General features: G+C 36.7%; 4 protein-coding genes across 5 annotated transcripts; 3 read left to right on the top strand and 1 right to left on the bottom strand.

The window, feature by feature from the left end:
• Positions 1-7746: 7746 nt before the first annotated feature.
• On the top strand, positions 7747-14534 carry bdh2 (3-hydroxybutyrate dehydrogenase, type 2). Its single transcript, XM_084103187.1, has 10 exons — positions 7747-7819; positions 8372-8459; positions 9574-9652; positions 11061-11157; positions 11395-11503; positions 12397-12457; positions 12708-12821; positions 12911-12969; positions 13899-13991; positions 14151-14534. Exons 2-10 carry the CDS (start codon positions 8388-8390, stop codon positions 14202-14204), a joined length of 738 nt encoding a protein of 245 aa, XP_083959313.1. The 5' UTR covers positions 7747-7819; positions 8372-8387; the 3' UTR covers positions 14205-14534.
• Positions 14535-15187: 653 nt separating this feature from the next.
• Positions 15188-33341, top strand: LOC311075507 (sodium/hydrogen exchanger 9B2). 2 transcript variants are annotated; one of them, XM_084103001.1, is made up of 13 exons: positions 15188-15260; positions 15854-16031; positions 17141-17354; positions 22041-22211; positions 23782-23924; positions 24112-24239; positions 24325-24500; positions 25706-25812; positions 25941-26090; positions 26803-26911; positions 27725-27861; positions 28034-28217; positions 31918-33341. In XM_084103001.1, the coding sequence occupies exons 2-13, from the start codon at positions 15939-15941 to the stop codon at positions 31977-31979; spliced, it is 1674 nt and encodes a 557-aa protein (XP_083959127.1). In that variant the 5' UTR covers positions 15188-15260; positions 15854-15938; the 3' UTR covers positions 31980-33341. The 2 variants fall into 2 exon arrangements, with proteins under 2 accessions (XP_083959127.1, XP_083959126.1); XM_084103000.1 differs by lacking the exon at positions 15188-15260 and having other exon boundaries at positions 15302-16031.
• Positions 33342-33680: 339 nt separating this feature from the next.
• Positions 33681-36193, bottom strand: cisd2 (CDGSH iron sulfur domain 2). Its single transcript, XM_084103240.1, has 3 exons — positions 35887-36193; positions 35024-35238; positions 33681-34648 (listed from the first exon to the last, which is right to left on the bottom strand). The coding sequence occupies exons 1-3, from the start codon at positions 35987-35989 to the stop codon at positions 34559-34561; spliced, it is 408 nt and encodes a 135-aa protein (XP_083959366.1). The 5' UTR covers positions 35990-36193; the 3' UTR covers positions 33681-34558.
• Positions 36194-37405: 1212 nt separating this feature from the next.
• suclg1 (succinate-CoA ligase GDP/ADP-forming subunit alph) lies at positions 37406-58103 on the top strand. The gene is made up of 9 exons (XM_084102718.1): positions 37406-37651; positions 39042-39142; positions 43301-43417; positions 43697-43909; positions 45876-45933; positions 46606-46689; positions 46793-46944; positions 51657-51845; positions 57633-58103. The coding sequence occupies exons 1-9, from the start codon at positions 37618-37620 to the stop codon at positions 57657-57659; spliced, it is 975 nt and encodes a 324-aa protein (XP_083958844.1). The 5' UTR covers positions 37406-37617; the 3' UTR covers positions 57660-58103.
• The last annotated feature ends 7626 nt before the right edge of the window (positions 58104-65729 follow it).

The following is a 65729-nucleotide window of genomic DNA, read 5'->3' as shown; positions in this document are numbered from 1 at the left end:
CACATCACATCTGGGATTCAAACTTACTAACTATAAAATAAAACAATAAAATGTAATCGTACTAAATTAAATTCAAATGAATAATACTGGTAATACTTTTGTTATGACTTTCAGAAATAAACCCAAGCGCAGACAGTCTTCAAAACACACTATTTATTATAGACAGAAAAACAGGGAAAACAAAACCCACGAGGGGGCAAATAACATAGACTGGGGAAAAATACAAATCACAAAACTAGACAATTAACAGACAGCAATCACTAGATAAATCTTCACAGCGAAATCACATGACAAGACTACTCACATGATAATACAAAACAAACCAGCACAGGACAGCAAACACAAGGGGCTTAAATAGGAGAGAAAATGATAAGGACAACAGGTGATACTGATTAAACAATAATGACAAACGAGGAGAACATGGGGGCGGGGTAAGGGAACGAGACAACACAAGCGCACAGCCCAAACAAAAGGCCATGTGCTTGTACGCAAAACATGGGTCTGTCATGATCCTGCCTTAAGACTAAGGAAAAAACAAGGACAAGAGGGCAGAATCATGACAACTTTACACTAGTAATGAGCAAAACAGTATTTATTAATCTTTGTCAATATTAAAAATACAGCTGTTCATTATTAGCTCAGGTCAATTAAATAATATTTACGGTAACTTTTGATTTTAATAATGTATTAAATGTTGAAATTAACATTGACTAACATTAATGAATGCTTTAGTTAAGTAATGTCAACAAGTTCAACCTCAATGTAGTGTTAACAGTTGTCAACAGTTAGGTCCTTGGAGCATTTTCACTAGTGCTCTCTGAATCCCTGTATTTAATAATCCTATGCTGACCATATAATATTTACTACTTCAAGAGTATCAGCAACTTGTAATCAGTAGTGTTTTTCCTGCATGCATGCTCCTATCCTTATGATTCCAGTGCAACGTTTGGTTCAACAATCCTGCCTATGTTCACATTGACTAATGGCACTACCCTGGTTGCTCCAGGGAAACAATTTCAACAGCACTCGATGGAAAGCTTCCACCATGCAGGTAGGAATTAACACTGAATGCTGCCTTGATTCAGTTGAGTGGTGTTCCATGAATGCAGATTACAGACAGACAAAGTTGAAGTGAAAAACATTTTAAGGGCTTACATTTGACATGTTGTCAAGTCGGATTTCAGAAAGTAATTTCAAGCATGTATCTAAATGATTAGTTTTGAATGAACTTTGAATGAAAGCTAAAAGCAGTATAGCGTTCCTCTATCTCAAATACTATCTATCTGTCTGTCCGTCCGTCCATCCGTCCGTCCGTATAAGTTTGTGTACATGGAAATAGAAACAGTCTCAGGGCTCTAATCATTCAAAAGTTTATTTTTTTTATTTGTTTTATCTATCTGTCATGATTCTGCCTTGTCCTTGATTTTCGCTAGTCTTGAGGCAGGATCATGACAGACCCATGTTTTGTGTGCAAGCACATGGCCTTTTGTTTGGGCCATGTGCTTGTGTTGTCTCATTACTTAACCCCGCCCCCTTGTTATCCTCGTTTTGTCATTATTGCTTTACCTGTGTCACCTGTTATGTTATCATTATTTTATCCCCTTGTGTTCGCTGTCTTGTGCCAGTTCATTGTTATACATTATCATATCTTGTGAGTATCCTGTCTGTCAAGAGTATTGTCTAGAGAAAGTTATGATTTTGTATTTGCTGTTGGTTTATCGTCTAGTTATCTGTCAAGTCTTTTTTTGTCTAGTTTAGTCACTCCTTGTCCTGTCCATGTTTTGCTCCCTCGTGGGTTTTGTTTTCCCTGTTTTTTGTCCATAAATAAACTGTCAAGCATCCTGTCTGTGCTTGGTTCATTCTCAAATTCATGACACTATCAACAGATTTTAAAAAAAATCTGCCTGTTTTTGTTCTATACCCATTGCCACTTTTATCTAAAGGAAATATGGGCCTTGCGCGAAAGGCCGACTGAGAGATGACGTAAAGAGAGAGAGTAAAACTCATTTAGTCGTCCAATTTGACACATGTTGATTGTTTGATGTTTCTAAGCTTTAAACCAATTGTTGCAGAAGTGATAGTTTGGGTTGTGTTATTTTGTGCCTATTTATCTTATGGAAATATTATTATCTTTGTAACGAAGTCTAAAAAGAGTGGCTAAACTCATGGGTAATCTGTTGTAAATGTCAAAGTTGTAAATCATTGCATATTGGAATACAGTTCAGCAGTGGGCCTCTTTTTAAAGATATATTGTTCTGTTCAGATTCATTACTAGAGAGTGGCTTGATCTACAATGAAATATATTAAAAGTAGATTAAAAAAGACAAGGGCTTGCTCACTTATCACTTGGGATGAATCGAAACAGTCAAGCCCATTTGTGGAAAGAAAGTAAGATAAAGCTTCACATGAAAGTTATGTTAGTGCAGGACAAATCAGACAGTTACATTACTCTCTGCAGCTTGGACTAATTGAGGGTACTTGATTAATAATACACCTTATTGCAGTAATGTGAAATCAATTATCCAGTCTTCTAAGGAGCAGCCATCCCATTTAAGATGTCAAGACGCTAATTAGCAATACGACTTTATGGTTGTTTGCGTGTTCATGTATTTTTTTAAACACTTGACTGCAACAATTGCTCATCTTCTTATAGGTGTGGAATCAGTTAATGTGTTGGTAAAAAATAAATAAAAATTGCAAAAATGAAAAGGCGGTTGCTGCCTTCAGTGACTAATATCTGATATGTCATCTACAAATGATATGCATTTGGAAGAATGAGGTTAGTTGGCACTATTTTCATTATTTGGTGGAAAAAAACAACTCAGTGCAAATGTGTAATGTGTAAAACATAAAAACACGGGATGTCAAAGTTAGGTGTAAGAAAAAGAAAAAAAACGACTTTATTCAACTATTCATTTTCTTCCATGTGGGCCTCTGACGTGAGTTCACGAGAGCGCCACGACACATGTGCGAGAACTGAGAAGATGATGCAGATGGGTCTCGATAGTGTTTAAAATGGTTTTAAAGTGTGCATTCCCTGGATGTCCTACAACCAACGAGAAAACGTAAAAGTGCCTTAATGCACACTTTCCCATCAAATGGGATTTTCGACAGCACTTGATCCAGTAATACTAACACTTTCTCTACTATTCTATTCTATAATAAAAATAAAAAAATAAAAAATGTTAGATTAAACTGGGAAGGGTCATAGCACTTGCATATTGTTGTCCTACTGTTAGTTTAAATGCTTCTATTGTTCTCATTTGTAAGTTCTCATTTGTAAGTCGCATCTGCTAAATGAATAAATGTAATGTAAATGTAAATGATCGTGAGCGTCATCTTCTCAGTTCTCGCGAATGCGCCGTTAGAGGCCCACACAGAAGAAAATGAATAGTTGAATAAAGTTATTTTTTTTCTTTTCTTTTTTTGCGCACAAAAAGTATTCTCGTTGCTTGATAAACTTACGGTTGAGCCACTGTAGTCACTTGGACTATTTTAAACATTGTCTTTACTTACTTTTCTGGGCCGGCAGATATCAATTACCTAGCAGCCTATGAAGCAGTGAGCCAGCTCTCAGATTTCATCAAAAATATTTGTGTTGCAAAGATGAATGAAATATGAAAGTCTTACGGGGTTGGAACAACATGAGGGTGAGTAATTACTGACAGAATTTTCATTTCTGGGTAAACTAACCCTTTAAAAAAGTATGTTCTATATAGTACGAATGTGTGTAGAATGAATAATATTCGGACGCATTACTTCCGCCGTGCTGTTACTGTCATGTGACCTACCAGCATCAGGGCTGCGTTCAGCCCCGACAAAACGTTGCACAACGTTTTTTAAACAGAAACGGTGATGCGTTGAACACACTGTTCTGATGACGCAAGAGTTGCAACTATGGCAGCTGAGAAGGCCATTCTTTGTGTTCTTTGTGAAGAATTTTCGGAGCCTGATGAAGTCGGTATAAATATGTAGCCTATTTAATACTACAAAATATGCCCGATGTTACAGTTACTGCACTTGCCGCCCAGAACAAAAGAGAACATCCCAGTCGAGTGAAGGGATTGCTGAAACTGAAATGGAAACACACATCTTACCTAATTCAGACTAAAACACATCTATTTAGCCTCACATACTGACTTTATTTGTAGTTCATACTGTTTTAATACCCTGTATTTTCTTTCTCATTTTTAGGAAAAGCACTTAATTACCATTGTTTATTTCTATACCAAATGTCATACACTTGCAATGAAGCTAAAAACTACATCATTATGTTGATATCCTATATTTTTACAATAAAACTTACAACAAACATGTCTTCTAATATCCTCAGTTGTTGCGTATACCGAGCTGCATCAAACACATATGTAAATTACTTTCCTTGAACCCATTGTGCGAGTTCACTTTAATACCGCGTGCTTTATATACATGTTGCTGCTGATTGGACTGCAGTTCTGACACACCCACCAAACAAGAGAAAACCCCGTTGCACACCGGTGCACGCCGTTTCCAGGAAACATGACGTTCAACCCGGGAACCGTTGCGCACCGTTTTGAACTTGAACGTGCCCCAGTTGATTGCTTCACTGACATTGATAAATCCTCCCCGTGGCCTCATGGGATATTAAAGTGTCCATCGTATGCAAACTTAAGAATCTCGTTAGAAGTAGTAGGTCATCCGGGTACTTTTGCCTACTGTTTTTCGAATATTATGAATTCGTACATTCCCTGGATCCCTTCACGAAGGGCCCTTCCACAAGGTCGTTAGCGAAGGGTACATGCGATGGTCACTTCAAGGAAGAAATTTTATAATTTATGGTCATGTGACCCAGTGAATACTCGTGATTCATTTTAAAGCTAGATGACGGGAGAGTTCGAGTTAACTACAAACAGAGCAATTCAAGTAGTTTTGTTTTGTTCATGATATATTTCACACATTTTTGTCATGCTATGTTTAAATAAGTTTCATAAGAAATGTGTTAGGTAATGCAGGGTTCAAAGATGAGACAGCAAATTTTAAAGTTGAGAACAGAGAAATACACTCTCACACACATAGGCCTATATATAAAAAAACGTTTATATAAAATGTATTTATTTGCAATAGTTATGCTAACAGAAATAATAATACATTTCTGTTGTAAGAACAGCTATTCAGCTTATGGACACCGTGCTGCGATGTAATGGTAACATCTCAGGTGAATATAATGAGGAAATTGTCTTTCATTGCTCCCTTTGCCAAGTGCGTTCCTACATTACGGCTACATAATGGCACGCAAGTGTCCTGCTCACTCCAAAGTCCCCACTTTAAGGGCTTTGAAGTCACTAATAAAGTGACTCCCTTTGAAGGGAGTCACTTTATTAGATACACAACTGCTCGTTAAGGCAAATATCTAATCAGCCAATCATTCAATTCATATCATGGACGTGCAGCCAACAAATCTGCAGCAACTGTGTGATGCTATCATGTCAATATGGACCAAAATCTCTGAGGAATGTTTCCAGCACCTTGTTGAATCTATGCCAAGAAGAATTAAGGCAGTTCTGAAGGCAAAAGGGGGTCCAACCTATACTAGCAAGGTGAACCTAATAATGTGGCCAGTGAGTGGCCAAAATATTTGTCTGATGTACAATTTTATGATCAGTTTGATATATTCATGCTATATAACTAAGTCATTTTAATAGGACTTATAATCTGTAATAATGGTTTAATGGCTATAATAATGATTTGACTGCTATTTTAATTAGTAAATCAGTCAATCAGCCATTGAATTGCTGTTTTTTTTAATTAAATTGCTAGTTTAATTCATCTACCACTGCACTCATTCACTTTTTTTCCTTTGTTGTGTAACCGTGCTCATGTATAAATAAATCTATTAATGTGCTTAAATCAAAGGAATGGATGGCTTAATGGCAAGCCTGTGATGTTGAAAAGAAAAAGAAGCCCCAGGCAGAAAAACCTTATTTACCTCTTTACTTTTTTGGAGGATCGATAAGCCATTAAAGGTTTCCTACACCCTTAATAAGACATCCACTGAACTACACATATAACTATATATATATCTCAGTGCAGCACTGTTTTTATTTTCATGCCTCTAAGATCACAAAGTACTAATTTCAGCTCTGTGAATTGGTTGATGGGATAGATTCAACATCAAAGTATTAAGAGTGAAACACTTTGCCTGTGGGTCAGTTCATGTTTTGTATAGCATTGCTCAAGTGCTGACTTTAGGGTTCTATTTGGGTCCTATTGCACCTCTTGAAAGTAAATACAGAGTGGAGTCTTTAAGCGCAATACTTTTTCCTTTAACATTCTGACTGGACCATCCTGGCCTTAAGTGGTATGCTTGAGCGAATATCATGTCAAGGGGCTACTTCCTTCTCTACAATTTGTACAAAAAGACTAAGATGATGTTTTGTCAAAAAGGCCACCGAATCTGATACATAACATTCAGCATCAAAAAGCAGCAAAACATATCACACTTTATATTAGGTGTCTTTAACTACTATACTTTGAAAAAAAAATGTTATGTACAATGTACTTACGTTCATGTTGTATTGCAAAACACTCTTGCTGCTATTGAGGTGAAATGGTAAGGTAAGGACAGGTTTGGTGGTAGCCCATGGCTAGGTTTAAGGGTTCGTTATGGGCATGGAAAGGGTCAACAGTGTAATTATAGATTAAATTATATCCAGATTTTTTTTTTAATTATTATTATTTTTTAAATATTAGTACAATGTAAAAACATGTAGGCCTATGTATAGTCGCTAAAGACACACACACACACACACACACACACACACACACACACACACACACACACACACACACACACACACACACACACACACACACACACACACACACACACACACACACACACACACACACACACACACACACACACACACACACACACACACACACATATATATATACACATATATATATATACACATATATATACATATATACACATATATACACACACACACATATATATATATATATATATATATATATATATATATATATATATATATATAAATATATATATATACATATACATATACATATATATATATATATATATATATATATATATATATATATATATATATACAACTTGCATAATGTTTACAAACTGGTTGTGCTGCACAAGCAGTTTGTAAACATGCAAGTTAATGTTTGTTTCAAAATAAAAGCCTGTTTGACTGTGACACCACTGTTTAATGCTAGTTTTTACCCAGCATGCATGTTGAATTACACCAGCTTAATTGCTTCATGCAGAAGTGAAATAGAGATTTTTCCTTAGAGCTTCAGATATACCTATGTAATTTGTCGCAATTCTGTTTTCTTTCCCATATGGAAAACACTATTGTGTAAAAGTTTCTTAAAATTATTAATAATATGAATGACCTGGCAGTGATGTTAAGATTAATCAATCGGAATGTGGGCTAATGTACTTTCTTTGACTGGAATGATTATAGACATCTGTTTCATTCTGAGTGGAGGTTTATTTAACGTCTCCCATCTACAGTTCCTGCCATTATTCATAAAAAAATATTTAAAAAAAAAAAAAAAACTCATAACGCAACATGTCATAAAATTAAATCTTGTAATATTATCATCATTATTTTTTAAACCATGTACGTATTTGCCGTACAAAAATAATCACATAATATGCTTTTCATTCATTCCTTTACTAGTACAAAATAACTATTTTAATGACTTTTATTTTGATAGAAAATTGAAACCTTGAAAGACAGGGGCGTTTGTTCATCACGTGTGTTTTTCTAGAGCACACAAGTTCAAGTTGACAGTAAGTTGTTCCACTTTTCCTCGTTGCTGTAAACAGGCTCTACCTGTACGAAGCCTTTCTAATTGTGTAGTATTTAGGGCGCTCAAACGTGAACTGCGTTTTTTATTATTTTTATGTTTACAGTCATTTATAAGATAATATTGCTGCACTGAATTACCTTTACACTCGTCACGTGACACGCTTTAGACCCATTTTCAAACGTAACTAAGTTATCATCACATAATGCATGATACATCCTTATGATCCTAATCGTACACTGTTTCAGAGACCCATCAACTTAATATCAACCAAGTAATTTGTTTGCTGCAAACGAGAACTCTTCATTAAACTCATTGATTCCTCTGCATTGTATGTCGTTTTCATTCTGATAATGTATCTGGATTTTTTAGTAAAAATGGGATATAAACATGACTTTCCATGGGATATAAACACTTCCATTGGGATATTAAACATGAACTGTTCAATATAACTATAAAGGTAGTTGTGTCTTCATCATATATTTTATAGCATTTAATCAAACTTAACGAACCTTATATGCTTTTTCACGTTTAGGTTATTATCGAAGAAAATGGGCCGTTTGGACGGGAAAGTTATTGTCCTTTCTGCAGCAGCACAAGGCATTGGAAAAGCCTCTGCAATAGTAAACATTCATTTTCCATCCATCACTTCCTCCTTACAGCTCTATAAGTTTGCAGCACTCTGCTTTGGCTTATTGACAGCCCTGTGTGCCACTTTGATGCGTATAATAAATGGATTTACTCTGAGGGGTTTACAATTGCCATGTGTTTCCCTTTTGAACAAAAGCTTGTCATGCAAGGGCTGTCAGCGTGGTATTTTTGAGTCTGTCAAGTGTAGAAGCAGAATTCTTGGACATTGTAACACAATGGTAAATGTTAAACCCATCTCGAGGGTAGAATTTTTCTAGCTTTTGCAACCTGTTTTCTATTTTTACCAGCATTTTTTATTATAAAAACGCTATAATTAATCATTAAGGGGTGAAGAAAATAGTGTCTCAGATCATTTAGGCAAATTTGATCTCTGCGAGTCAATGGCACGTTATCAGCAGAGCGCTGGAGGTGGTTAAGATGCACACCTGCTAGGTGAATACATTTCCATATCAAGTGAATATTCAAATGATTATTAAATGAGAGAAAGTTTGAGGCAACACCATAGCCCTGAGCCAGTTGGCAGATCACATGGAGGAAACACATGCCATTGCATAAATTGTTGTCAAATGTAATCTCATTTGTAGAGTGTTATTGAAACGTTTATATGGGAAAAATGTATTGGGCTTGGCAACCGACGTCACTGCGCAGTGCATTCTGGGACGTAAACAATAGGGCACCTAATTTTTCCCATTAGCCACCGCGGCGCTAAAGCCATGACGTCACGCCTCCAACCCCAATTACCTAAGCCCTGCTGTGTGCGCTAACCCTGCTCAATATGAGCTATAAAATGCCTGCTGTCAGGTGAAATTGGTTCGATGAATTTATATCCACTGCCATGATATTGCATTACATTTGTCCATCTTATAGTAAAGAGCTTCAACCTGACTCAAAGACGTTGAGAAAGTTAACAAACATCATGTGGTTTAGTAGTAGTGTGATGAACAAGAGTCAGACTCGGAACACACACTGATTGCTCATTCATTGAAACAAAGTGCATGTTTTTATTTGTAAGGATAGAATTACCTAATGTTAATTATGCATGCTGTTGTTTATTTACTTTAACTGTAGTCTTCTTAAATGTAACAGGCTTTTGCCAAGGAAGGTGCTCAAGTCACCGCTACAGATATCAACGAGGAGAAACTTAAAGAGTTGGATGGCATTCCAGGTAACTCATTGACTAGCTATGTATTGCCACCTAGTGGGAAATGTGGTGAAAAAAAATTTAAACAGAAACAAGATCTTTAAAGGGATGGTCCACCCAAAAATGACAATTCAGTCATTATTTTCTCACCCTCAAGTTGTTCCAAACCTGTAAGTATTGTATTTTGAAGAATGTCGGTAACCAAACAGTTGATGGGCCCCATGAATTTTTCCCATACTATGGAAGTCAACGGGGCCCATCAACTGTTTGGTTACCCATATTCTTCAAAATATCTTCCTTTGTGTTCTACACAAGAAAGAAGTTCATACAGATTTGGAACAACTTGATGTTGAGTAAATGATAACTGATTTTTTTTTTTTTTTTTTTTTGTGAACTATCCCTTTAACTGTCATTTCCCAGCTATTTATTCAGTTTCTGTGAACTTTAACTGAAGACATCAACTCAAACTGACTTTTGACTCGAGTCTAGACTAACAATGCAAATTTGCTCAATTATGAATGACAATGATTAAAATGAACATGCCGTAAAATCTTAATGATAGGAACCCAATGCACTTGACTTTAAATGATGGAATATGAATGTCTGTCAAAATTGTATACATCACTATATGCAAAATCTAGCTCATACTCTACCATTCAAAAGTTTGGGGTTGGTAAGAATTTTTAATTTTTTTTCCCTTATTCTCATCAAGGCTGGATTTATTTGATCGAACATACAGTAAAAACTGTTATCTTGTGAAATATTATTACAATTTAAAATAACTGATTTCTATTGTATTTTAAATTGTAATATTTTCCTGTGTTGGCAAAGCTGAATCGTCAGCATCATTACTCCAGTCTCGTCACATGATCCTTCAGAAATCATTATAATATGCTGATTTGATGCTCAGTAACATTTATTTTTTATTAATGCTGAAAACAGTTGTGCTGCTTTTCCCCCCAGGATTCTTTGATTAATAGAAAGTTCAAAAGAACAGCATTTATTTGAACTATAAATCTTTTGTAACATTATAAATGTCTTTACTGTCTCTGTTGAAGTATGTTAAGCATGTTAGTGTTTACAGAAACATTTTGAATGTTTTTTTGGTCACATTTTCACTATTAACTAACTATTAACTATGACTTTTGCCTCAATAAGCTTCTAATTACTGCGTATTAATAGTTAGTAAGGTAGTTAGTTGTTAAGTTTAGGAATTGGGTAGGATTAGGATCTTTGAGCATGTCTGTATCAGACTTTTCCCCCACAAAGAGATTTCAAAGGCTAGTGGGCCTTCTAGTAGCCCCCCTTTTCATACCGCTCTGCTTTAACACATAATCCCATTATGTTGGAAACAAATAGTTTTAGTTCAAGGGTGCTTCTCCCCTCAGGCTTTTGTATGCTCTTCTGATTCCTGGAATCCTTGCTTTATTAGGTATCAAAACCAAAGTTGTTGATGTTACCAAGAAAGACCAAGTTGAGGCCCTGGCCAAGGACTTTGACCACGTGGATGTGCTCTTCAATGTAGCTGGGTTGGTATTTCTCCTTAAATCAGTGAATATATTACTTTAGCTAACTTTTAAAGACACAAAAAATGGATATTAAATGGCGTTTCTATATGTAGCCTATCCTGCTTAGTTTCAGAATACACCACCCTCCAGAAATCACTTTTCAGGAATGACAAAAAAAAGCATGACTTGGTTTCATTTTTGGTTGAACAATTCCTTTTAGAGTGCATAAAGGGTCTCATTCTTCTTTCTTTCACACAGTTTTGTCCATCACGGCTCAATACTGGAGTGTGAGGAATCAGACTGGGATTTCACCATGAACGTGAATGTTCGTAGCATGTACCTGATGATCAAGGCCTTCCTTCCTAAGGTCATCTTATCCTCCTCCTCTCTAGGATTAGACCAGAACACATGCTAGCTCCTACATTTAGACCTTAGACCTTCACATTTAGAGATTATTTTTTCATCCCCAACTCTTTTGGTTAAGAGTACAAAGCCGACCCGTAACATGCGGTTAACTACTTAATCCCTCCGACGGCATAAATGTGTGCAAACATTGTTCCTTTGTTGATGAAATATAAATCTCTGTCAAATTCATACAATTTTTATACATTACTATGTCACATGATCCTTCAGAAATCATTCTAATATGCTGAATTGGTGCTCAAGAAACATTTACTATTATTAGGTCTGTTCACGCCATATAGGAATTACCCTAATTGTGAGATTCTGAATTGTAAAAAGCAACACGTTCTCGTAGAACTCGTAATTACAACTTGTAAACTCGTAATTTTCTAAGAGCTCCGACTTGTACAACATGACCTCTGTACAGATTCATTTTGGCATTGATAACAACATAGTGTGAACGCACCTACTGTATTATCACTGTTGAAAACAGTTGTACTGCTTAATTTTTTGTGGAAACCGTGATAAATGTTTTGAAGATGCTTTGATAAATAGGAAGTTCAAAAAACAATTATTTGAAATACAAATATTTTTTTAATATTATAACATTAACATTATAACATAGTAAATAACACATTCACATTATAACACTGTTTTTGTCTGTCACTGTTGTTCAATTGAATGCATCCGTGCTGAATTAAAAAAATTATTTCTTTAATAAACATTTATTGACCTTTGGACAGTAATGTATATCATCTGTTCTGCATGAACACAATAATCCTGTCATCTGATTTGAAGAATGTTACTTTAACCAGTCAGCCAATTTAAACTAAATTCCCCTTATCCTTCTCCATAAAGATGCTGGCTCGTAAATCTGGTAATATCATCAATATGGCATCTGTGGCATCTAGTATCAAAGGTAAATATATTTTGTTGCAACTCATTTGCATTTTGATGCTGAATTATAAATGGGCTGCTGTAACACATCATGTTGTATATATTGAGGTTTAGCCATTTGCTCTTAATTACATGTGATGACTGACATTGTTCCATGTTGCTCTTGGCATATTATTTTACCCCCATTATCTGTAGTTTGGCTGATGTATGGATAAATGCCAGGTCAAGTGAAGTTTGCCCTCCTAATTGCTCATCCTTAATTGCATGTCTAGGGGTTGCTAACAGATGTGTCTACAGCACATCTAAAGCTGCCGTCATTGGACTGACCAAATCAGTGGCAGCTGATTTCCTGGAGCAAGGGATCCGCTGCAATTGTGTCTGCCCTGGTAAGCTACTTTATTGATTGTTTTCCTCTATTGAGTCCCTCTGTACCTAATGATTAAATGAGTCATTTTGCTTCTCTTGAACTTTACAGGAACTGTAGATACGCCATCTTTACGTGGGAGAATTCAGGCTAGACCTGATCCAGAGCAGGTACTGCTTCCCCATTACAAAGACATTGTGCTACACAGCCAAGTGACACAGTAATCTAAAGCTGTCTGCGGAATTTTCAAATGTTTTTTTTTTTTTTACAAATGCAAAACTCAGTTTTTATTGTGAGAGCTCTCAGGAAAGATAGGTAGCACAGCCAGAGACGTTTCACACATGAAACATGGCAGTTACTCCTTATCAGCTAAGTGCCTTGACACACCAAGCTGACAGTCGAACGTCGGTGAGCGTCTTTCAGGCTAGTTTTTGGGGTGTGTTCCTCACGCCGGCGACAGTCCACAAGATTCAGCATGTCGAATCAGTGTCGGGCCATCGGTGAGAGAGATCGCTCTGATTGGCTGTTCAGTTTTGCAAACGAGTCAGTGCACGAGAATAAAAGCGAAAGCGATGAAAGTGAAATGAGTTTGGTTTTCAGTGGCTTTACATAGGTTGTAATTTTTACATTAAACACACACACAATCTGTGTATATGCATTATATATATATATATATATATATATATATATATATATATATATATATATATATATATATATATATATATGCATATGCATGAGTAAATGTAAAAATATTGTGCTGTAAAAATTGTAAAACGTTTTCCACCATGAATTTGAATTCTGGTGGAACAACGGTCAGCAGAATAATATGACACATCTGCTCTTTGCAAACCTCTGAGAATTATTGTGTTTGTGCATTTACAATGCCTCTCTGAAAATAATTTTCTTTTTCATAATTTTTGGCATTAGCACCTGAACAATGAAGGCCCTTACAATAGAGTTTTTTGCCTGACTGAATACAAAAATATTTTTTTTACATAAACAGTAAAGCACTAACCGACAGCCTTGCTATTCATATAAACTCACAGTTCAGCCTGTCAGTCTCTTTGTTATACAGTTCCTGTCTTTCACCTCTCAGGCTTTTAAAGACTTTATGGCCAGACAGAAGACTGGTAGAATGTGCACGGCAGAGGAAGTGGCACATCTGTGTGTGTACCTGGCCTCAGATGAGGTGAGTATTTGACCGTTGTACTCTCTTCTTTTCTATGATATCATTTTATGACACAACATTTGGTACTGATGTTGTTTTTTTACTGTTCACTTGGATATTTATTTGGCTTTCTACACATATTATTCATGCTTTCAAGTTTATTTATTTTTATTCCTGCAGTCTGCCTATGTAACAGGAACAGAGGCCATCATTGATGGAGGATGGAGACTCTGAAGAGGTTTTATAACTGGCCAGATCTAAAAAAAAGTTAATGCTGCTGTGGGCTCTTCCTGAGTCCTGTAAATCCATGTCTTGATTGCATTTAATATGTATTGAATCATTCTTAGCCATTGACTTTAAAAGGCTTGCAGTTTATAAACTACAAATTATGTGACATTACACCCCTGTATTTCATATTTCTATTAATGGGTCGTGTTACTATATTGGATTTCAAGCTCACTTATTGCCGAACATGTCATCTAATTTTCAGCTTTGTTTAAAAATGAATTGCTTGGTTAAAAAAATTATAATATGCCAAATGTAATTAAATTATTTTGTCAATTACTATGTCAATTCTTCTTTTAGAATTTTTAAACATTAATCAAAGTTAAGAATTGTAAACCATGTTTTGTGTGTGTGTGTGTGTTTTCCCTTTTTCTTCTTCTTTTTTAAAAAACTGAAACCCATAATTAAAAACAATTAGTAATTTAAAAGAATAATCTTTGAAACTCTTAGGCCTGGTTTTACAGACAGGGCTTAGATTAAGACAGGATTAGGCCCAGTTCATTTAGGGCAGTTAAGTAGCTTTTATAAACATGACTTAGAAAAAAAAAAAAAAACTTTCTGGTGTGCATTTTGAGATGAAACAATGGCACTAACATATTTTAAGGTATGTCAAGGAAAGTTGCTTTCAGTTAAAACAGCTCAAACATGCATTTTAGTCTGGGACTAGCTTGTCTGTGAAACCGGCCATTAGTGTTTTTTTATTTTTATTAATCCCATAGCTTTAGTTTTATTATATGTGGCATTTATATATGTTCAGAATGAACCATATAAATAAACATCGTGGATGCCGCATGATTAGGGGATCATAAAGAGAAGTCTCTTGACGACGGCTTGTGATTGGTCCGTTGCTGTCAAATCTAGCCAATCATGCTGCGCAGGAGACGGGACTTGTCAGAAAAGGGGTTGTGAAGATAGCCTGATTGGACCATTTTATTTCTTTGGGTTGGACGAACGATATAACAACACATTCCATCTGTCACTCACACTTCCGGATGCCTCTACCGGGTAAAAGATTAACCTTATTAAATGTATCCACGCATTTAACGTTCAAGCGCGAGCGCGTATATTTTCAGTATCATTTGTTTTTGTATGTATAGACCTCAGCACATGCCGGTTAATCACTTGAAGAGGTCAAACTTACAGACAATTCAGCATGAGATTTTGTTTCATTTCATGTCAGTCAACTGATTTATTTTTGATCGCAACAATTAACTTATTCTCATCACATAGGAAAAAACAATGTCTCTATCACGCAAAACAATATGACTTTAGTCATGAACGAGGAACGAGGGGGAATACATATTACACTATAGTCGATTAGTTTGTTTGTAAATGGACTAAAAACGTTGTAATGTCAGTGATGTTCAGTGAGTGGTTTACTACAGTCTTATAAACAGAGACCATATGCCACGCGCTCTTCAGTCTGATAAACCACCATATGGCCCAGCCGTCGCGTTTAGTCCTGTTTCAATCCGATTAACTTGTTGAACAAACCAGTCGCTTTTCCCTCCTAGTACTCGAGCTGTTTCCTCATTGATTACACCTTAGCAGGCTTTATCGATAAGTTGATGTAGTAACAGCTATTTATATTTACACAGGTGAAGTTTTAATGGACAGGAGCCGGTCTTGAGCACGTGCAATGGCTGGAAGACCCGAGCAAAGATAGAGCAGAAGTGTAGTGCCATGGAGGATGCCCAGTCCAGACCTCTTTCAGCTCACTCCACATACTCACAGAGGACTGAGGATGCAGCCTCCGCCCTGGGAAATCATGCTGAAGTAGGTTATTAGTCAGACTTTCCCACTTTATGCTGCTTTTTGGGGTCTATTTTGCTGTAAAATTGGTTCTATGGAATGGGACAGTTGCCCAGTATTGTTGTTATCTAGCCGAGATGTTATGTATCCTCATAGCTGATCTCAAGACGTAAGGGACAATATGAAAGATTTAATACTTTTTAATAACCTTAATTTAGATAATTAACAAACATTTTAATGCTTTAGATCAGTAGTTAATGTATATTCAAATATGAATAAGAAAATACAGTGAGTGTATTGACAATATATTATTCTATTGCATTCTAGTTTGATTGACTGGAAAAATGATTACAAAAAATAACATTGGCATTTTTAAGTATTTTGGTATGTTCCCCTTTAATAACAGCAGTCAAGCAAAAATAATGTATTTTTATATTAACTTATTTTTGTTTTCATTTTTACATCTTTTTCCCCCCAAAATCCTTTGTTTATATCCAGGTTTACGTCACCATGAAATCAAAATGGACTATTCTTATTTTTATGGAAAAATGATTGCAGTATTTATTACTAATGACTACAACTCGTACCCTCGTAATCTAATCAAAATAACTTCCCCTTCCACATTCAAATGACATCTTTTCGGTAACACTTTATTTTAAGGTGATGTACACGTTACTACATGTACTTACTATAGTAATAACAGTAAATTATGCGTAATTACAAGTACCTAACCCTAAACGTAACTCTATAGTAAGAACATGTAGTTAATTAATATTACTCAGTACTTATTTGAGTAAGTGCAATGTAACTATATCTTCTTAAAATAAAGTGTAACCATCTCTCCTCTTCTCTGATGACGTGTTTACGACAATGCAATCAAATCTCGATGGACAAAATCAAGTCCCGCCCCTACATTTTTTCTTCGAGTTCGAGAAGCCGTTCACTCGGATATACGTCACAATAGGGAAAGAAAGACTATCACAACTTCCGTTTCTTGCAGACTTTAAATTAAAACAATAGATGTGGTCTCAGACTTTTCTATTCTATATTCTGGATTGGTTAAAATATCTGAAAATTTAGATTTTGCTACTAAGATCACTGCTTCTCTTTTCACTCTTCATTTTCTCATACAGCATCACCTTATTGTCAGTCAGACAGTCCTTGTGGTTCCGAAGCGCTCAGAGAGCCCCAATCTGAGTATGACTGAGGAGACGACGTATGTCCCTCGACCGGTGTCTTCAGTTGACGCTTACACCAACACAGACCCTCCGTACGAATGCTGCCCTTGGTTGCGCAGACTATGCCCGTGCCCACCCAGAGGCCTGCTGGCTGCAGTTATCACCAAAGGTTAGAACAGAGGCTATAATCTTCCAAAACCTGATGGTAGAGATTGCATGTGCACTACACTGTAAAAAAAAGTTGCTGCCTTAAATTTTTGTACTTAAAGTACAATCAACTTGGATGTTTAAGTCATTTTAACTTAAATTACATTAAACTGATTCAAAAAATGAGTTGAATCTTGTATAAAAAAAGTTGAAAATTGCTTAACTTATTTTGATGAGTTAAAGCAATGCAGAAACATATGTTGTCATAATAACTTATTGATCATATAATTTTTTTTACAATGTACCATTAAAAAATGTTGGGGTCGGTAAGATTAAAAAAAAAGATATTTCAAAGTCTTGTAAATTCTAAATGGTCATCAAGACTACATTTATTTGATCAAATGTAACTTTGCTTTCCATTTATTACTTAAAGCACACTTTAAGTACTTCAATACCACCACAAAAACTACTAGCCTAGCTAATAAGGTTCAAACATTTATTAAAGGAGAAGTTCACTTTTAAAATGAAAATTCTGTAATCATATACTCACCCTCATTATGTTTCAAACCTGTATGAATTTCTTTCTTCTGATGAACAGAAAGGAAGATATTTAGAAGATTATCAGTAACCAGACAGTTTTTGGGTCCCAATGACTTCCATAGTATTTTTTTTCCTACTATGGAAGTCATTGGGACCCAAAAACTGTCTGGTTACTGATAATCTTCTAAATATCTTCCTTTCTGTTCATCAGAAGAAAGAAATTCATACAGGTTTGAAACATAATGAGGGTGAGTATATGATTACAGAATTTTCATTTTAAAAGTGAACTTCTCCTTTAAAGACAAGTGAACAGTCATTAAAAAAAATAAGATCAAATACACTAACTAAGCATAGATAAATATAATATAACAAAGTTACAAGTAAAGTGAGGTCTAACTGTTGTGTAATCAGTTACAGAAATGTGATAATTGACCCTTCGCAGGGAGCTTGATTGACAGGTGATCTGACCAATCATACTTCGCCATCCGCCATTTTGTCCGACAAAGCAGTCAGGAGAGTTAGTAGATTAACATAGGAGGATTTGAACTTGAAAAACGGAGTGTACTGACGCCTTTCTGTGGTTAAAACAACATTCCTTTTTGTGTTTGTTCATGTTTATTTGAGGCTATAAATTAACTAGAAGGAAGAGATGATCGGTTCACGAGCAGCTTTAACTGATGCTCTACAGCGATCTGTCACGGCACATTAAAGAGCAACAAAACGGTATTTATTGTTAAAATTTCTTTTTAAAAATGACCAAATTTGAAAGGTGAGACTTTGTTTAATATGTTTAATATCAAACGTAACCGAAAAGTAACCTGCTCTGTCCTGTCTGTCAGCGTGTTGTCAGTCTCCTCTCTACTCCGCGATGTATTTTTCACTGCATGAGAACATGGTGTGGCATGAGAACGGCGTAGCTTGTCGGACATAGCGACAGTAACTAAGGGGGGCGGGTCTTTGCGAACGGTCAATTAGGCCTAAATGCAGGGCCGTGCACAGACATTTTGAGGGGCAGTGGCCTAAACCAAAAAAAGGGGCACTAAGGGGGTGGTTGCTTGTTATCACAAATTATCCAGTTATTACAAAATATACAATTAAAATATAATTTTTTACATTTTTATATTTACCTGTTCCATTTACAGTAACACTTTTTTTATTTGGTACCATGTCCTGAAAGATCTTGATAACCAAATTTTTTATGATTCACAATTACACATTGGTGATAATAACAGAAACTATTTACCATCTTACATTTTGGTAATTTACCTTTCCCTTTTACAGCAAAACCTTTCTATTTGGTACCATGTCCTGAAAGATCTTAAAGGTCCCATTGCATGGATTTTTTCTATTATTTTAGAATGTTTCCTGGGGTGCCCTTATAATGTTAGTATGTTTTTTAGATTAAAAGTTGTTATAATTTAGAAATAAAAGGCATATTTCCTAGCCTGATTTTAGCCTCTGATTTGAATGCTCTGTTTGAAGGGGCATGTCTGCTGAGAGACTTCAGCGTAAACGCCCTCTGCGGTGATTGGCTGACATGCTTGCATATGAAATATCTGGCATTACATGTGGAACTCTGTCGAAAACTTTTACTTTTACAGCTATTATGCGTTTTTACTATTACAGCTATCGGGATTAACAAATCGTGAGAAGTTTTTTAAGTATTTAGATCTATTCCCATCACATAAAGGTTGCAGTGATGAGCATTGAGCAGATGACAGCCTGTTGATTGCGTGAATGAAGATCTTATCATTGCAACGCAGTTTCTGTACTCTCACTAATGATTTCACCAATGCAAACATGAGGTAAGTACAGTAAGACCTTCGTTGTGCAGTGTAACAGCGTCATTGATTTCATAACGAGTTTTGGCAAGTGTCCAGATAAACTCGCGCTGTGTGATTGACAGCTTGGGCGATTGGAAAGGGATTGTTCTTTGATCGCTTTCTGTTTATATATTAATCACAGTTTAAGTAAGATTATTTTCATCCTACTATGAGAAACAACGAAGTTTATCGTTTAGTCACTGGCTTGATTTACTGATGCATAAACAGTATTGAACGACTTTGAGAGAAAGATTATCTGTCTGAACTTGAACAATTACACATCAGACATTCACATAACCCACTGGTTCTTCAGAGGCTCGGATGAAGGAACTAAAAAAAACATACTTTTGTGTTCATTTGTACATCCAAACACTGAGCAACTGCCATGCTTTGCTCGTTTGCAAGCCATGATGTCTCTGGAGGAAAAAACAATATTGCGCTCGCAGCTCATTTTTCTCATGGGCGGGCCAAGGCAAAGAAGAGAAAGGGGAGGTGACCTTTTCCCTTATGACGACATAAGGGGAAGATTTCTAGATTCGCCCTAAGCATTTGTTTTCTCAAAAATATCCAGGGCTTGGTTTACACCCATCAAAACGTCTAGCCACTGGGGGACCATAGGTTTGTCTACAAAGTGTGCCAACAACAGAAAATTTTGTTATTTGTATTAGATCTGATCGAGAGTACTATAATTTGATTAGACAAGCAGCTAATTCTAAGAACGTGGATATGTTGTACAAGTTGTTAGCTCTAGTAGAAGACCAAGAGCAAAACATTACTGACATAAATACAAAAAAAAATACAAAATACCAAATGAATCATTTCACAGATTCAACCACTGTCTTGCATAGTCTACCTTTTAATGCGACAGCTTTCGTGAACTGTCGTGTTCACTCTCAGTTTCAAGAGAGCGCTGCAGACACATACTGTGAGTGATGCTGCGGCGCGAGCGGGAAAACCTGGAGTGGATTAGCGGAATCAGCGGAATGCTTTGAGCGAAATGGAGAGGTGGGGGTGGGGAAGAGGGGCACCTCAGTCGATGAGGGCAGAGGGGCAGTGGCTCCAGCCACCGGGCCACCCCCCTGTGCACGGCCCTGCCTAAATGTAAAATAACACTATAGTGTTCACTGTATAAATTAAATATAGATTAATCTTTGTTAAAGCTGTGTTTTGTTGTTTGATTTCCGTATTGTTCTAAATATAAGACGACCCTGATTATAAGACGATGCACCTTTTGGAAAAAGGCTTTTTGATAAAAAAAAAAAATCTTTTATTTGAAAATAGTTTTCATACTGCATATTTTTCATATTTAATTTTTTGTTTTGAAAGTATGGTAAATACTGGTAAAATTTACTAACGATCACATTTAAAAATAATTTTTTTTTGGCTCACCATTAAACTAAGCTGTAGCCCATCTGAATTATATAACAATTAGGCTAACTTTCTCATAGAGAAAACCATGTAACCTACCAAAATTGTATTAACAGTAGAAGTGAAATCTTATTAGTTTTGAAATCAGGGTACCGTCTTACATTTTAAAATCATATTCGGGGGAAGTCTGGTCCCGTCAGCGAGGCACGCAAACATGACAGTCACACGGCTCTTAGACGGTAAGCTTTTCTTTGACTGTTTGTCTGTGTTCTTTTTGCGCTCGCGGTCTTCTAACATGACACTTCTTTGCAAACTCGTTTTACATGTATTTGGCGCCACTTATAGTTGCGGGTGTATTATTGACATAAAATTCTAAACCCTGAATAAGAAGACAACCGTGGTTTTTCAGATGTATTTCTAAGAAAAAAAAAAGTCTTATATTCGGAAAAATACGGTAACATTAATGACAGCAGCAGGTATTTATAGGTTGCTGTCACTTTAAGAGCGAATGTACGGATCCAATATAATGATACACATTTGATTTATTTCTCAACCGTTTATGTTCACATAAGGCTTTACCGACTGTTTACGACAATACTTGCTGAGGCGGGTATTTTGATACCATTTTGTGTGTATGTGTCCGTTCAGAGATGCGAAAGAGTAATCAATTGGCTGTTCACGCACTATCTGAAACGCGCTTCAGGTGTGTGTGCGGCTATGCTCACAGATAACAGCGCACGAGTACTGAATTGATGGTTAAACCGTGATGGCCTGGTCCGTACGGATCAACTACAATCAGTTTAACCCCTACTTTTGATTAATGTAACGCATCCTTGCTGAATAAAAGTAGTCATTTCTTTTTAGAAAATCTTACTGACCCCAAACTTTTGAACCGTGGTGTATGGTAGATAAACATGTATTATGTTTACTAAGCTATCTGCTGGTAGATTGAACCCAGTATCTGTTTGTTCTTGCAGTGACCATGGCCGCAGTGCTCTTTGGGGTGGTGTGGTCCATTACAGAGAAGGAATGTCTCCCGGGCGGAAACCTCTTTGGCATCGTGACCTTGTTTATTTGTTCCGTAGCGGGGGGAAAGCTGTTTGGACGCATACACTTGCCGAACCTGCCACCTTTACCTCCCCTACTTGGTATGAGCAAATTCTTAACATATTTAAGATGAGGTCACATTAGTGAAATTTTGCGGGGGAAAAAGGTCCATGGTCAGTAGTGAAGTGCCCTCACGAAAAATTGCAATTGCACAGACTGTAAAGTTTTGGTAAATGTGACCGCATCTTAAGAAAATAATGTCTATCTTAGGGATGGAAATTTAACCTACTGCATACTTCACAGCATATACTGTATACTACCTGTTATTTTTATAAATATACCATCACAATATTTCCGTAGTGAATAAAAAAAAAAAGTCTTTCTGATGCTTACTTGGATAAGAACCTTAATTCTGAATTTCTACCTCATCACCTTCTACTTATTTGAAAGTTAACATGTACAAGTATGGGGTCTGTAAAATTTTATTACATTTTTTAAGAAATTACACTTTTAATCAGCAGGGATCTACTATTTTGATCAAAAGGGACAGTAAAGACATTTATAATGTTACAAAAGATTTCTGTTTCAAATTAATACTGTTCTTTTGAACTTTCTATTTATCAAAAAATCCTAAAATAAATGTATTGTAGATTCCAAAAAAATATTAAGCATCACAACTGTTTTAAACATTGATAATAATAAAGAATGTTTCTTGAGCACCAAATCATGTGACACTAGTTATGTTTCCATCCACCTATTTCATGAATTTTGGGTTATCGCATTAAAAAATGCTGGATGGAAATGTGCATATTTTCTATAAATACGCATAAAAACGTATCTGTGCTCAGTTGAGGCGGATCATTTTTGTGATCCAATAAGAAGAAATGCGTATAAACTACAATGGAAACACATTTACTGAATAAATCCCTAAATGCACAAAAACAAACAAACAAACTCTGGACTAACCAGCTGATTAATTTAATTCGCACAGCATCTCAAAAGTTGGTTTTGTTTTGTTATTCTGAAACACCTGAGCCAAAGTCTGTTATCAAAATAGTTGGGTATCATTACCTCCCTGTCTCACACAATTGCGATCCCAAGCATCAGGCACCCACCTCCGAACGCAAGATAACATGACCGTGTTTATTTGCGTCTGTGCAAGTAATTTATAATGTACAAAAAAAGAGCCACAGTTTCTTCCTCGTTTGCAGGAACTTCTGATTTTATTAAAGATATTTTGCGCCAATGTCCCAGAAAGTGACAATTTTGTTCACTCAAACACATGGGAATGAAACAGTGCTTTATTCACAAATGTTTAATGCGATATTCCAATTTTGCTCACAACTTTGGATGGAAAAAGCTACTGAAGACTGGAGTAATAGCTGCTGAAATTATTATTATTATTTTTTTATATTTCACAATATTTTTTGTTAAAAACAGAATGCAGCCTCGATGGGTATAAGAGTTTTTTTTTTTTTTAACTCTACATGCTCTACAGACCCCACACTTTTCAACGGTAGTGTATAATTTAATTTTCCCCACAGCTCAAAGATAAACAGACTGTGTTATTCTTTTATTCCCTGTATTGACAAAGTGGTCAGTTTCAGTTTCAGTGTTATGAATAACTATGGGATTTCTGTTTGTGTTATTTCACTCTGTGTGTGTCCGCAGGCATGCTGCTGGCAGGCTTTATCCTCAGAAACATCCCTGTGGTGACAGATGCTGTTTACATTGATGTAAGATGGTCCGCTTCTATGAGGAACATCGCCCTGGGTGTCATTCTGGTCAAGGCTGGTTTGCAGTTAGACGGCAAGGTATGAAACTGCATCAGCCTGAGAAGATTTGACTTCAAACTCTTTCAAAGTTCAGCCAACTCAATTGTTTTTTGATATCCATTTCAATCTCATATAGGACTTTTCATTTAATGAAAGTTGAACAGTAAGAAAAATTGGTTTCACTAAATTGTTTTGTGCTAACATAATACTTTTATGTGTGTTTCAGGCTCTGAAGAAGCTGAAAGCTGTGTGTTTACGTTTGTCCATGTTCCCTCTCACCTGCGAGGCAACCACTATGGCTGTGGTCTCCTATTTAATATTGGGACTTCCATGGATCTGGGGCTTTATTTTAGGGTAAACCGCTGTTTCTGATAAGATAAGAACCTCTCTGAAAGGTCTACTGCTACCAACTCAATAGCTCTGCTTTTCTGCTCTGTAGGTTTGTTCTCGGGGCTGTTTCTCCTGCTGTTGTGGTTCCGTCCATGCTGCTTCTGCATAAGGAAGGGTACGGTTTAGAGCAGGGTATACCTACTCTTCTCATGGCAGCATGCAGCATTGATGACATCATTGCCATTACCTGCTTCACCACCTGCCTGGGCATAGCTTTCGCCACAGGTACGCCAAAAGACTAAATGTTGCATATATGTAGGATATTCCTAAATTAAATTAAATTAAATTAAATTCAATTAAATTCAATTCAATTCAATTCAATTCAATTCAATTCAATTAATACAGTAAGAGATTTTGGATATACCACACAGTCTTACAGAGGAATTCAAAGCGCTTTTAGATGCACAGAATATGTTTAGAATAGACAACATTGTGCTACATTCTAAAAAATACTTTGTATTTACACTACCATTCAAAAGTTTGGGGTTGGTATTAAATAGTTTTGAAAGAAAAGTCTCTTATGCTCGCCAAGGCTGTTTTTAATTAATCAAAAACACAGTAAAACAGTAAAGTTAAAGTAAAGAAAAATCTTTTCAAACAGAAATGTATTTGCTGTCACTTTTGAACAATTTAATGCTTTAAAATATGACATAATTAAAAAAAAAACTGACCCCACACTTTTAATAGTGTATGTATAAGAATTTGTACATTTTGTATATTAACGCATACAAATTTAAATGTTTCTGAATATGTTTTTTAGATACTTCTTTGATAGTGTCCTTTCTCAAGGGCTGTGTTTGAAATCGCCCATTTTACCCTCACTCACTATTCCCTACATTAGTCCACTTATATAGTTCACTTAAAGGAGTGAACAAAAGCAAGTGAGCAAATTTGGCCACTGAGTGCGCCGAAAGGGCTGCTGCTTTTGCGAAGTTTGTGCTTGCGGTTTAATAATAATTTGAAACTGGGCAAAATGCAGCTCCAGTAGTGATGAAAAGATCATGGTAACTATGCATAAATCTTTATTAAACAATATAATAATCAGTTATTCAGGTATTTATACCTGTTTGATATTATGCTGTACCCACATTGGACCAGTGTTTTGGAAAATGGATGGATGATCCAGCTGCTGGCACCATCTTCTGGCGAGAGGCAGGAATTCAATTTACGTGACTCTCACAGTGCATTATGGGTATTCTCTAGCCATTTAGCATACATCGGTTGTACACTTGTTATTCAGGTGCATTGTGAGATTGAATGAGTGCACTTGATCCACTATGGTTTTGGACACCACTACAAATGTCTGTTCCCTAAAAAAAAGAGCCGTATTTAAGGGTATAGGTGGCGATTTTGAACTCAGCCCAGGTTTTATGGATTTCTTTGTTGGTAGAGGCCCAGTTTATATTAGTGCTCTCTGTTGCCCTCTGCAGGCGCAGTGTGGTTAAATGTGCTGAGAGGACCACTGGAGGTGTTAGGTGGTGCGGTCACTGGTGTGGCCTTAGGGTACTTTCTACGTTACTTCCCCAGCAGAGACCAGGTACGTGAGCAGCAACTTTATGATTATGAAGGTCATGTTGAATTCAAAAACTGATGTGGAGTTGATGTTGTCAGGGGCAACAGTTTTCGTGATTGTTGATGATTTGTGTGTTTTGTCTTTCCACATAGGGAAACCTTGTGCTGAAACGTTCGTTTCTGGTGTTGGGGCTGTCTGTGTTTGCATTGTTTGGCAGTAATGTGGCCGGGATTCCTGGAGCAGGAGGTCTTTGTACACTGGTGCTGGCGTTTGTGGCTGGAATAGGCTGGGGAAAAAATAAGGTCTGAATCTCTTCTCCCAAACACACAATTTTTACTAAAATATCAAAAATAGCTGTGAAAGAGAAGAGTTTTGCCTACTTTCTTTCTCATTCGCATATTTATACACACTCACATTTTTTCGCAACAACGCCAAGCAAGTAAGGGTTAATGCCCGACGAGGTGTCCATTGTCAGGTATTAATGGACGACGGCGAGGCGTGATGTGCGTCGGACAGTTGTCTCCGCCGAAGTCCATTAATGCCTGACAATGGACACCTCGAAGGGCATTAACCCGCTTATACCATGGTCACTTGCCAAATAACACATTTTTAAAACATTAGTTTATATTTTAATTAGTTTTACAATCGAAATCTAAAGTTTTTACAAACAATAACTTGGTTTCCCTGGTTATGCCTGACGGTTTATTTAGCAAACAGAGATATTTATAGTCCGCTCGATTTATAGTCCGTATAGATACTTTGACTGCCTGTTGCTATGGTTACTCACAGCTGATGTAGTCAGCGCATTTATTATTAATTTCGAACGGTAAACAGTGAGTTTCACCAGAACTCCTTTACCAGGTGTCCTCTATCACTTTTTAATGGACACCCTGCAGCCAATCAGAATCGAGTATTCACTCAGACCATGGTATAATAGAATTTAAAAAATATAAGAGTGTGACAACACGTTTTCTAAGATCACATGTTTGATTTCTCTGTGTATGTGTGTTTCAGGCACTTGTGGAGGAGGTGGTGGAAAGGTTTTGGCATGTGTTCCAGCCTCTTCTCTTTGGTCTCATTGGTGCTGAGATTGTTATTAGTACTTTGGAGGTCACGACTGTGTGTGAGTGTTGTTTTAGTAACAGAGCTGATTGGGAAACACTCGAAAGGGCTATTCACACTTGAAGTAGTTAAAGGGATAGTTCACCAAAAAAATGAAAATTCTGTCATCCTTTTCTCAACCTCAAGTTGTTCAAAACCTGTATGAAGTACATAGTTAAATTCTTTTCATCAACTGTTTGGTTACCCATATTCTTTAAAACATCTTCTTTTGTGTTCAGCATTCATACAGGTTTGGAACAACTTTTAATTTTTTTTGTGAACTATCCCTTTAACCCTGGGTCATTTTAAACCCCAAATAAACAGAATCCTGGGTTATCTTGCTTAACACTTGACGTTGCTCATAAATTACCCGGGGTTAACAATTAATCCTGAGTATTGATAAATTAACGTTTCACACTATATATTCCTAAACTCTGGGTTAACATTCTTATTTACATATTTACGTCTGTGACAGTCCAAAGCATGTGAATATAAGGCACGCGATTGGTTGTCGGTTGCTAAGCATTTAGCCGTAACAGTCTGCACACATTTGGCACCCCATGCGGGGTTATCAGCGCAAAAGCAGTGCTAAACCAGCTCTGGAGCAGGGATTCATATCCATGGGTAAAAAGAGCAGATAACCCTGCTTCTAAATTACAAGTAATGAAATATTCCATTATACAGGGTTAAAAGCTGGACTTAGACTGACGATAACCCGGGATTAAGCGCAGTGTGAAAAGCCCTAAAGTAACTGGGATGTAAGCAGTGTGCACATTTGCACTTGTGTAGTGTTACAAACATGCAGTTGATCTTCTCTAATGTAATATGTCCTCAGTTCTTGGTATAGCAGCTCTGCTCATCGCACTCACGGTACGGCTGCTCATCACTTTTGTTTCGGTACTGCGAGCTGGCTTTAACCTGAAAGAGAAAGTCTTTATTGCTCTAGCCTGGATGCCGAAAGCCACAGTACAGGTAAAATGGCCTAGTATAACAAATAGACCTTCTATTTTACTTTTGATTTATTGTCTTTATCCTGCATCCATTCCTTCTGTTTCTTTGGACAAGAGTGAGCTAAATGATAAATAAAAATTAAATGCATTTGTAAGTTCCTAACAGAGCAATCCTGTTATGTCATTGGTTTCAGGCTGCCATAGGCTCTACAGCTCTAGACATGGCACGCTCCAAGAATGACCTTGAGCTGCAGAGGTACGGCATGGATGTCCTCACTGTGGCTGTGCTGTCCATTCTCATCACTGCTCCTATTGGAGCGCTCATCATCAGCCTGCTCGGCCCTCGACTCCTGCAGAAACCAAAGAACCCTGAGTGGGGTGAGATATTTGTACACACACACACACAGACACATTGGCCACTTTATTAGGCACAACTGTTCAACTGCTCGTAAAGGCAAATACCTAATCAGCCAATCACATGGCAGCAACTCAATGCATTTAGGCATGTAGACATGGTCAAGACAATCTGCTGAAGTTTAAACTGAGCATCAGAATAGGAAAGAAAGGTGATTTAAGTGACTTTGAACGTGGCATGGTTGTGGGTGCCAGACGGGCTGGTTTGAGTATTTTCAGAAACTGCTGATCTACTTGGATTTTCATGCATAACCATCTCTAGGGTTTACAGAGAATGGTCTGAAAATGAGAAAATATCCAGTGAGATGGCAGTTCTGTGGGCGAAAATGTTTTGTTGATGCCAGATGTCAGAGGAGAATGGCCAGACTGGTTCGAGCTGATAGAAAGGCAACAGTAACTCAAATAACCACACTGGAGCCACTTCTGTCTGCTAACAACAGGAAACTGAGGCTACAAGTCACATGGGCTCACCAAAATTGGAAAAACATTGCCTGGTTTGATGAGTCTTGTTTTCTGCTGCGACATTAGATGGTAGGGACAGAATCTGGTGTAAACAACATGAAAGCATGGATCCATCCTGCCTTGTATCAGCGGTTTAGGCCAGGGGTTTTCAAAGTGGGGGCCGCCAGGGGGCGCCAGGGGGGCCGCAGCAAGTTGAAAAAAAAAAGTTAAAAAACATTAAAAAATAAATATTTGCTAATATGAGTATTGTTATGAAAAAAACATTATAATAATTTGTTGCATAGCCTATCTGATATCTGATTGATCGGCTAGTGACAAGAATTGGCCGATTTTCACATGATTTTCACAGTCTGACATATGCCGATTCAAATGCACTCGGGCGCCGCATGATTAACATCGCGCAACATCAACATCACACATACACACAGAACGCACATGTAGGAAACCTTGTGAATTACGGCCGTTTCAGATCGCGAGCGGCGCGTGAGCAGCGCAAATTTTTTCCGGCGTGCATGTTCAGTGAGTGCATTCACACCGCGAGCTGGAGCAGCGCGTGAGCGTCAAGCAGGAGCGTCGCATGAGCAGCAGTGAAGCGGAGGGTTTCGACGCCGAGTCTATTTTTGTAGCGCTGCTCACGCTCAATTAAAGTGAAAGCACACTTTTGATGGACAAAATAAATATGATTTTACTCAAAAAAATGCACATAATTTGCATGTATAGTGTGTTTTAACAAGGAGTAGGCTATGTCAGAAAAGAAAATGAAGACAAAAATATTTATAGAGAATGTATCCATTTAAACTTGTTTTTATTAACCAGTTTGGGTAAAAGTGGTGTTTTATTATATATATATATATATATATAGAAAATAAATATTTGTTTGTGCTGTAAAGTGGTTAGAAAAAATGAAATCAGAATCGGCTTAAATCTGTATGGGCAGGTCAAACTCAATGAAAAATCAGAATCTGCCTTGAAAATTGTAATCGGTGCATCTCATCTTTCTGATTGGCTGGTATCAAACACCATCACATAATCTGATGTTCACCTAGATGTTTTATTTATTTATTTCTACATGTGCCGTGCCGTAGTATTGTCGATGGGTTCAATACGGGGGGCCTTGGCCAGAACCTAGTGGTATTTGGGGGGCCTTGGCATGGAAAAGTTTGGGAACCCCTGGTTTAGGCTGCTGCTGGTGTAATGGTGTGGAGGATATTTTCTTTGCACACTTTGGGCCTCTTAGTACCAATTGAACAATGTTTAAACACCACAGCCTACCTGAGTATTGTTGCTGACCATGTCCATCCCTTTATGACCAGTGTACCATCTTCTGATGGCTACTCCAGCAGGATAACGCACCATATCACAAAGCTCAAATCATCTTAAACTGGTTTCTTGAACATGACAATGAGTTCATGATACTCAAATGGCCTCCACAGTCACCAGATCTCAATCCAATAGAGCAGCTTTGGGATGTACTGGAATAGGAGATTCACATCATGAATGTACAGCCATTAAATTTGCAGCAAATGTGTGAAATATATATATATATATATATAATAATAATTCATAATAATTTGTTACATTTATATAGCGCTTTTCAGGGTACTCAAAGCGCTTCACATATGGAAGGGGGAATCTCCTCAATATATATATATATATATATATATATATATATATATATATATATATATAATATATATAATATATGCATCCATATATATATATATATGAAAATTCACCTTTGCATCACAGAATTAGATTTTAAATTATATTAACATAGAAAACTATTATTTTACATTAATAATATTTCAAAATATTACTGTTTTTTCTGTATTTTTGATCAAATAAATGCAGCCTTGCTGAGCATGAGAGACTTTCAAAAACATTAAAAATAGTAATGTTTCCAAACTTTTGACCGTTACTGTAGATTTTAGGAATGCACCAATAGTATTATACTGATTTTAACAAACAACAATTAAAACAGATTACTGTTTGATCATGTTTTAAATTAGCAAAGTTCAAAAACGCATGCATTAAGATATAAGATAGCTAGTTTATTTCTGCATCATCAAATCATCTTCACTGAACATGGATTAGATCTATTTAACATTCAACATGCATAACACAAATACATATCATATATACAACATTAAAAAAATATACATTTGAAATAAACAGTGCTTTTCAGGTTGGTCTACCAGTACTTTTCAGATACAGAAATTGAAAAAGGTAATCAAATGTAAGATAACACTGCTGTATAAATTCTCATCACCCCTCAACCTGCTTGCTTAGTGTTTTTACACATAGAAAAGGCGACAAAACGCATTACATTGTCCAGTTTTCTCCCTGAACAATGATGTGAGTTACTATGGCAATTCTCAATGCATCATGAATGGCCTACAGTGGCGAAATTGTTCACAATCGTGACAAAATCTAAACATTATTTGTGTGGTGTGTGTGAGTGACCGTTAAGTTGCTATCTATACTCACATGCTCTAAAAAAAAGGATATGAGATATGATGGTTAGGATAATGCCTTAAAAGTTTTCTGACTTTGTAGCTTTTTAAATATATATATATATATATATATATATATATATATATATATATATATATATATATATATATATATATATATAAACACACATAATGTGGATGACAACTACTCCATTTAGATAAACAAGCCACATGAGATGCACATGGAAATGTATCGCCACAGCTTGGAGAATTTGCATGCTAGCAGTCCAGTTTCACTCTGCGTTTGCTTTATTGTTTGTACAATGCTGTCTCTCAACTTTGCTAATGTGTTAAATTGGGGAAATAAATCAAATGCTCCAGCCCCTTTAATGAAGACCAGTAGATTCAGTTTGCTTCAAATTCATAAACCTGTGTTTTGTGCAAAAAATTATATTAGCACACACAGTATCTGTGACACTAAAGACTGGAGTAATGATGCTGAAAATTCAGCTTTATCATCACAGGAATGATTTATTTTAAAATGAATTAAAATAGAAAACAATTATTTTAATTTGTAATAGTATTTCACAATAGTACTGTTTTACTGTATATTTGATTAAATGAATGCAGCCTTGGTGAGCATAAGTGACTTCTTTCAAAACTTTCCAAACTTTTGACAGATACTGTTCAAACATTCTTCATTGTATTAAATGCGTGCATTGTTTTAATTGTCATTTTCTGAATCGCAGCTGTCAGTCAAGGTGCTCTGTCTGCATCAGGGACACCGGTGACATATGAAAGTGCCCTGTGATGTTTCTGGAGTGCTTCTGGGAAGCGACACCCCAGCGTTCAAGGCTGCTGATCATCCTTTTTGTCCTCGAAGTTTGATTCTCAAACTCATTATTACTATGACCCTCTGAAGTCAGAGTGCAAAATTGGGCAGACATGCTTTTCAGATGAACAAACCCAACTTGTTTTTTTGTTTTTTTTACCTTCTAAGGTGAATGAAAATCACTTCTCATTCTCCTCTAAAACGTGGGATTTTAAAGGATTACGTTATGCTAAGGATTGATCATTTTTAGCACTATCGAGTACAAAAACTGTTTTTTTTGAAATATAGAAATATACCAGATATTGGTAACACTTTACAATAAGGTTCCTTTATTAAACATTAGTAAATGCTGAAATTAACATGAACAAAGATGAACAAATGCTGTATAAGTGCAGTTCATTATTAGTTAATGTTAACTAATGTAGTTAACTAATGAACCTTATTGTAAAGTGTTACCCAGATATTAATATATCAGTCTGCAGCGACTGCATTTTAGTGTTACAGAAAGTCATGTAGTGGCCAGTGTTGTCATGACTATGTTCGGAATGGAATACTAGCTGCTTTTACTTACTGTATATACTGTATACAGCCTGCTAGTTCCATTTTTATCGTTAAAATGTCACACAACCCGTCTTTGGCTGATGGCACCAAAAAAATGGTCCCAAAACTAACCAGTAAAACATTGACTTCTTGGTTTTTAGAAAGTATGCTACATAAACATTTTTAATTTTTAAATGTCTCAGTATCTGGCAGTCTGATCTGATAAAGAGGCTAGAAAGAGGTTTCTTTCAGTTCATCCATCAACCTGGAAATGGAAGGTCAAGTTGCAGTACACATACATTTTGGCAAATGTAGTATTTCATCCGAGTACGTTGGCTTACAGAATACATATTTTGTATATAGTATACTATTCTGAACATAGTCACGGACCTACATTCTGAGATTCAGAGTTTTTGCAGGTATCTTGTCAGCCCTGTTGCACATACAGTAGTCAAATACTGTAGCTGCAAATATTCTGAAGTCAGTTTGGAGCTCAGTTACATTTTGTGTTTACAGTGGAAGTAATTTTAGTAGTAGAAAGAAAAATCATATATTTCCCTTTGCACAGTTCATCATGGTATTTTTTCATGAACCATATTTATTGTGAATTATTATTATTTTTTTCATAAAATGTGTATTTGATTGTTATAGACTCATGTGAAGGGAACACTATTAGTGGATTAAGTTTGCTGCTTAAATTTTTACAAGATTTTTTATTGTGGTTTTGTCTCAAAATAGAGTATTGGCAATGCTGCATACAGTCATTCTTACTTTAAGCTATTAAATGACTACTGTTAAGAGTATTAGACCCGTATTTTTATATTGTATGGTGTATGTGTAGTTATTTTAATTTGTAGATGTATTGCTGCAGAAAATGAATGACATGCATTGTTAGTAAATGACAGGCAAAACCCCCTGCTTGCATTTGGAAGCATATCTTGTTATATCATCTAAGGCAAAGCAGATGTAAATAAGCATCACTGTTACTTTAAAGACATGGAGCATCAGTGTAGTGGAGTTGCACTATTGTGTGTTTTAGGAAAAGTACACAGAAGAAATAAACAGACTGTTACATGGCAACACACATTCATCAGTCACACTCAGAAAAATAGAGTAAAAATCATTTTCAGGAAGATAAAACACGTTTGGTTACCTTTTATTTTATAAAAGTTGTTAGGCACATTCCAGTTATCATACAAATGTAATTTTCATGAACTCTATGAACAAGAGTGTATAAAATACAAAACCAAGTGCCACAAGAAAAAAAGATTGGGATTGTCAAACTATTTATAACTTTGAATATGAAGAATAGCACACACACTATGAATTGTAATTGTCGCAGCATGTTGGTTCAGGTGGACAGAGAAAAGAGGGCACATTTCTTTGATACATTATGATAAATGTTGTAATATATGAATGATGTGTAATAACAGCTGTGACCAAAGTGCAACGGGAAATGTCTGTAGGTATACGAACAAAAGTCAAGTTTAGTATCCTGAACTTGAAAATGTTAAAATAATTTAGCAAACATTTTAGAACTATTGTCGGTTTAGGAATAATGCTGTGTCGAAAAGGAAAAGCATGAGCAAATCCTAATAATGTACTTTACATTGAAAAGTTAAAAGTATAATTTTTGTTGTTGTCTTACAAAATGTCAAACGCACATAAAATAGTATTAGTACAAGGCAACTTAGTTAAAACTGAATCTAGATGTAGATTAAGATTGGAAAAGACACTTTCATGGCCACAAAGATTGATTAGCAACGATGACCGCCATTTTTCCTTATGGTCCTATTATATTGCACACAAAAGTCAAAACTACATTCGCCAAGTAGCCTATAACAAAAAGAAAAACACAACAATGTAACAAAAACTAAATCACAATAAGTTGGAAAAAGTTTGCGGTAAGTACAACAAATGAAATTACAGCAAGTTTTTCCATGGAGAAAAACATGCATTAAAAAAAAAAAAAACTGAAATAACAGAGTTTTGTCCTACTCCGAGCCAAAACAGGTGGGCTACAGAGTCTTCTTCTTAAGAATAAGTGGACCAACGTTGTCCCCCGTCAGCTCATTATGCTTTATGTGCGATTTATCGCAAACAGGAAACTGCAAGATAAGAAAAAACAAATTAACTGCTGATAAGTGACAAGACTTTTGACAAAACTCACACTCTCAAAGAGGAAGCAGAAAATCACACATTTCCACACAAATTAACAGTTAAAAAGTGGTCATATCATAAATGTTTTATTACTTATTACATTAAGCTCCAAGTATAATGTTAATCAAGGTTTTGTTTTGTGCCAATAAGTCAGAATTTAGTTGTTCCATATTAATTTCCCCCCTTTGGTGCTTCTACAGCATGTTTTGATAGTTGAACCACTTTACCGCAAAAGTTCTAGGGAAAAAAAATATCACCCACTTAATATTACCTAGATAAACTGATTTTCTACGCAAAACATTTTCTCTCTCAGGCATTCCTACCGTTTTAGATCGCCAGCAGCGACAGTAACAAACATTTGGAGTCCTCAGGTCCTCTATGTCGATCTCATTCACCACTCTAGGGTTTTCTTTTTGGATCTTCAGATTTATTAGACTGTCTCTTTGCTTTTTCTTCTTGGGCAGGAAGGGCCGGATGGTCAGATATCCCAACAGAGCCAAAATCCCCAATAATGGCAGAAGCCGCAACCACTCTGAAACTGAGACACAGTGTTAGAACTTATCATATACTTAATGACAACATAGTGAGAGCTCTTCCGCTTGCAGTGGAAAAATAAGTGCATGTCAGATTAAGTAATATTCAGTGATTAATACACTTTTTATATTTGCACACATGTGCATTAGCGATGAACTGTTGCATTACACAATAACAGTTGCTGGACCCTGAAGATTGGTCATTTTAGGTATCTGTACAAAAAACTTTAACATATTTAACTTACAGATGCAAATATTTCTGCATTTCTTGTGCCATCATCTATAATACTACAATAAATCATGCCTCTTAGAGGCAAAGCATGCTATCAGATGCTTTGCGTGTTTTGTTCTTCACACATTTCTAAAATAGACACACACCGGTCGTTGCTTTGTGGAATCACTTGAAAAAAGCACTGCCTCATGAGAATCTTCTCATGCAATTGTATGAAAACAGGTGAAAGATAACACAAAAACATGTATTTTTTCCTACCTAGAAACACGTGCAGGCAACCAATTACTTATTTAAGCGTTATTTGAGTGTTTAATAGATGCAAAACATAGACACATACAGTACATAACTCTTTCCATGAAGGCATGCGCGCGTAACTTTCCACCTACGCTTGTGACATTTTGTATGATGATGAAACACATACCTGTCAGTCGCGCAAAATCTCCGATTGATTCTGGAATGGGCAGTTTCTTGAGGTAGGTTGGAAGTTGCATTTTGATAATCCTGGAGATACTTTCTAACACCATCTTGAATGACTTTGTGCGCTTCTAATTGAGAGACCCAACAGGAGAATATTTCCTGAGACGTTCTACGTCATCGCGTTAGTGCACTTGCGTAGTCGTTTCCGTTTGCTCTTGAAGAGCGACTATTCAAGGCCATAGAAATCATATATAAACGCCAGATGTCTTATGGCGCAGTCACTTCCGGCATCACCGTTCGGCCATCTTGTCACAGTGAAGCTGTGCATTAAGGTGAATGATCAGCATGCACACAAATCATCTTGCTGAAATCTTGACGGATTTACAAACGGTTTGGTTTCTTACAAACGTTATTAACGTGGCTATAATTCCGAATGCTTGAACATGTATGTTATAATTATTCATATGTATGCACTGTATGTATGCAGTGTCATAACTACATCTCTGACGTTTATAACAAACCAAACCGTTTGAAAATCGGTAGCAAATTGAGCAAGTTATGGTTATTTAAAAGTACATGCACCATTAAACGAGTGAGCGAGCACACTGTGGCAAGATGGCCGCCACGTGCGGACGTCGACCTCCATTGGCCAGCAGCGAGCACGAGACATCTAGCCTTTATATATGGTATCTATGTTCAAGGCTGGAAGAATATACGTAGAATATACTTTGACTGTGAATAAGCGTAAGTGCACCACGCCCCGTAAAAGCGTCAACCAATCACCATCTGCAGAGTTGGTTGAGCGCGATTGGCCCGTCTGTCACCGCGCCACTTGCTTTCAGTTTTTAATAGCTCTTTACTTTCTTTTGTACAAGGAAAGGGGTCTGGACAATATCAAACAAATACTATATAATTAATAAAGTCAGAGATGTATCTTTTAAAATATCACACAGAGTACTGTTAAACAATATATAGGATAGATTTCTCCAACATTCAATCAAGAACCATACAATTTGAGTTGCATGATGTAATACAATTTTTAGTATTATTATTTTTATTTACTTTTTTTGTACATAAATAGCCTGACATTGCTTGCATACAATTTATTGTAAATTGTAATTTTACTCCTGGCACAATTCATTCATTCATTCATTCATTTTTAATGTTTAATTTGTACAAAATAATTCATTATTTGTAGTTCTACCCCCAACCTATTCACAGAAATTTCATTTTGAAAAGAAAATGGAAGCTATTAAAATTTTATTTTTGCAATCATGTGGATCATTAGTAGACTGGGTGGTCATGTTCACAATGTGTCTTTCTGTCTTCTTATTTCTTTTCATTTAACCTTCATTTACAGTTTTTTTTTTTTAACTGTAAATAAAATCAAAATATGGATACTGTGTATTAATATCACTTTCTTTTAGTGGTGTAGTACTGCAAATAGTTAAATTAATTATATTATATTATATAGAACAACATTGTCCAGCATTCCTTGCGCTTTTAAGCAAATAATGCCCGTTGTCATGGATTAATTCTAAATACAGAGTTACATTTTTTCCTAAAGTCGCATGTAATGCTATAGTGTGTTTTAGATGTAATTTACCCACAGACTGTAAAAAATGCATTTGTCCCGTATGAAGGCGATTATATCTCTTCAGGCATCTAGCAGGACTACTATGTACGCTGACGTTTAGGTCCATGTCTGTCCGGTGTCATTGGTGAATGACCGAAGATGTCTCATAGCAGGTTGTTTGCCCGGTTCCTCTGTAAGTAAAACGAACACGAGTGTTGTTACATTTTAAACACATCTCTGTCTTTGTTTTGACTTTGTTCCAGCAGACATTGAAAACGTGGGAGTCATTTATTTATTTCTATTTCGATTAAACACACATAGTCAGCTAATGCTAATGCTGTTGTGTTGCTGTTTTCAGCACCAAATGTAACATATCAGTGGACTTATATCAACGGGTGACCTGTACTGGTAAATGTGTTTAATTTCAACCTCGTCACGAGGTTGTCTTTTTAAAATGTCTCTGCTATGTTAATGATAGTATCTGGGTAACTTTGAAGATAACAGACACAGGACTATCATTTGATGTAACTTAGTGCTAATTTATATGCTGGAAGGGACAGAGACTTGTCTTTGTCTTTGCAACAGTTATCCTCAACTAGGATGGCACTATTCTTTATATTAAGTCTGCTGAACGCGTGTTGACAGTGTGACATGTAGGTGTGTGGTTGCTTGTACTTCACTGACTGTATGTGCGTAACATTTTAAATACTTAGTTTTATTCTATAATAATAACAATGTAGAAAATCAAAATGCTCTGAGCATTTTACAATGTCTGTGAAAGGGTGTTGCCATTTTTGAAACTTTTGGTTAACTCTTCCAGTCTTGTGCAATTCAGTTGTCTGTCAATAATGGAGTTTTCACTCCAGCTGAACAGAAAGCAGTGTTGACTAACTTCCCTTTGTGATACACTGCATGTGCTTTTTAAGAACCGTAAATCACGAACTTAATTAGATTACAGTTTAATGCAATATGCACATCTGTTGGAAGTATGATCATATTGGGGGTCCATGGCATCTAAAAGATTGAAAACCCCTTGTCTACGAGTGGTTTAGGTGAACTTTAACCTAGAGAAATGTGGATGGGCTGTTTAATGCTGTCAGCTGTGATCAATAGCCTATTGTCTTGAAGTCCTATTCTGTTCTGTTATGTCATTCAAGAGTCAAAACTGTTCGCCGATCACTGATAAACTTATTGGATTTTTTGGTTCAGCTTGGTGCTTTGCAACTGTTGTCGTCTGTTCCAACCCTGTGTTATTTCTAAACTATTTGAGAGGTCAAGGCAGCATGACCTTTGGACATCAGACACTGTAGGGAACGAATAGAGTAATGTGAAAGAGAAGCCAACAACTTCTTCTTAGGCCTAAACTAAGTTTACTAATATAGCTGCCAAGTTGGCTTTGCATTTAGTGTGCAGGCAGGTGTGTTGGACACAAAATGAAAACAAGAAATCCAATATTTATACAAACAGCAACATTTGGTCATGCAGACTTCGCTAAGATTGTAAAAAATCCTCTTAAATGTTTCATACACTTTTGGATGTGTATGTATTGACTTATTCCACTGCTGTTGTCTTTGTATTTGCAGTGCAGCAGGCTGGGGTGAGACACTGTTATACTGGAAACAGGAAGAACCTTTACATCGACAAGAACACTAAGGTCATCTGTCAAGGCTTCACAGGAAAACAGGTGTGTAACCCCAGCCTATGCACCCCAAAATTCCTCCTTCAGATATGAGACCGATTATTAATCGATATATTTTAAATAAGTGGCAAGAAGAGTGGAATATGTACAAGAATAATAAATTGTATGGAACTAATCCGGAAATTACAAACAGAGTTTTTATCAATTTTAAAACTAGACTTGATCAAGTTGTCTACACTAGATGTCGTGTGGGTCACACAAGTTTGACCCATGCTTTTTTGCTTAAGGGTGAAGATCCAACTCTATCCATGTTTTGTAAAATTCCCTTATCTGTTAAACATATTTTATTGGATTGTCCTGGACTTATTACAAGCAGAATGCTCTTTTATGAAGTTACTTCACTTAAGGACATATTTAATGAGATTATGCCTGAAAAGGTTTTGGATTTTTTTATCATGTGTTAATTTAAAAAATCTTATATAATATGACTTGCTGTCTTTATTTTTTATTTTATTTTTTTATTGTATTTATATGATATTTGTATTTTTGCCATGAAAATAGCTTTGAGTGCTGACATGGCATTAAATAAAATAATCTGAATCTGAATCTATGCACCACAAAACAGCCTGCATTTCAGCCCAAATATGTGAAAAGTTCTGGTTTCATTTTAGTTATTTTATTTCATTTTAGTACCTTTTTGTTTAGTTGCTGATTGAAGTAACCAATATTTGATTGGTTGTGGCTCACTTGAATGACAGGAGACTGGCTGAGAATTGAGCAATAACAGGAAATCTCACTGTATTTTGAACTTGATCATCTACTCACCATACCTGACCATAAGGGGTTAAATGTAGAGATGCACTGAAATTTCCACAACCAAAAGTATTTGAAAATGTATTTTCAGTCGAAACAGTTTTGGAAGGCTGAAATCAGTGACCGCAATGGGGGCGTTTAATTAGCGCTTCTCCGATGGCGTGTTTTGCCGTCTATTTTGGATAAACTACAACAGGTAAACATGCCAACTGTGTGGATGATAGGGAATTTTTGACAATATCGATCTTTTAGTCTACGCAGCTTTCATTTTATGCCTGAATAAAACTTCACTAAACATTATCTGTAGCGTGACTGCCTACCATTTAAATATCTCAATAAGCTTTTTTTTGTGTGTGTTAATTTAGGTATATAACAGAGGTCTCAGCAACGAAATGAACAATAATAAATGTTGTTTTGACACTTTTTGTTTCACAAACTGAGCGATTCGAAATCATTTTTATGGTAATTAACATCATGTCACAGATCCTGTCGATAAAGCCAAAGTTTTATTTAACCCAAAATATGAATATTAAGTGGATAAATCAGGTTTTGCAAACAGTGAGCCACAGAACAGATGAATCTGACGAGGTGGATGTAAAGCCTGCATGCTTATGAATTTATAATTTTGCACATAATTTTTAGGAACTGAACGCTACAGTGGTCAGTCTCTCTTCCTCGTTAGTAATTATGTTGGCCACAACATTTTGAATGCAAAGTGGTTTTTGATGCCTCTAAAAAACACAAGTGGGAGGAAACCATAAAAAAAAGAAAGAAAAAAAGATGAATTCAATAAATAACAAATACATTTGTTTCTAAAACAGTATATTAAAGTGCCCCATTATGCTTTTTCAAATGTTACCTTTCATGCAGTGTGTAATATATCTGTTTGTGAATGTAAAAGGTCTGTAAAGCTTTTAAGATCAAAGTGCACAACAAATAGAGTTATTGGCTCCTGAAACGAGTCGTCGACAATTCCAGTCTCACTTCCTGTTTCATACCTATCTATACCTATACCAATTTTACATAATGCCAGCCTATGGTCTTCATTGGCTGCCCGCAAACCATGTTTACTTTAAGTCGCCGTCAAACACTGTAGTTGTAGCCGAGGCCTGGAAGAGTTTGGTTCGAAAAAACGCTGCGAATCCACATTGCTGCACTTCAAAAGGATGACGACTCGTGTTGGAATTGATACGGAAAAACTCACGCCATCGTTCCTGATCGTATCACTGTGTATACAAGTACTGAGGAAGCCTCCAGAGCTGAAATTCAGTTATGGTAATAGGCGTTTTGTTTCCGAGAGGTAGACCAATCATCCGTCTGATCCAATCAGAGCAGACTAGGCTCACGGAAAGCAGGGATTTAGACAGACTGAATTTTCCAACGAACCCTTTTTCAGCCTTTAAGAAATAAGGTAGTCTGCAATGTATATTATGAGAAAATTAAAGTGTTTTTTGACCTTTCATGTATGCAAACCTGTTGTTTTTGGTCTCCTACCTAAAGAACCTTTATAATAGGGGCAATTTAAATGTATAAAATAAAAATATGACGTGACCGCTTTAAAGAATATTGTTATACATGTGTTGGGTTTTAAATGTACTATCCTTTCATGCTTTATTTTATTATGAAAGGAGGAGAGACATCTAATAACCTTGCTTTTCTCACCCCTGTGATTTATTTCCAATCTCTCATTGCATTTCTCTAACTCTCCTTCACCCTCTTACAAACGGCTCTTTACCATAATAAAGGGTTATTAGATGAAGTTTTAATGAACACTCATTATAATTAGAAGGGGATGAGGAATGACTAGAGTGTCATCGCGGCATATTAACTTTGCTGTTCGGCTACATAAGCAAACCATACCTCAAATTAATCGCTACACTGTTAACGGAGGCAGCGTGCAGGAGAAACGGCAAAGTTAGCTCAGCACTTCAGCGTTAATGAAAGTATGAGAACAAATGATGGTAGAAAAGTTGGCAAGGGGACGCTCGGAGGGGAAATGGATCGGAAACGTGCCAGGTTTCCTCATTCTTTCTAATTATATTTAAAACATTACAGTGGTAGATATTGACGTGATACTGGCGACCCTTATCTTTGGACTTATCTGTGATGTTTCAAAATAATTTGTAATAATTAACATGGACATAGCGGGAATGGAAGGTTAAAGTTCGTGACGCACCATTTTCACAGACTGTTCAAATCCCTAATCATGGGTAAATAGTATTTTACTGATACATTTTTATTTTAGTGCTTCAAATAATGAAAGTGCATTTGTAAGTCTATGTTCTGGGCTGCATGCTGGGAAAGTATATATATCATGTTCCACATTAGTGTCTTTACATTTAGTCTGTAATTTAATAACCAAGCTAAACTGATTTATCTACATACTGCAAATCTTGCAAAATCGTGCATAAAATATGCTATGCGTGACCATTACGCAAAATATTTTTTCTTTGTGTTATGGCTTGGGTTCTGTGTTCCAGCAGTGTGTCACATGTTAGTTATACAGATGTAATTTAAAATGTTACAGACTTTTTTTTTTTTATTTGTTTTATTTTAGTTTGTTGTATTTTATTAAGGTCCATTTACTCTTTGTTTGTTTTATTTATATTTTACTTTATTTTAATTTGTTCTATTTTATTGAGGTCCATGTACTGTACATTGTCTATAATTTTTATACTTGTGTGTATTTTTTTTCAAAGCCATTTTCCCACACACTCTTTGACACTTTTTTCTTTTCTTTTGACAACTCTTTTTTTCTTTTCTACTTCTGCCTTTTGAGAAAGACCACCTTTGCACTTTGGTCTGCTCATGCTCTGGCAGCGGGTTTGCTTTTGAGTTCAATACAAACGTTAACGTTTTTTATTAGCAGTTTCTTTGAAAAGTGTACAACATATCAGTTGTTGTGTGGTCACAAACCAATCAAAAATTATGCTGTATTAATGGTTAAGATGAAATTGAATAAAATGATCATGGACCTGGTTAAAAATGCATTTCAGCCACTCCTTCTACTGCTAAGATTTGCAGAACAACAGGTGCTTCACATGAGCAGAAATGGCTCAAGGTTTAGTGAACTTTCACACACTTCACTTATATCTTTAGTTCTTTTGATGTTTAGGAATGATAGTATCTGTCTGTTCAGAATGAGTAGTTTGTATCAACAAACAATCTTTTTGGACAGGGGATGAAGTTTTGTGTTCTCATTCTCAAAGTTACTATATGTTTTCATAGTACACCAAGATCTTTTACTCAAAAGGAAACCTGATTTTCCTTTTGTTTTGTGATGTGACCCATTTAATGTTAATACATTACAAGCTGACTATGCTGCCAGTAAGCCAAATTCATCTCTTTCCTTCACTGAATGATATCTTTTTTTTCTCTCTCTGTCTCTAGGGCACCTTTCACAGTCAGCAGTCTCTGGACTATGGCTCTCACTTAGTAGGAGGAGTGTCCCCAGGCAAGGGGGGCAAAACACACCTGGGTCTGCCAGTCTTCAACTCTGTAAAGGAGGTAATGGCCTGTGTGACTGCTGACAGTCTCCTTTGAGCCACAGTTACTTTTTGGACAGCTGGTCTGATTCTCTGAGGGTACTTAGGGACATTTAAGGGGACTTATTTAGAGCAGGCAATGCCAACCGTAACAGAAGTGTTAAAGGCCAGAGGCTGGTTGTTTAATCCTTATCAGTTTAAACACTTTCAAATAAAGCCCAACTGCAACTGAAATACTGAAATTGGATGTTTGACCAAGTATTTTTTTAGTTCTGTGAATGATTCTTAATTTGTTTTTTAGGCTAAAGATGGCACCGGGGCTGAAGCCACCGTGATCTACGTGCCGCCCCCTTTCGCTGCAGCCGCCATCATCGAAGCAATTGACGCAGAGATACCACTAGCTGTCTGCATCACAGAGGGAATCCCTCAGCAGGACATGGTGCGGGTTAAACACAAGCTGCTCCGCCAGAACAAGACCCGCCTCGTTGGCCCCAACTGTCCCGGTGTCATCAACGTGAGAGCTGCACTTATGCTGTTTTTTTTTTGTCACACTTTAGTTTAGGGTCCAATTCTTACTATTAACTAACTATGACTTTTGCCTCAATAAATTCCTAATTACTGCTTATTAATATTTAGTAAGGTAGTTGTTAAGTTTAGGTAGTGTTATTAAGTGATGTAGAATAAGCTCATGCAGAATAAGACATTAATATGTGCTTTATAAGTAGTAATAAACAGCCAATATCCTAGCAATATGCATGCTAATAAGCAACTAGTTAATAGTGATAATTGGACCCTAAACTAAAGTGTTACCTTTGTTTTTTTGTACCCACACAGGTTTTTGGAAACCTTAGTCAACTAACACAGGATTTGTATTATGAGATTAAAATGCTGTAAGTTTTGAAGAGAAGGCATATGGTCGAAGTTGGCAAAATTGTAGATGTCATTTTAACACAAAGAAGCCACTCTTTGAACACTGTCTCTCTTAAAAACACTGTTTAAAGTCAATGTGGAACACATTCACAACCCATTTTACTTCCGTAATGTGACAGATTAATCAGGATATTCGGTTGTGGAAACTTAGGTTGTGACTTTATATATATATAAAAAAATATTTATTTATTTATTTATCTATTTATTTATTAAGGAATTAGTACTTCTTTTCAGCAAGGACATGTTAAAATTGATAAAGTGGCAGTAAAACATTTTTGCAATATTTCAAAATATTTCTATCTCAACTAACTGCTGTTCTATTGAATTTTCTATTGATCAAAGATTCTTAGAATCAGAAATATTTAGCAATGCAACTGTTTTCAGAATTGATTAAAAAAAAAAATTTGAGCAGCAAATCAGCATTCAGAAAATCAGCAAAAACATTAAGAAAAACTTTTGACTTACTCTTTTGACGCAAGTCGACTTGCATAGGCCGTCTGCCGGAAGCTAGTTATTTTAGTCGATAAAGTTTTAAATATGGTTATTTTTCTTACATGAATGCATCGTTTCACTTCAGAAGGCCTTTATTGTCCCCCCCAGAGCTGTGTGGAGCACTTTTATCATGGATGGATACACTTAGATTGTTTGGACTACAACATGATTTTTCCGGGTCTTATGAAGTCACATTGTTACTCATTTAAATAATCCACACCAACGGAATACACAAAAAAGTGGACGAGGCCTGGTTGAGCTGCTGCTATGTCAAAGAGACACTGTTTTTTCCAGAACGTTTCCAAAACTCTGACGAACTTAAAGTGGTTAATTTATTTTAAACACTGTTCCTAAACAGATACACCCAAACGTTTATCTGTGCGCTGCACATTTTATGGAGAACAGCTTTGTTTTCTGTTGCTTGTGTAAGCTCTCGCTTTTGTAAGACGGTTCACCGCTCCTTAGGAAAATTAACCATGGTTGTTCATCAGTTACTATTTGCATCACCTTAGTTTTCTGACAAATATCACAATTAAATGATGGATAACATTGTATCTATAATGTATAAAATTACAGAAAACATAAACTTAAACGTCCTGTGAAATCCGTTCTGGACGATCCTCTTGACCTTTAATATTGTCAGGGTCTGAATCGGGCTCAAATTGGTTTGAAATTGACGAAGTTTGTGAAATTAAAGTGTGTGGTCTCCTCCTCTCTGCTGCCATCATGTTTCTCCTAACTAGGTTAGGACACCTCTCCAGCACTCTTAATTAATTTAGGAGCTGAGACCTAATCTTAACACATAGGAAGCTTAATGAATCACACTTATTCTTAAGTCTAGGAATAAAAATAAAATTACCTAATTCTTAGAATTTTGACACACTTACGACTAACATTTTACTCTGAGCGGCTTTATTGTGTATATATATATGCCCCCTGGAATGTGTATTGAATTGGGTCATTTTTGATTTTATGTTTACTTCAAAACCTACTGCTTGTAATTTTTAATTGCCTAAAGTAAAATATATAATTTAAACTTTTCTTTTCTCTACTTGCAGCCTGGCGAGTGCAAAATTGGGATCATGCCTGGACACATCCACAAGAAAGGAAGAGTTGGTAAGAGCTCCACTGGATGACACCTTTTTTATGACAAAGTAAACTCCCACAGTCATCCTTCCAGAAGAGTTTGACACTGGAGCAGCTCACATACGGATTGAATAGGATCTTAAAAGATCCTAGCATTCCTCTTGTCTTCAAGTTCATAAAATAAGCATCAGACAGACAGAGCCACAGGATCTCGATTTGAGATGGACCCTTTTAATGTGTCGGATTTGTAAGTGTGTCTCACCATGTCAGGGATGATGAAAAGTCTCTGCTCGAACATGAACTCAGATGTAGACCGTAACGCAGTGTTCAGACTGCTAAAAAGAGAGCGGTGCAGATAACTTCTCATCAGTGCTCTGTCAAGGAATTTTAAACTGCAGGGCTGTGCCGTCACATCAATAGACAGATACCACAAGTTTTTGAGGAGCTCTGAAGAATAGTACTCTACTATTAATTATTATTACTATTAATACTATTAGAGTAATATACTGTACCTATTAAGTAATCATATGTTTGAACCTTTGCCAGTTAAGTACTGCAGTGTGCAAATTTAAATTGTTAGTCATGTTTTTTTAATCTAATAGTTAGTTGTACTAAATGAATATGTTCAATTAACAACACAAATTACATTATAAAATTGCAATTTATCTTTATCTTGCTCTATTCTCCCCTTTATTTTCACAGGCATTGTATCTAGATCGGGCACTCTTACATATGAAGCAGTACATCAGACGACCCAAGTGGGTCTGGGCCAGTCTCTGTGCATTGGTATGGCAAACTAGCCATCAGTCATCCATTATAATACATCTGCCTAGACAACAGGAAGTGTTTAGTGCAGAGAGGTCTTTGAATAAAGTGTCTTTTCTTTCAGGTATCGGTGGAGACCCTTTTAATGGCACTAACTTCATTGACTGCCTGGAGGTGTTCTTGCAGGACCCAAAAACCGAAGGCATCATTCTGATTGGGGAGATTGGAGGAGATGCAGAAGAGAATGCGGCAGAGTACCTGAAACAGCACAACTCTGTAAGCTGCTTCTAATGTTCACACATGATTTCTTAACTGAGAAATGCTGTTAAATGTAAAGGTTATATGTCTGAATGTGTCTTATAATATTACCTCAACCTTTTAACACTTACTTCCTTACCCTCATAACACAAGGCTATCTTTGTGCTATCTCCAAATTTTTCTACAACAGCAACCTCCAGTTGTTGGTTAACTTCCAGCAATGCATTTTATTTTATTTGTATTTTTTAGGTCAAATTTGTTCAGCAAATGCATGTAAAATAAACAATATTTCTGGCTGTATACAGGTAGAGTTAAAGCAATAGTTCACCCTAAAATGAACCCTCTTCATTCATCCAAACCCATATACTTTCTTCTGTCAATCACAAAAGGAAATGTTAGTCAGGATGTTCACAATACTCTTTTTCTAAACCATTAACACTGAATAGAGACCAGGGGCTGTCAAGCTTCATAAAAGTAATCCATTTGACTCTTTCACTATACTCAAGTCTTCTGAAGTCATATAATAGTTTTGTGTGAGGAACAGAGTAATATGTAGGCTGTAAGTCAATGGAAAACATCTCCTCCACAGTAGCACAGTTCAAATAGGGACACATTCAAATTTAACAAGTCGTGATCTTTTATGAGACATGGAGAACTGATGATGTTTGGCGTCATTGACATCAGATGTCATATTTAAACATGCAAATGAGGTTTGATATTTCCGTCTGTTCATCACAGAAAGCTATTTTATCCATTCAAAAGACATCTCATGCATATTTGATGCTGGTTTTGTTATTTCATTTTTGGTGAACTGCCTTTAAGATCTTCCACACACACCACTCAAAGGTTAAGAATCACTGCTATTCATTCATGAATCACTGTTAGACCCATGAATCAATGCTTATTTTTTCTTCGCCCTTGGGACCTACACAATGTTTTTCATCTTCTGGATATCGGCAGCTTTCTCCAACAAACAGGAACCCTCACCTCACATGGAGCTCCTCTTTCTTTGCTGGCTGGAGCTACTCACCCCTGAGCTTACATTGTTTCTGTGAATGAGAAAACAGCCTCCAACTGCTCTTTGATCTGTTTTGGCTGTGAAGAAATATCTACAGGGTTTTTATTGTGATCTTTGGACCAGCCTGGTTGAATTTCACTCACAATCAAAGACCTCCCCCACTCCTCTAACAGCGCCTCAGTTTGTGTCATCATTAAGCATGTCAAATTTATTCCTCCAGTCTGAGAGCCATAGAGAGAGCTGATGCATTTACAAGTTTCTTGCATTGGGAGAATTTTTCTGTCTGTGATGTTGAAAAACAAGCGTTGGCACGAGAAATACTCATGGAATAGTTTCAGCCGTGCTGATTGTGCCAAATTGCGTACAGCAAAATGACGCACGAAAGTCCATTTTCTCAAGAGGAACTCAGACAGCCAGACGTTATTCAGATGGAACTCAAGTCTGAGAGCGTGGCAGCGGAGGGGCGCGGTAACCCCACGAAAATCAAGCAAATCGCTCTGAATATGTTAACTGCATGAACAAGTGCCTCGTGTTCAAATAGCCTCTTCTCCATCCGGTGAATCAGACTGTTTTAAAGAGCTCGTTCTTATTGTTGCCACATTTAAATTGAACTGACATGGCGAATGTCAACCTGCAATTTTCAGCATTGTTGAGAAGTTTCACAGTTGCATAAACCATTAAGCGTTTTAGTGTACTCTGAGAAAAGCGAGCATGTAGCTCTTTGAGCACGCATTAGTGCTGTGAAACTTTCCTCTTTTCCGGCCTGTCAATTAAATTAGTGGGGGAATTGAATTATTCCTCACCGACTAGTTGCAGATTGTGTGAAATTGGTCCTTTCAGGTAAACTTTTCTCATTACCGCAGCAAGGTAGTTTTTAAGTGAATGCTCCAAAGATGGTCTTGGCCATGAATAATGGAGATCAATACATGGTCATGCTACATTTCATCCAGTGGATTCAGCCTTGGGAGAAGCATTTGGCAGTTATGAAATTTTCCGTTTGTGCCGCTGTTAACAAGACCTGAATCGATCAGACTGTTAAACGCACGCCAGTCTCATTAAGAAGTGCGGACAAGGGATGATACATCTGGTTCTAGGCGGTAATGGAAGCGGCAATCCATACGGGAGCTTGTAGACTATTAGCTCTTGAAAAAGTTATGTCAGATTTATGTTGTTGTATGAACCCTTTAAGACTGGCCTAGGAAGAGCGTCTGTTTTTTTTCTTTTGGAATAATAGTAGTGACAGAGCTCATGGTCCAATCCCATAACTTCACAGCACATTTCAGGACCCCACACTTCCTGTTGGATCCATATCTGGTACTTTTATTTATTTTTATTAGCTGCGGTGGCATTGTGCAAATAATGGTGTGAGCACCCCGTTTTCCTCTTTTCTGTCAATTTATCAACTCCCTACTAAACGCATACACCAGTAAGTCCTTGTGTCAGAATTTCCAAGGCAAACTGCAAAATTGCTTTTCAGCCAAATTAGCATATTGATATGAATATTCCTCTCATGTGCTTGTCAGCTATGTGCTTGTTTTTGCTTATTGCTAACATTTGTCACCTAGGGAACGTTGCCCATTAAGATCCACTTGCAGTCCACAGTCACCGCGACAATATTGGGAGCTGTTGAATGATCGAGAGGAAGCTTTCCAATAGTTAACATGGAAACCTGACAAATTGTGTTTTCTGCAAACGTTCATTGCATATCTATCATCTATTTTTCAATTTGTACACTTCTAAAGAGATCACTCACCCAAAAATTACAATTCTGTCATTATCTGTTCATCCACATATGGTTCCAAACATGTTCACTGAATTTTCGCAACAACAGCGAGTAAATAATGACAGCATTCGGGTTACTTTAAAATAGGGTTGTCTAGAGAGTGTTTGAGAAAGTCATTGTCATTCAACAAAAAAGGAGCTCAAAATGAAAGGATGGCGTTCCATTTCAGCATTCTCTCAAGGTTTTGTGCATGAGCAAAATGTAATTACCTCAGTTCATTATCGTAATCTTCCCAGATTAGACTTTAGTCTGCAGTCGGCTGCATGAACATGAACAGCTTGAGCAGAGCTTGAGCTTTGAACCGAAGACTTTATAATGGCGCATTATAATGTTAGCGGGTAGTTGAAGATTATCAAGTATTAGGTTAGACTGTCTTTGACTGGCGGTCACATTCATTTCATCGTCTCTACCTCAAGTTTGCATTCCCATTAAAAGTTTTTAGTGAAATCAAAAATTGCCTGTGAAGTTTAGGAACCTTCCCTCTTGTGAGATTCTAATGGGCACGTCTGAATTAGTGCTGGCTCCATTTGAGCCCAGGGAGGTCTATTACACCGTAGAAAACAATCCATTTGCATTCCTATTGATCTCTGGCAATAGTTCAGCTGACACAGGACAGGAACCCCCAGAAGTATACAACTGAAAAATATCTTCTGTAATATAATTATAAGATGACAGTTTTATCAGAATACACCGTTTTTTGGGGTTTTTTTGTTTGTTTTTTGAGTGGCTGTCATTACAGATATATGCTTCCTCCCCCTATTTAGCTTAGTATTTCAGCCTTTCTAAGAAAAGCTGTCAAAACGGCCATAAAAACATCCAAAATACTAGTCTACCATTTCATTCTAGACACTCTCATCCACCTGTTGCCCCACGCTGGTGCGATTACGACAGCCCACATCCCACTCTGGAATTATGATGTCATTCATGAGGACAAAATATGGTTGGAATGAGGAAAAAACAGCCTGAGCATGATAGTCCATCAGCGATGGCAGTTAATTGGCATGGACATGACAAATTACCTTCCATGAAAGTGAGATTGTATTAAATGACAGACTCTAACCACTGTCTGCCCATCTGCTTACTCCCACACACGCTATTAGATGCCTTGATCTGCCTCCTTTGTAATGCCAATTTTGAGCACAGTATGCACCATCTAAAAGCCCCTGCACTTATCTTTGCCTCTTATTTACAAGTCTATAAAAATAGAGACTCACTTCCTGTAATTGTCTCAAAATATTATTCTTGTAGGCCTTACTTAGCTTCACTATGACCATAGTTATTTTAATGGATACCCATTAAAGCAGTGGTCAAATTAAACACATTTTTGGTGTACATTGTGATACCCAAGACCAATTTTGTATAAACGCACACAAGTCAGTTTAAAAAAAGATTTTTTAAGATTTAAAAGAATGTTTTAGTAAAGAAGTCTCACCAAGGTTGCATTTATTTCAACAATTTCAAGAAGCATTTCTTATTATTATCAATGTTGAAAACTAAGGAGCTCTTAGGGGAACACACGTTTTTAAAGTGAACACAATGTTTTTTTGGGGCAACAAAACGTTTCTTGGGGAACACAAAAGTTTTACAAGCAAACGCAACATTTTTTGGAGCAACAAAAGTTCTACGAACAAACACAGTGCTTCTTGGGGGAACACAAGTTTTACAAGCTAACGCAACTTTTTTGGGGCAACGCAAAAGTTTTACGAGCAAACAACATTTCTTGGGGGAAGACAAAAGTTTTGCGAGTGAACAAAACGTTTCTCCAGGAAATGCAAAAGTTTTGCGAGTAAATGCAAACTTTCTTGTGGGAAAGCAAAAGTTGTAACAGTGTAAAAGTCTTTACGAATCCTAGCTGGATATAAGTATTAATCTCGTAGAAAAAAAAAAAAAGGTCTTTTAACTTATGTCTTTTTTTTTTTTACTCTTTAGGGTGCCAATGCTAAGCCAGTGGTGTCGTTCATTGCTGGCTTGACCGCCCCTCCTGGAAGGAGAATGGGGCACGCAGGAGCCATCATTGCTGGAGGCAAGGGGGGTGCCAAAGAGAAGATCGCCGCGCTGCAGTCGGCTGGAGTCGTCGTCAGCATGTCTCCGGCTCAACTGGGCAGCACCATATTCAAGGTGAGACCGTTTTCTCTCTGTGTGAGCTGTAAGAGTCACCACAGAGCTCACACCTCACTGTCTAAATGCTCAACTGTTTTTAGCTTCTGCAAACTCAAGCATGCAGTGAGCAAGCCATTAAAGACGTTCTTTTTAGTAAAAAAATCTATTTGTATTTTTTATTTCCCTCCTTTTAGTTTGAATCCTCACAGTGAGGTCAGCTTGCTGAAAACTCTTTTTAAAGTGTGCTGTGGGCCAAACAGTGACTAATATAAAGGGCCCCTTAGACAATCACAGCAGTTTTTACCGTAAGATATTCAATAGAAAGCTACACCGCAAGAGAGAAAATGAACAAAGCTCCATTTATATTGGTGAGTTAGCAGCTCTGCCTCTTTATCTCAATTTAACACAGCCAGCGCTTTTAACAAGATGTATAAAAAGTGAAAGCGTGTATTATACTCATTCATCATTTTAGCCTTTCATTATCAGCACTAGCAAACGCTCCTTCCTCTGCATCAATACCATTTTCTTTCCTCTTCCACCACACCCCTGGATTCTAATTTGTAATCATTGGAAGTAATGATGAAAAACACTCTGGCTGGTTGTTAATTTTGCAGCCCATTGTGTTCATACATCTCTGTTTATCTCATTGGCCGATTTAATAATGATGCCACATACGCACGCCTCAAAGCTTTTTCTCCAGTTTATCACACACACATGTTACAACTCACGATGCATCAACCTTTATCCCACAGTGTCTCTGATTATTCCTTGTGTTTATGCCTGGATGATATAGCCAAGAAATATTTGTCAGCTTTATGACTCTATTCAGTATCTCTTTTTATGCATCATTTTGACCACATCAGATTTAAAATGAAAGAGTTAGTTCACCCAAAAATGAAAATTCTGTCATTAATTACACACCCTCATGTCGTTCCAAACCCGTAATACCTTTTGTTCATCTTCGGAACATAAATGAAGTTCTTTTTGATGAAATCTGAGACCTTTCTGGTCTCAAAAGTTTATAAAGAGATCGTAAAACTAATTCATATGAATTGAGCGGTTTAGTCCAAATTTTCTGAAGGGACTCGATCGCTTTATATGATGAACAGATTGAATTTAATATTTTATTCACATATAAACACTGATCAGCGAATATAAGCAGAAGCTCAACCGAAACTGCTTGACCCGAGAGAATGAACCTCATTGGTTCTTGGAGAAGCTCAAACGTAATGGAAACACAAGAATGAACCTCATTGGTTCTCGCACGTCAAGCGAACACGCTTGAGCTTCCGTCTACCACAACTGATGTGTGTTGATGTGTGTTGATGAATGTTTATGTGAATAAAAGCCTAAATTCAATCTGTTCATCATATAAAGCGATCGTGTCTCTTTAGAAAATTTGAACTAAACCGCTCAATTAGATTGGATAGTTTTACTATCTCTTAATGAACTTTTTGAAGTGTCAAAGTGGTAATTGCGTTGGCTTTTAACAGAGGGACAGAAAGCTCTCAGATTTCTTTAAAAAATATATTTGTGTTCCGAAGATGAACGAAAGTCTTACAGGTTTGGAACGACACAAGGATGAATAATTAATGACAGAATTTAGATTTTTTTTGGTTAACCCTTTATGTGAACGCTTTTAATATGTTAAGTATTAGTATTAAGTATATACTTATGTAAAGTAATGATCACTTTTGATGTTTACTTTTAAGTGAACAAAAGAACAATTAGATGTACATTACTGTTAAAAACGTTTGGGTTCAGCAAGATTGTGGTAATAATTTGATTCAGCAAGGATGCATTAAATTGCGGTCAAATGCTGTTCTTTTGAACTTTCTATTCATCAAACAATCCTGAAAAATATAAATATTTCTGAAAAATATTAAGCTGCACAAACTTTTTCAACAAAATAATAATAAATGTTTCTTGCACACCAAATAAGCATTTTAGATTGATTTCTGAAGGATCATGTGACACTGAAGACTGGAGTAATGATTACTCCATCAGCTTTTCCATCACTTTTGAAAACAAAATCATCTTGAAAAAATGGAAATGTTTAAAATAGCAATACAGAGTAGTTTACAGCAATATTTAAAGTGTAGAAGTATAGTATAGTGTAAAATGCCACACTGTAAAGATTTTTGACTGATGATACAAACAAATTTTTGAATCAGTGTTTTAAATCTTAAGGTAAGCAGACAATTTGAACTAATTCATGGAAATTTATAAAAAAAATAAAAAAAATTCTATCTAATCCATTTTTGCCAAGTATCTTAACGCTTTACATTTTTTAAAGAAAATTAATGACTTAATATGCACGATAATTCATTTTGCAGGGATGTGATTTTTCCGGATTAATCCGGAATTCCGGATTTTCCGACCTGAAAATGTGACCTACGTGAATCATGCAGATCTGTAAAAAAAAATAAAAATGGGCGGCGGGGGGTGGGGGGGGTAATCTCACAGCCGTCACCATGGTAACCCGGGACGGAACCACAATCGCCGCGAATCGCGGCCACACCGGGCGGCACGTCAACATGGTTACAGATGGCAGAGAGATGCAATCTTTCCCCGCCCAGCGAGTGCTTGAAGTGCGTCAGAAACAGAGCGCGCGCGCGATCAGTTGTTGGTAATTTGTTGTGTAGCGTGCGCGACGCCGCATCCAATGTAGACAGCATTGCTTTTTTTTGAGGGCGCTTAACACACAGCTCGTAGAAACGGGCCTGGCAGCTCGCGCCAGTTCTAGACGCGGTGAAAGTTTCCTGATTGTGACGGATGGCCGAATTTACGTGACACATTATAAATGAGCATTATAGTCTGCGATAGATACAGTGCCAGAAAGAAGAGAAGAGGATAAAGACAGAGGTAAAGTGATGTAGTGAATGAACAGTTTATCTAATTGCATAGGAGTAAGATACTATAATTTCATGGCAGTTATTTTTACCTTAGCAGTTGTTCTGAGTTCTCCAGACTGTGTGATTTTGTTACAATCATGTCAGTTTTAAGACGCATTTTTTATCATCACTTTTTTATTAATGTTTTACCCTACAGTTGTGCAGTTTTGGGGGGAATACAGTACAGGCCAGTACAGTACAAGTTTCTTCTGCTCATCAAGCCTGCATTTATTTGATCAAAAATACTGATTTTTTTTTTTTTTTTAATATTGTGATATATTATTACAATTTAAAATAATTGGTTTTCAATTTATTATACTTTAAATTATAATTTATTTCTGTGAAGCAAAGCTGAATTTTCAGGATCATTACTCCAGTCTTCAGCATGTGACATCCGGTCTATCACATGATCCTTTAGAAATCATTCTAATATTCTGATTTATTATGAGTGTTGGAAACAGTTCTGCTGCCTAAAATATTTGATGAATAAAACGTTAAAAAGAACTGCATTTATTCAAAATAAAAAAAAATATTTTCTAATAATATAAATCTTCTTTACTATCACTTTTTATCAATTTAACACATCCTTGCTGAATAAAAGTATTGATTTATTTCAAAAAAAGAAAGAAGGGGGGGGTGGGGGTCTCAGTATATTTTCCTGCTTTTTTGTCCTTAGCCAATCACATGCCTGATTTTATTTCACATGTAGGCCTATCACAAAATATTTGCAAATATGTTGTGAATATTCAGTAAACCATCCAGTTCTACTAGTGTGTACTAGATACACATGATGTAATCAACAGCAAATACTTAAAGGACAAATCCAGTGAAAAATGAACCTAGGGGTAATTAACACATGGTTACCGAGTCGATCGTTCCCTGGGATGCGTTTTCATGAAAATCGAATGTATAGAGTTTTATCTTTAAAAACAGATTAGCTCATAACACTAGTATATGGGGCACAGAGTAAGTAAAAGTAAATCACTAGTTAATACCACTAACAAGGCTCAAAATAGCCTCACACTAACACGGTAGCATAATGAGGGTCCCTACATGCAAACCAAAGCATTGAGAACTTTGTAAGTGTACAGACAGTTTAATAAGAAGATACTTTATAAAGACAGTACATTACGCGTTTACAGCCATTCGCCATCTTGGAAAACAGTCTCGACTAATCGAGTCACGAACGCCGTGCTAAGTGAGCTGGTCGATAGGAATTACGCATAGTGAAATCTAACGTAGCACGGCGTTCGTGACTCGACTAGTCGAGACTGTTTTCCAAGATGTTAGTGGTATTAACTAGCGATTTACTTTTACTTACTAGTGTTATGAGCTAATCTGTTTTTAAAGATAAAACTCTATACATTCGATTTTCATGAAAACGCATCGCAGGGAACGATCGACTCGGTAACCATGTGTTAATTACCCCTAGGTTCATTTTTCACTGGATTTGTCCTTTTAATTTCTTATGTTACTCAAGGCCATTTCCTGCAATATTATTTCATAGTGCTGGAGACAATGCACTGCTTGACCACTAGATGGCAGTAGAGCTTCAAGTATTTTTACTGAAGATCCTGAGCATCTTCCTCTCTAAAACATGACATTTGCATAAGGGAATTCTCTCTGAAATGCACCATTCCGTCACCCTTAGTTGAGGAAAATGCATTTTCAAAAGCACAATGCATCACCCTGTAGCTGTATGCCTTTGTAAATTAACTATGTAAATAGCTATTCCTGACTGGAACAATCTACATTTGTCTTTGTATCATACAATGCATTTCTCACAGCTTTATGTGTTTACCCACAGCTTCTGTAAATGTTTTTTCCCCTTTTTTTCCTGTGCGATTAACCTTTATATGGCCTCAAAACCTGAGACTCACAAAGCCATCTCCTGTTTAATGCAGGGAGCTTTTCTGCATTTCCACATCTGAAAAAAAAAAAAAATGCTATAGATTCTATTAGACTATTAGAGATGCCAAGATGAATAAATAAAGCCTGAACAGTCTAGCAATTTAAAAAATGGTAGACACACACACACACACACTTCATTTAACCAACTATGATAGCTTCATAAAATGGTAAATCAATACTTAATGCATGGTTTTGGTGAACAATACTCGTTAATACACTAAACACTGATAGCATACAGTGGCTATGTTGTTTTCAAACGATTTACATTAAAAGTGTATTTATTCCGTACTAAGCACAAACAATATGGTTGGTATCCATGTTTGGTTTTATTATAGTTCATCACTGAATGTATGATGGTAGATTTATTCGCACAAACAACATCAACTGACTTGTGTAGACACACAGACTGGCTGTATGACACTTTATCGCAATGGAAATCGCTAAACTCAAACATACATATTTGTCTGTGTTTTCCATCATCTCCGCTTTTACCGCAGTGTCGAGAGGATGCACAGATTGCAAAGATTAAGTAAAAAACAGAAAAGAAATGTAGTCTTTTAAGAGAAAAGCTCTGTTTGGGACACCTGGCAACCCCAAGCATGAACGCTAGAGGAGGTTTGTTACCAATGCGCAAATATCAAATTAAAAGAAAAACTTATTTTTGTTTTAATAATAATAATAATGCACTTTAAATGGGTTTCGAAAAATGCTTCGCATAGTAAAAACAGTACATAAAACGTTTTTAGGTAAGATTTTAAATGATCAGGTGACTGCCTTATGAATCATTTTTCTGTTTTCATCCTTTTCTTTTATGTTTCCCTCCATCTCCATATTTAATTCACCTAATTTATCTTCTGTATTGTCCATTTCATCCCTTTAAACCAGTAAACTCTGTTGACTCGCACAAACTAACGGCATAACAGACCCCTGACATATTCGAGGCGGACCCTTGCTGATCATGTTTGTTTGACTCCTGTTTGCACTTCCTTGTTCTCTGCAGGAGTTTGAGAAGAGGAAGATGTTGTAACGTGTTAGACGGAGAGTGTGAGAAACAGACTGCCCTCCCTGCCGGAGCCCAGCACCTTCCTCCAGGCTCAACCGTGCGCACACTGTTTTCAGCTGATTCTATGAATACGTGGTCCGTATTTGGACCAGAGCAAATAAAAACATTTCAAAATCTATCACAGCCTTTGTCTTAGAAGTGTACAACACAGGAACATGTTCACCTTGTAATCCAGCTACACTCGGAGCAATGTCAGCCATTTGTTGCTTTATGTGATGATGTCCTCTTCCCCCCTCCCAGAAAATATGTGTCTAATACACTACCTTGTAGTAGTTAATTTATTTGTACATTTTCATCATTGTCTACGCTCCATTTACCGACAGCAGCTCAATTGCACGTCTCTGGCGATGGTGTACTTGAAAGATGCATGTTATCCTTTGGGCAGTCTTGATAAATCTATCGCCCCTCTGTGAGAGCTAATGTGTGATTTTTGAACTGAATCGCTCTAGAATGCCGTTCTCCCTTTGTGCTGGAAATCATTTGCACAATTGAAAGCCTTTGAGTTTCTTTTTGCAATTCACACGGGCTCAGCGTGATCTTCTGGCTCCCTGAGTCTTTGAGTGCATTAAATGTCATTTTTCTTTGGCATTGAAAGCATATTTTTTAAGCATCTACTTCATGTGGCAGGTGCAATTATACACATGAAGATGGCCACAACAGATTTCGAAAAGCTGTACTGAAGGCGGTGTCATTGTCAGGTAATGTCATGAAGTATCATTGAGAGTTGGACAGCTGATGGATTATTTAGTCTTTTCATGACAACTTTCACTTTAGCGTGACAAATTTGCAGAGCTAAATGGGCCAAATTATTGAAATCTAGTTTGCATCGAAAAGAGCGAAACTACATGTCACCTGTCCCAGGCTTTTAGCAAGGATTTTCATTTGCAGACACAGGTTGATTAATTCTGACATGCCTCTCTGGGAGGTAAAAATGTGTGTGGGAGGACTTTCTCCTTTCGCCATGTAATTGCATCTCTCCTGCTTAATGACATGCATTCACATTTTACTCCGATAAAGAATGAAAATGCAAATTTGTTCTCTTGCCAGGTGCATTTCAGAAGTGCTCAGAGTTGATGAATATTCTTAGTTTGAATCACATATTTATCAGCCTCAATTATGTGAGGTTGCACAGGTTGTCTGTGTCGGAAAAATGTGCGAGTTTGCTCAGATTTCAATAACACCAATTTGTGTGGAATGAGTGGGAGGAGGTCAGCATGGAAATGTCACCAAATGTACCGCACACCGACTATCGTCACAGCCCTCCAGCTGAACTGTAAGAAACATAGGAGGGGGAAAAAACACAGAGATGAGCTCTTGAACTGACACATCACATCTCTGTGTCTGCCTTTGTGGCGAACAGGAATTGGGACGCGTACTTTGAGGAATTGATCACAGATTCGCTGACTGTGTGTGATATCTAAAGCTACAGTGGTGCAAATTTTGTGGATGCGCACCAACTTTTATTCTTAGATATAAGACTCGAGCTTATTAGTGCTCACCAGAGTAGTCGGGTCGCACCAGTTCGTGAGCTCTTTTAAATTGGGACAGAAAGTTCACAGCTAGTTTAGTTTGTACCTAGCTCTGTACTTAATATAGTTGCACCATTTGTTCTTAATGCAGCTAAGTCATAAGTTTTAAATAATGTGAAGTTGAGTAATATGACATTTGTCTTTGCATATCCAATAAGCAGCCTTCAAATCTGTGGAGCTGAGTATTTCAGTTTGATGGTTGATGTTCAAACTTCTTTTGCTTCTTGAAACTCAACTGAGAAACTGAAAAATCATACATGGATAGTTACAGTGGGGAGAACAAGTATTTGATACACTGCCGATTTTGCAGGTTTTCCTACTTACAAAGCATGTAGAAGTCTGTAATTTTTTATCATAGGTACACTTCAACTGAGAGATGGAATCTAAAACAAAAATCCAGAAAATCACATTGTATGATTTTTAAATCATTAATTTGCATTTTATTGCATGACATAAGTATTTGATCACCTACCAACCAGTAAGAATTCCGGCTCTCACAGACCTGTTAGTTTTTCTTTAAGAAGCCCTCCTGTTCTCCACTCATTACCTGTATTAACTGCATCTGTTTGAACTCGTTACCTGTATAAAATACACCTGTCCACACACTCAATCAAACAGACTCCAACCTCTCCACAATGGCCAAGAACAGAGAGCTGTGTAAGGACATCAGGGATAAAATTGTAGACTTGCACAAGGCTGGGATGGGCTACAGGACAATAGGCAAGCAGCTTGGTGAGAAGGCGCAATTATTAGAAAATGGAAGTCAATCCCCCTCGGTCTGGGGCACCATGCAAGATCTCACCTCGTGGGGCATCAATGATCATAAGGAAGGTGAGGGATCAGCCCAGAACTGCACGGCAGGACCTGGCCAATGACCTGAAGAGAGCTGGGACCACAGTCTCAAAGAAAACCATTAGTAACTCACTACGCCGTCATGGATTCAAATCCTGCAGCGCACGCAAGGTCCCCCTGCTCAAGCCAGCGCATGTCCATGCCCGTCTGAAGTTTGCCAGTGACCATCTGGATGATCCAGAGGAGGAATTGGAGAAGGTCATGTGGTCTGATGAGACAAAAATAGAGCTTTTTGGTCTAAACTCCACTCGCCGTGTTTGGAGGAAGAAGGATGAGTACAACCCCAAGAACACCATCCCAACAACAACCTCCTTCCCTCAGTTAGAGCATTGAAGATGGGTCGTGGCTGGGTCTTCCAGCATGACAACGACCCGAAACACACAGCCAGGGCATCTAAGGAGTGGTTCCGTAAGAAGCATCTCAAGGTCCTGGAGTGGCCTAGCCAGTCTCCAGACCTGAACCCAATAGAAAATCTTTGGAGGGAGCTGAAATCGGCAGTGTATCAAATACTTGTTCTCCCCACTGTATGAAATACAATAGTTAGTCTAAATATATACATTATAGGTCACTTTTTTGAAAATCGTCTCTTTGACTATGACTCTTTGAAATCGAAAATCACTTGGTGCTGTTGAGGTGGGATACGGGTAGAAGGAAGGCTCAATTATAGATAATTACAGAAATTAATTACAGATGTAATTGCATGCAGGGATTTTTTAAAAACATGTACACAATCAAATTAATTTTAAATCTAAGTAGTTACATTTAACAGAAAGTAGGACCAAATAATATTCACTAACAATATAAGGTAACACTTTTTTTCAGTGTCCTTGTTACATATGTTACATGTACGTACCATAGTAACCCTATAGTAAGTACATGTTGTTAATTACTATTACTCAGTTGCCTAATTAAATAAATAATTACACTGTAACAATGACACCTTAAAATAGTGTAGCCCTATGTATATATATATTAGGGCTGTCAAAAGATTAATCGCATCCAAAATAAAAGTTTGTGTTTACATAATATATGTGTGTGTACTGTGTATAATTATTTTGTATATATAAATACACATACATGCATGTATATATTTAAGAAATATTTGCATACATATACTGTATATATTTATATATAATTTATATTATATATAAATATAATTTTTTTTATATATAAATTACACATTTTTCTTAAATATATACAAGCATGTGTGTGTATTTATATATACAAATTTAATTATACACAGTACACACACATATATTATTTAAACACAAACTTTTATTTTGGATGCGATTAATCTTTTGACAGCCCTAATATATATATATATATTATTTTTAGTTAACATCATACATTTGTGAAAACTTTTGTCATTTAATCAGTCTATTGAACAAGCTGTACTTTTATTTCTCTCAGATCTGTTTTAGTCTGCGCCAACCAAGGTCCACAGCTTGAAAAAGAGAAAATTATAATTTAAATTAGGTCGATTAGGTCTTCCATTAGGCCATCGCAGATGCTAATGATTTACATGAATTGTCTTAAACTGCATGCCTCCTCCTCAGGTACGTACTACTTCATACAGTCCTGACAGTAGGTTAAATTAAACATCAGTGGCAGCTTGTCTTAGAAGAGAAGCTCTATAAATTCATGACAAAGGAAGAAAAATTGAAGTTCTTTGTTACTTAATACAGACGCAAGCCCTTCATAAAGATCCATTATCTCCATTGTCATGCGTCATCATCACCACTTCCACGACCATTCCTCACAGTTCCTCCACACGGTAAATGCTCTTCTTTTAAAACAAGGCCTTGTGGGAGCTTGGTATAAACCGTTTTATGGAAATTTATGAATAACTTTGAGAATTTATTTATTTATTTATTCCTCTAAATAAGACTTTAAAGGATAGATCACCCAAAATAGATCAAATGTAAGTCACTACCCAGATAGCACACGCACATCGCGGAGACGTCTGTGAAAGATCGTAGCCTCTGGTAAACATTAATCTTGATACATCCACCATAGCTCTCCCTTGAACGTTCATTATAGTGATGTCTGATTTCGTGAATGAAATGTTCTTTTTTTTTTTTCTCTCCCCTCAATAAAACGATTGATCGAGTTTGCAAAAACAGTATTAGGCTATTTGTTTACAAATCGGACTGATCTGGTTCTCGATTCAATCTGGTTGCAACAGTTAGGCCTACAGCTCACGAGGAAAATGTATTGAATCATTAAATAATTACAATTTTGGTATGTTTGACATGAGAAGCTCTTATGTGGACTTTCGACCTTTTCGTGGAAAAGCGTGACTAGTAGCAAAATTTATTATTTAGTGGTCCACAGAAATGCAAGTCAGCGTTTGACTTTGGCAAGGACATGTGGGTGAGTAAACGACAATAGCATTTTCATATTTTGGTGAACTTTTTATACAATGCTCTAAATATTGCTACATTTTGTAGAAACAGAAAATAGATGCTAATGGAGCCTATAAATGTCCTCTTTCACCAGACATCTTTGTAGGCTACTCTAATCTCCATTTCGTCACTGTCAGCCTAGGAAAAGATTATGCTGTGTACATATTGTTACCAATTATGTTCCAATCTGAATTAGAGAAATTACCATAATAAAGATTGGGAGGTCGAATTTAAGACTTTATTTGTTTGGGGGCTTAGGGTATCTACTCTCCCGGAACGTGACTGTGGCCAACGTTGCTGTGGCAGTCGTTATCTTTGCGCATAGCTAATAAAGCAGCGCTGCGATGCACACTGTGCTTTTTCTATTCATACCTCAGTGACTTCGATTTGGCTATGAAGAGCTGCGCACTGGCAGTGTGACAAGTGATAATACGAACAAAAATAACTAGCCTTTTTCCATGCACGTCAAGTTTTAGAAAAGTGTTTGTTGTTGCTTACCCATTTGAGCACACGTACCCACGCCTGTCACGATATAGCCTCCTACCTGAGTGGCGTTTATTTGACGTCTGTGGTGGGTTTTTACTTTTAGATTCATATTAACATGTTCCTTATGTCATGTTCAGTTGTGTTAAATGTGAACATGAGATGTATACAGTTGCAATCAAAATGATTCAACTCCCCGGAGACTGTTATTCTTTACAAATGTAGGCAAAGCTTTTCTTAAGAATTTTTTTTTTTTTTTTTTTTTTTTTAAAGGCATCTATAACAGTTTAGTGGCAAATTTAAAGTGAGTGACAATGCTAACATATACACTCTCAGAAAAAAAGGCACAAAAGCTGTCACTGGAATGGTAGGCTACCCTTTAAAAAGCTTCTAATAGTATGTAACAGGTATTAGGCCTAATATATACTTTTGGTACCGATATGCTCTCTTTAAAGTGAGCTTTTTGAAACCTTTTTTACCTTTGTACCTTTTTTTCTGGGAGTGTAATGTTATAGGATTTAGAGGAATTTTTATTTTTTTGTAATAGTAGGCTACGCTATGTCGTAATTATTCAAGGCTGCTGTTTTTAAGATACTTATTTTTAAAGTATGGTACAGAATTTTGTTAAAACACAATTAAGCCTTTGGAAACTCTATAACAAAACTGATTTAGCTTGTGCTGTTAGCCTACATACATTTTATACATACGGTCAGGGCTTAATTTGAGCCGGAACACGCCGGAACTTGTTCCGTCACCTCCAACATTGGATCCGGAACCTTTTTTATTGGATCCGGCACCTCCTGTGTCACTATGGAAAATGAATTGCCTAAATGAAAAAAATAAAATTACTGTTTGTGTAGTGTTCAATGTTTGTGACACATGACTTGCACGCTTGTTGTACTAGTTGATATTGCTCTTAGCCTCGATCGTTTCACTCAGGGGAAAAATGTCAAAAAGACAGAAAAGTTTGCTTAACTTTTTCAAATACGCTGGCCAGTCAGATCCCAAACAAGCAAAAATCGTTTCCGCTGATCAAGAATGTGGAGACCACGGTGGACACAGCAGTTGCCTATCGACATAATATCTCGTTATTTCGACAAAATAAGGGGGCATTCTAATCTGCATTAAGCCACATTAAGCGTTCTTATAATGGTTTTCTATGGGAGGAAAATGCTTAACGTGTAATTGCGTTCATATTCATGGGCTCATCTGATTTTTTGTACATAGCATAGCCTACTTTGTTATGATTTTAGTAATGATTAATAAATGCACGCACAATTATCCGTGAACTTGATTTGAACAAATGCCTTTCAACTTGTGTGTGCAAAATTCAGAATTAAATGAATGCGCAGCAATTTGTAGCTACAAATAGAGAGTCTGTAGGCCTACTATACTGTTGGCATTAAAAAAGCGCATTTAGTTTTATATTTGTTAAAATATTATAATGTTTTTTTTTTCATTTATGTTGATTTATGAAAAGTGAACAGCACGAGTAAGATAGGATGCGCAATATGAGACATGGAGCGGGTCAGACATGATTTTGACCACTTCATCAAGTTTTGTTTTGTAGAAAACCTTTCTTTAAAGTGAATTTCGTTTTGTATAAATTGTATCTTTTTCATTTTTTCATCAACCAATTGCCTGGATTTAATGAATAAGAAGCAAATATAACAGACAATCATGGAGGCGCCCGCGCGATCACTTGCATTGCACGTGAACTGGAGCGCATCTCATCATAACTTAACGAAACTCAGTGTATGCCTCACACAGACATGAGAAATACATCAAATACACAAAGCTTGAAATGTCTTTAAACGAAATAATTCAAAACGAAAAAAGAATGTAATCCATTTAGGCCTATTTATGTGCATTTCTCTAGGCGCGTTCACACGGAGATGGCGATCGTCAACTTCATCTTTGCAGCCGAGTCGACACTGTCAGAGAAAACACTTGTTTATTAATAAAAATCAATACACGCGTCACCGGATTTACAAATGCACATCTTGCTTGTTGCACGCACACATATATGTCGAAATAACGAGATGTTGAAATAACATTATTATTAATAATAGCCTACATCTTTTAGAATATTTGATTGAATGCTGAATGTTGCGCTTGTTCAATTTAAAATTAAAACTTTAATTGTGATCATTAACATAACTGAATATTAAATATTTAGTGGCCAAGTTTTGCGCAGCTCCCCCCGTCAATGATCTAGCACCCCCTCAGCACATGCGTTAAAAATTCTCTGGCGCCGCCCCTGCAGAGAAGCTACGTAGGCAGTGTAATTATTATTATTTTTTGTTCCGTTACCTCCAACCCCCGTTTTGAGTCGCCGGATCCAGCCCCCCTCTGCGCTCCGGGACCTCATACTTTACAAATTAAGCACTGCATACGGTTTAGTCAAGTCAAAAGAGCTCTCACATATAGAGAGAACAAATTGTTTTATTACATTAGAAAGTCAATGGCTACAAAGAAAATTTCCAAAACACTAAAAGATCTTAAACGTACAGTATGGAATTTTTCGCCACTAGGGGTCGCTAACCTCTTTACAATAACAAAGGCGTAGTTTGATGACGCAACATTTGCTAAGAATTATGGATCTTGTCGTCAACGTCAAACCCTGATCTAATAATGTTTATGGATGACTGAATACATCGATGCTTTTATCATGACTGTGATATGAAGCAGTTCGGGATTGCTAAGAGACGCGAGTCCCGCGGATATAAAAGGAATATTGACATTTCATTCTACTGAACTACACG

Source organism: Abramis brama, assembly GCF_963993115.1.
Source record: "Abramis brama genome assembly, chromosome: 2".
Lineage (NCBI taxonomy): Eukaryota > Metazoa > Chordata > Actinopteri > Cypriniformes > Leuciscidae > Abramis > Abramis brama.
The sequence above is the reverse complement of the archived record's forward strand: the minus strand, read 5'-3'. Positions and strand labels throughout refer to the sequence as shown.

What these genes read in the sequence shown, in the direction of transcription:
- suclg1 (XM_084102718.1), top strand. Translation starts at nt 37,618, where the DNA reads ATGTCTCATAGCAGGTTGTTTGCCCGGTTCCTCT. An exon ending in AAGGCTTCACAGGAAAACAG is followed by an intron (nt 39,143 to 43,300) that starts GTGTGTAACCCC and finishes CTCTGTCTCTAG; the next exon opens with GGCACCTTTCACAGTCAGCA. An exon ending in GGGCCAGTCTCTGTGCATTG is followed by an intron (nt 46,690 to 46,792) that starts GTATGGCAAACT and finishes CTTTTCTTTCAG; the next exon opens with GTATCGGTGGAGACCCTTTT.
- LOC311075507 (XM_084103001.1), top strand. Translation starts at nt 15,939, where the DNA reads ATGGAGGATGCCCAGTCCAGACCTCTTTCAGCTCACTCCACATACTCA. An exon ending in GGGCATAGCTTTCGCCACAG is followed by an intron (nt 24,501 to 25,705) that starts GTACGCCAAAAG and finishes TGCCCTCTGCAG; the next exon opens with GCGCAGTGTGGTTAAATGTG. An exon ending in TAGGCTGGGGAAAAAATAAG is followed by an intron (nt 26,091 to 26,802) that starts GTCTGAATCTCT and finishes TGTGTGTTTCAG; the next exon opens with GCACTTGTGGAGGAGGTGGT.
- cisd2 (XM_084103240.1), bottom strand. Translation starts at nt 35,989, where the DNA reads ATGGTGTTAGAAAGTATCTCCAGGATTATCAAAATGCAACTTCCAACC. An exon ending in AGATTTTGCGCGACTGACAG is followed by an intron (nt 35,239 to 35,886) that starts GTATGTGTTTCA and finishes ACTGTGTCTCAG; the next exon opens with TTTCAGAGTGGTTGCGGCTT. An exon ending in GCTGCTGGCGATCTAAAACG is followed by an intron (nt 34,649 to 35,023) that starts GTAGGAATGCCT and finishes CTTATCTTGCAG; the next exon opens with TTTCCTGTTTGCGATAAATC.
- bdh2 (XM_084103187.1), top strand. Translation starts at nt 8,388, where the DNA reads ATGGGCCGTTTGGACGGGAAAGTTATTGTCCTTTCTGCAGCAGCACAA. An exon ending in TCAAGGCCTTCCTTCCTAAG is followed by an intron (nt 11,504 to 12,396) that starts GTCATCTTATCC and finishes TTCTCCATAAAG; the next exon opens with ATGCTGGCTCGTAAATCTGG. An exon ending in CTGCAATTGTGTCTGCCCTG is followed by an intron (nt 12,822 to 12,910) that starts GTAAGCTACTTT and finishes TGAACTTTACAG; the next exon opens with GAACTGTAGATACGCCATCT.